The sequence below is a fragment of the Trichomycterus rosablanca genome, chromosome 18 (assembly GCF_030014385.1).
Source record: "Trichomycterus rosablanca isolate fTriRos1 chromosome 18, fTriRos1.hap1, whole genome shotgun sequence".
Taxonomy (NCBI): domain Eukaryota; kingdom Metazoa; phylum Chordata; class Actinopteri; order Siluriformes; family Trichomycteridae; genus Trichomycterus; species Trichomycterus rosablanca.
The window spans coordinates 4,228,181-4,300,269 of NC_086005.1; the positions used below are offsets into that span (position 1 = coordinate 4,228,181).

Consider the following 72,089-nt stretch of genomic DNA (forward strand, 5'->3'; position numbering starts at 1 on the left):
AGGGTCCATTGAAAAGCTGGGATAGGCTCCAGCACAACACCCCCTCCCCCCCCCCATCCCGACCCTGATTGGATAAGCGGTTAAGAAAGTGAGTGAGTGACAAAGATTGATTACACCTGTTAACAGTTGTGGCTGGAAACTATTTGACAATCCTTTAATTTATAGTGACTGTGAATTTTATTAATAAGGACAGTGGTAGATAAATTGTGGGTTGGAATCCTGGCTCCGCCATGCAGCCACTATTGGGCCCTTGAGCAAGGAATTTAACCCTGTCTGCCTCAGGGGCACCATACAACGACTGACCCTGCACTTTGACCCTAGTTTACAAACAAGCTGGGACACGCAGAAAAAGCATTTTATTGTACTGTAGACGTTTGAGTGTATATATGACAAATAACAGCGTTCTATTCTAATTTGTATTTAAACTCACCTGTTGCAATTAAAACAAAAGAAGTAAGCGTGAATACCAGCGGTGCCAATATTTCTGACCATAAGCAAAAAATATCTGAATGGCTAATAAATAAATACATAAATAACAAAACAACCACTTACAGTTTATATTCTTAATTTAAAGTTTTGCTTGCTGTTTTGTTTTCTCCTGTGACCAGCTCTGTCCTACGCCCATAAATTCATGAATTCAGCTCTCCTATGTTCATTTCTTTCAGGACAGCAAATTCCAAACATGAACAAAAAGATAAACATCACTCGCAATCTGCTGAGGTTTTTCCTTAAAAGAGCCTCCTTGGTTATGATGTATTTACCTAGTATAGACTGTGTAGAAGGCCCGGTAGAGGGGGTGGACCTTCCCAAAAAGTGGAGATTACAAGCTTTATTACAAGCTACTACTACAGTGCACAACAGTGTTAGTTATTGTACAGAAATAATGAATAATGATGAAGATTTTTCATTCATTTATTAATTTATTGTAAGCATTGAGTAAATTATTCTTCAGCCTTAATCAAGATCAGATTATCATACAGTCTTAAAAACACATATTTTTTTTTTTGTGTGTTTGGTTGAGTCATAGAAAATAAAACCACATGTGGTTGCAACATCCCCTTTGTTGATCTGTACAGTATAACACTATAAAACATCAGATCACATGCATGTAATGTACAAACAGTATACCTGGTCTGCCTAGAATATAAAAACATTTTATTAAACACAAAACACTCATTTTACTAATATAATATGTCATATGAAAACTTTCTTTCCTGAATAAATTAAATCATGCACCATCCTGTTGTGTCTGGCAAATAACTATTCTTAACTCCAATAACTGTGTGGAGTTTGCATGTTCTCCCCGTGTCTGTGTGGGTTTCCTCCGGGAGCTCCGGTTTCCTCCCACAGTACAAAGATGTGCAAGTGAGGTGAACTGGAGATACAAAATTGTCCATGACTGTGTTTGACATTAAACTTGAACTGATGAATCTTGGGTAACCAGTAACTACCTGTCCTGTCATGAATGTAACCAAAGTGTGTAAAACATGACGTTAAAATCCTAAATAAATAAAAAATAAAATAAAAAAAACTGAACAACTGAAAAGTTGTGATTAAGCAGAATCAGATGCGATCGAAGGGCCTGGGTTTGATTCCCTGGTCCTTTCAGTCTGGAGTTTGCATGTTCTCCCTGAGTCTGTGTGGGTTTCCTCCGGGGGCTCCGGTTTCCTCCCACAGTCCAAAGACGTGCAGTCAGGCCAACTAAAACTACTAGAAATTGCCCTAAGTGTGTGTGTGTTCTGTGATTCTTGTGAACTGTCCAGTGTGTTTCCTACCATTCACCCAATAAATGTATGAATGAATGAAGGTGAGATGGAAGTGATGCATAGTTCCAGTACAGTATGAATCGCTGCCATAAATGGTCATTGTTCTTGATTGGAGGGTTTTTCACCACAGTCGTGACGTCAACACATCCTTCCCAGGGCAAGACTACTGTAACAGGGTTGCCAGATTAGTGGTAAAGACAAATAAGGGTCCAAATGTAATAGTGATGTATGGGTAGTGAATACAAGACACGATTATTTTACTTATGATTTTGTTTCTTTTAAAGGTATTACTTCATGCTAAAGTAATTATTAATTTTAATAACTAACTATTTTCTTTTATTGGTTAGTAGTATTTAAAGCAAATGCATGAGAGAGTAGGACAATAGAGAAGAGCAAATTTATTTATTTACTAAATTATCTACATAATGTATACAAGGTCAACATTGGTACCAACAAAATGGGTTTTAATAGAAGCAATAGGGACAGTGGTAGCCTAACGGGTAAGGCTTTGAGCTACCAACTGAGAGTTTGAATCCCAGCTCTGCCATGCAGCCACTGTTGGGCCCCTGAGCAAGGCCCCTAACCCTCTCTGCTCCAGGGGCGCCAAACAAGGACTGACCCTGCGCTCTAACCCAAGCTTTCAAAAAAGCTGAGATATGCAAAGAAGGAAATTTCATTGCACTGTACATCTGTATATGTATATCTGACCAATAAAGGCATTATTTTTTATTCTATATGTAATAAAATTGATTGCAGTTTCAGCATACATCTAATAAAAAGTATTACTATTAGCTAGCAATATATTACTTTTTGTTATTTTTAAAGCAAATTGAAATATTAGGACATGTGTGTCCACTGTTCCTCTGTACCTCCCTGACTTGAAGCTTTTAATATAAATTTACATTTTTCATTTGTAAATTTCATTTTTCATCGGCATTTAGCAGACGCTTTTATCCAAAGCGACTTACAGTTGTGACAGTATACAATCTAAGCAATTGAGGGCTTACAGTGGCAACCTGGCAGTGGTGGGGCTTGAACCAGCAACCTTTTGATTACTAGTCCGGTACCTTAACCACTAGGCTACAGCTACCCTATAAATAATTGCAGTGTGCTGTGAACACTTTTTAGTTTGTTTTTTATTGTATAATAAGAATATGGGTATATTTTGCTTGTATATATTTATTAGATGATAAATGTTTCATTGTTTTTTTTTTCAGCTTAAATACTTTCATTTCTTAAAGATTTCATTTCAATCAAACCCTTGTAGGCTATATGATCACCAATATCCCATCTGAATTATTTTGGAAATCACTAAGGCTGAGCTAAGATAGTCCTAGTGGGGTTTAATTATGTTTTGAAAAGTCTGGACGCTGTTTAAATCCAACTTCAATGACTTTTCTCAGCCATTGCATCTCGTGTGAGAGAAGTGAGCCTCTGTGAACAGACTACTGAGCTTTTTAGAGCAATCTGGCAACCCTGCTGTAGTAGAGCACAGTTATTTGTCAGACCGCAGACCGCTGCTCCTCAACACTCCTGCACTACAGCAAGGAGCAAAAGTCAACATGGACTTAATGAACCGAGTCTTGGCGCTGTTGCTGCTCATTACAGGTACAAGTTTGACCAGTTTACCTCTAACTACAAGTGTAGATTTAACTACAATGTATTTTTAGCAGAAGCAGAAGTTGAAATTAGAGGGTGGACAGGTGTGTAAGTGATTTACCTGTCTGGACAGAATTAGTTTGTTGTATAAATATACAGACTGTATATATAGATGTTAGATATAGATATATAACATGCTTTTAATTAAGTATGTATAACTGTATAGAATTAAACATAATGAAACACTACATTAAACATGTTACACCTTACCATAAAAATGCAAAATAACGTGTAAACTAAATTAACATGTCACATTGTGTCTGCATCAGGATTTATTGACTTGACTTGTAGTTGCATGTAATGCTGTCTGTATGTTTGTATCTCATTTTTTTCTTCCTGCATGATTGTGGTTTTAAGGTTTTTTATTTGAAATGGCACAAACATATCAACAAATTGTTATCAGACATGACTGGAAGTAGCAGCAGTTTTATAATAGAATCTGCCAGAATATTAAGACAAGCTTGAAAAGTGATTCTAGAGTGCCTACAATCAAGCATGTTAATGAATTTTATTTTTAAATAATTTAAAAGTTGAGATAAGTGCATGAGTTCTGACTTTTTTTTACATTAGGAACTTTTAACCACCAGGGTTTAGTTTAACAATGCAGAATTTACAGTTAATTTCTGATATATAATCCAAACTAAAGATTTGTAATATATAAACACCACCATGCATAGATACCCCTGTATATTCTATGTGCCACATTGGGTGTTTAATTCTACCTTTGAATAAAGATTGCATCTCAGGATATTAAATTAAACTAAACAAAACTGGTCTCTGTATAATGACCCCTATATTAAAACAAGTCTCCTTAACTTAATGCCCTTACCTTGTTTGTTTACACCTTGTGCTTTGTTCCGTTGCAATGCTGCCAGTGTGCACACGATTATTGTGCACATGGCATTTGTTTGATCAGATAATTTAGTTGGTATTGAGCAATAATTTTTGTTTTTTAAAAGCTTTCAAAGCTCAAACTTCAAGACTGAAGAAGTTATTATATAATTTAAACAGGCTGCCTATGTGGCTCAAAACTGCAGCTTAAATGTGCTGTTTGTAAATTGTAACTTTAAATGGTCAGTCTGGGCAGATATAAATCAAGTCCCACTGCAACACATTCTCGATTCATTGAGAAAAATGTACAAAGCAGCGCGCTACACTGTCTTATCCGGCTTACTGACAATAAAGCATCCAGTCAGCTGGAACTATATTGGAACAGAATCAGCAGGGTCGGATGGTCTGATCTCATTCCTTTCCTCTCCGTCTGTCTGTTCGACCTACTGCTTGACCCTTCCATTGCATTCCCTTTCTGTTCATGCTTTAATGTGGTCCGTCTTTTCTCTGACCCCCCCAGTCCTCCAGCTCCAGCTTCCAGCTTCTTAGTGTTGCTGTTGTATTCGCAGGCTGAGTTTAAGAGCTCTTTGTGTGACTTGAGTCTCTATCTCAAAGGACGGCTGAAGTCAAACTTATCGAATAGACACGTGTCACGTTTCAGCTGCGTTCTCACACTTCTTTTTGTTAATGCTTGGAATAAAATGAGCTACTGCAGTGTTTTACACTTCTGCAGAGCTTGAGAAATTGAAGTTAGGTCTGAGGTTTTTCTTGCATTTAGGAGCTTTATGATAAAAGTGTTTTATGTCATGCAGTTAGGCAACAGAATAATCAGTAAGAATCATAACTGACATGACCAATAATATTGGGACACCTTGCATTTCCACTCTTACATTTATAGTCAGCATCTCTTGAGAATGCACGGGTGCTCACAGTGGTCCAAAGAGGGACAAGAAATAAACCGCCTACATGTGGCTGGGCAGCCAAGACTCACTGATGCCAGAGGACATGAATTCTATGGCATCTGGTACAGACCAGCAGAAGAGCTACTGTGGCCCAAATTGTAGATAATTTTAATACTGGTAATTAGGTGAATGTCACAAAACACAGTGGGTGTGTTCAAAAACCTAGTGAGCTGCCATGCTGTTTTACTGCCTACATAGGCAGCTGCCTCAGTAGAGAGGATTCTAATAAGTCAATGACTTATAAGTCAGGTTATTCGAACGCACTATTTAGACAGAGATTCCATCGGGTTTCGTGTTTAGCATTTAGCATCTTGCCATTAAAACCAATGGATTGAGGTAGCACAGCACGCTAAAATGTCGATATAACAACTCCCTTCATGTACCGATAACGGTTACATTTCCTGACAAGGGAGAGCGGAGAAGCTCGCCTGTGATTCCAGTTGGTGATAGATGGTGTAGTGTGAAACCCCCTATCACCGATCAGTCATGTAGTGTGAAATACACACCGACTGAAAGACTCCTGAGTGCAAGAGATTCAGTCGTGTAGTGTGAACTGTACAGCGGCCCGGGAAATCAGAAAGTCGTGTAGTGTGAACTTGGCATAAGGCAGCATCGGATGCTCACTCATTCTTGAGTCAAAATAACATTGAAATATTAAGATGCCTCAGTAGTGAGGATATTAAGGCATCTAGGATTTCGAACAGCCTCCTTCTCGGGAGCACGCACAGGATGACGTAAAATGCTGCCTATGTAGACAGCTCACTAGCTTTTCAAACACACCCAGTGTGTCTAACCCTTATGTGTATAGGGCTGCATAGTCACAGGTCAGTCAGTGTGTCCAAGCTAACTCCTGTCCACCTTTGAGAGCACCTGCAATGGGCACACAGGCATCAGAACTAGACATCTGAGCAATGAATGGTCTGATGACCATCATTTCTCCAACATTACTAAGAATGATACCAGGATGGACTCTAAAATGATCCACCTCAAAATGTACAAAAGTTGGAGGACCTGCTAATGATGTCCTGGTACGAGTTATCACAGGACTCTTCTGATGTCTTATGGAGTTCATGTCCCGGTAGGTCAGAGCTGTTTTGACACCATATTAAGCAGGTGGTTCTAATGTTCTTGCTCATCATTGCTTGACTCTTTATATGCGTACGGTTCTATGTGTGAATCCACTGTAGGCTGGTGTAAAGAAGCAGACAGTAACTGCACTCATGTCTGAGTGCAAAATGCTCAATAAGGCAATTAGAAGTGTTAATCAATAATACAGATAATACAGAGCCTGAAAAACCAATAAGAATTTAAAGCAGCTTGATTGTCCGGTCTTCTGTTTGTTGGTCTCATTTGCCAACCAAGGTACTCTTGAAATTTTTTGCCAGAACCAAAGTTTCGAGGCACTGATATTATTCCTGTCCCACTTTCATTGTCCAGCTTTTACATCCATAAAGAACCACAGAGAAGACCATACTCTGGACAATTCTGATATTTGTTTGGAGAGACAAATCATTACATCTGAAGATCAGTTTGTGATGCATTTCCTGATTGCAGGATCATTTGCTATTAATAATTGATCCAAGTAGACACAAGCCGTCCACCACTTCAACATAATTTCCATTAGTTATTGTTTTTTTGTGTTGTCATGATGATACATATAGAAGGTGTTTCATCAATGATGTTTCATCCACCAGTTTGGAATCCTTAATGATCTTTAAAATCCTTAATCTTCCTCTGGTCCTGCTTCTCTCATTATATGTTTAGTGTATGGCTTGAACAGGAAGGCTGACAGAATGCAGACTTGTCTGACTCCTTTGCCAGTGTGGAACCAGCCAGTTTGTCCATTTTCTGTCATGATTGTGGCTTGTTGATCATAAGGTTCCTCATTAGAATGATGATATTTTGATACTCTTGTATTCCCATCTTGGGGACAATCCATTATTTTATGTGATCACAGTTAAAATCTTTGCTGTAGTCAGTGAAGCACATGTTGACTTTCTTCTTAAATGACTTTGCTCAGTAAATTACGGTGATTCAGTGGGTAGCACTGTCACCTCACAGCAAGAAGGTCCTGAGTTCGATCCCCAGGTGGGCCGGCCCGGGTCCTTTCTGTGTGGAGTTTGCATGTTCTCCCCATGTCTGCATGGCTTTCCTCTGGGAGTTTCTGGTTTTCTCCCACAGTCCAAAAACATGCAGTCAGGATAATTGGAGACACTGAATTGCTCTATAGGTGAATGGGTGTGTGTGTGTATATATGTGTCTGACCTGCGGTGGACTGGCACCCGTCAAGAGTGTTATTGTGTGCTTTGTGCCCATTGAAAAGCTGGGATAGTCTCCCTAAACAACACCGCCCCCCTTCCCGGCGTGACCCTGATTGGATAAGCAATTAAGAAAGTGAGTGAGAAGTCTATCTCATATAAAATCACACACTATAAAATCTCACCTCAATTTTTTTTATTACTAAAATACGTAATTTGATGTGTCATGATAGTACACAAATTGTACTTGAACTAATAAAATCAAAACAGCTCATAACTTTTGTCTTCTTTGATTTCTCAAGGTTTATTCTGAGGTTTGAAGCACTTATTGTGCTGCCCTGGCAGCAGGTACCATCCCAAACTGATGGATGACCATAGAGGTCATTAACTTCCACAGGATACCTTATGAAATTAGTAGCTTTAGTAGCCGTTCCTTCAGGAGGGGGTACTGTGACGGGCATACCTGCTGTGTAGCTTGGGGGGGGGGCAGATTACAGTATCATGCCCACTTGCCATGCCACTAATGGCTTACAAAAGCTTTTACCTTACTTTGTTCTTTGAGATATATTAAAATGCTTACTGTGAGCCACACCTTCTTGTTCTTTATCAGTGCCTGACCTCACTAATTCTCTTTTGACTGAACAGGCACAGGTTCCTATAGATATTTCAGATGTCAGTTCATTCTAAACTTTATGCCATTATACATTATACATGTTGTTTTTATAGAGAACAGTGCATCGTGTTGTGTTTTCAGCCACTGACCACAAATATGTCCAAAGATAGTGTCATAGAAAAAAGTGGAAGCTGCAACGTACATTTTAAAGCAGCAGGTTAGACTGAACCATGAGCTGTGGTTATGCTGCAGATGAGGTTCTAGACTATTAAAAGGTCGCTAGTTAACCATTAAGTGCTTGCATTGCATTTGGTCACAATTAGAAGTTGCTTTGGATAAAAGCTTCTGCTAAATACTGTGAATGTAAATGAATGAATGATCATGTGAATCGCTGCAGTACTAATATTAATTATTATAACAACAATAATAATATATCACTGATTGCTTCAAAAGGCCTTAGTATGGTAAAATGCACCACATTTATACAGATATAAACATGCACATACACAGGAGGCTGATAAGGGTAAAAATACACACCCACAGGGGAAACCAGAGATTCATGCATGTCTATGCATGCAACTAAAATGGATCCCTTTCATTTATTTGGTGTTATATATGTGTGTTTGGTGCAGGTTTGGACTTGCTGTGTAACACTGTGTGTGTCTGTGTTTCTGCAGGTTGGAGCGTCAAACAATCTCAGGAATTTAATGTTGGGACATCAGGAGCCAAAGTTTTCTCAGGTCCTGCAGTAGAGGAGTTTGGTTACACAGTGCAGCAATTCAGCAATCACCTGGGTAAATGGTAAGCTGTGCATGTGTCTGTGGGAGTGATCTCGGGTTCTGTAGCCACAAAGCTTATTTCTGGAAAAGTGAAATGCAATAAAAACATGAATCTGTGATTTATTTATTTATTCTCTTGAATCATTATTTAATGGCTTAAAGTGTAGTTATTGGAAAAGGTTGATGTAACACAGTGGTAAACATGCCTCTGTCCCAACTAATCTGAGAGCTAAAATTGTAGATTTGTTCATACAGTGAAACCTTGATTTAACGGATTAAAAGGGGGGAACACTGGTCCGAAACAGCAAGGTTTCCAGGGGGTGTGAAGATATATGCGAAAACACAGCACTAAGGTCCACATGCACATATGATAAACTGTAAAACAAAAAAATGTAAATCGATACATAAATATGTAACGTAAAACCTGTAAATAAATATTAAAATTGGTGTACTGTACTACTGGGATAGAAATTTAATTTACCTTGTGTGGTGGAGGAGATTGAGATTGTACAGTGGGGACTCAGAATTTCTATTAATCTGAGTCTGAAACATTGCTGGTGGCTACTGGAGCATCGCTGGTGCAGAACTAAACACTAGAACTTGTGAAAATTAAGCATAAAACACCCTGAGAGAAAGGCGAGAACGAAGCGAGCCTTCAGATAAAACTACGCCTGTCACTCATGTAAACAGCTAGCAGACGATTACTGAGGTACTGGTCCTGGTATGCTTCTTGTGGAAATATTTAACAATTGGACATGATGCCGCTCAGGTTTCGCAGTGGTAAAATACGCTAGCACACCAGAGATGGGTTTTCTAATACATCGTATCGAAACTCTGCCACCCGGAACTGCAAACAGCTGTGAATGGCTGTTGTTCATAGGGTTAGGGGCAAGCCGGATCATGGGTCCTCATAACTGGTGCAATTAGACCCCTGCTGGCTAATTGATGGCACCTGAACAGGGCTGAGGAATAATGCTGATCAGGGTGTGGCTCTCTGTGCACAGTGCTGATTGTTATATATAAACACAACTCGTGCAGGTGAAAAATGCGGTCTGTACTGAATACGTGCCGGAGGGGCCGTGTGTCAGTTGAGAACGTGGAGTCAGCGGTGGAGGGTTAAATCAGTGGAGGATGCAATCAGGGTAATTGGACACGACTAGATTGGGGAGAAAATTGTGGGTAAAAGGTTGGAAAAATAGAAACATGGACATGACATTTAGGACATTTCCAGATTTTGAACATTAAATCCGAAATCCGTTAAATAGAGGTCCGTTAAATCGAGGGTCCAGTGTATTTGCAAAATACTAAATCACAGATTCTTGTTTTTTATACGTTACAAAATTTTCCAACGGTCCAGAAAATAGGGTTTGTAATGCTCTGAAACAATATGATGTACACCGTAATACTTAATCAATGGTCCTATAAACAGCCAACAGTTTAATATAATGTGATTAAATATTGTGGAATTAAAATACATGTAGGATGTGAGATGACTGAGAACACTGGAGCCGTGCAGTGAGGGTCCGATTATTCAGCACCTGTAACAACAGCTAGAAAAACCTCTCACATCACTTCCAGTCAGTCATTGTCTCTCTGGGTTGTTTATTTCAGTACCCTGTGTGTGAGCGTGTGGGTTTATTTGAATTGTGTTGCGTCCCACTTTTAGATTCAGTGGGTAGCCACCCCCTTCCAGATACCCTGGTACCCCTCCTACCCTCACACACACACAAACACACACACAAACACACAAAGCATCTTCCCACAGACCTGTTCATATCTGTCTGAAAATGCATGTGAACATTATTTAGCCACACTACTGTGAAACTTGACATACTGGGAAACCACACACTATAGAGACGTTAGCAGGGGAAAAATAACCCAGGCTGACCGCTTGTTCTGTTTCTGCTTTGCCACACATACAGATGTAATGAAGCAGTTACAGAATAAACTGGAAAAGTTGCCTCGAAGCACATGAAGATGAGTAAGAAATTAAAGTGCTGGGTTTAACCTGCTGTCTAGATAAACATTAGTTATAGTTGTCACAGGGTTAGCTCAGCTTATCCCAGTAATATCCCACCACTAACCTCCACACAAATATTAAATGGATTCTGTTCTGAATTTATGGTCAGTTATTCTTTAAGTACTGAAAATCTTTAAATCGTGTCTGAAGCACTTTAATCTTCCATTGATTCTTGATAATTTGGGTTATTGGTGCAGCTAAACTAGAGTGACCATGTTTTGTTTTTTTAAAAAAGAGGACGCCTGGTCCGGGGAAGGAAGTGTGTGTGTGGGTCCACCATGGCAGTGTGTATGGGGTAGAGGTTTAAATAGTTGACAAATGAGTCAATAACCATCCAGCTGTGTTATTGAACTTATGTAAATATACAGCTACTCTTTAACAAGTGCCTTTGTGGTCAGATAATGATATTCCTTCACATTCAGCATTAAGCCCTAAACAATAATAACAACAAATTAAAAAACAGTAGTCACCTATGAGTAAAAATCCCTTTATTTTTTAGTTTCTTTGATGCATTGTACAATCTTAACAGCCAACTTATTAGCAGTGTTTTTAACTTTAATATAATTTACTTTAATTACTTGCTCACATCAGTAGAAACCCAGCAGTAAAGTGTGTCTTCTAGTGCTTGCTGAGCAATTTTCACAGAATGCAGCGGCATCAAGGTGTTGACAAGAGCCTCTGTGTTAGTACGTGCACATGAAAATATTCGCGCTGTTTCAGAATCAGGGAAAGACAGACATGCAGTCCATTGACACAGAACAGCGAGTGCAGTCTAGAAAAGCCAAATCCAGGACACTTTTGGTGATTTAAAAATCATTTTTAGGTCCTAAAAAGAGGACATGTCTGGGAATAAGAGGACGTATGGTCACCCTAGCTAAACACTGTTGACGTTTTAAATCTTTAAGTGGCATTCAATACACTGCAGTATTGCTCCATCACAAACTTGCTCTTTACCAGTAGCTCCGTTACCATCAGGAATATAATAAATAAAATTCCATGTATTCTGCATAGAATAAAATGTATTAATGAAATATATAAATTATGAGAGAAATTTTACTTCTATGTGTAGTCAGAGATACCAACAAAGCAGTGCAAGGGAGTCTGGCAAATATAGTCTGCACTACTACATTGTAGCACATCTAATAAAACAATACATGAGCTCTGAAACTACCAAGAACTGCCAAAAAACTATTTTTACTAAACATTTATTTAAATCAAGTGAAGTGATATTTATTTGTGTATACTGCTTTTTACAGTGAACACTTTTCTAAAGATGATTTACAGAAATCCAGGTCCAGTGTGCGACTATGTGTTTTTAATCAGTAAATGACGACACAATCAGTACAGAACTTCTTTGACTTGCAGTGTTGTTTTAGTCCTAGATTGGTGTTTGTGTAGAGAGAAACAAATATGACAGTTTTGGATGAGAGCTAATAGCCACGTTTGGCTTCTCTATATCTTACACAGTTGTGAATGAATAATTTCAGTAGAATTAGCACCATGCATGGGTCATCAACATGTATCAGCTCATTATTTTTTTTTAAATCATAAGAGTAACTTCTTGTGAATTCATCCTCACAGAGGCCACACCAAATGTACAGTGCCCGACATGAGCTCAGCCTTATTATGCCTGTCCTAACCTCTGACATCTTACAGAATGGCTATTCGGACACTTCCTGTGGCGGGTGTAATGCTGTTGATTAAGCCGTAGCTCTGTCTCTGTAGAGCTTATCTTGAGAGAAACTAGTTCCTTTCTTTCATGGTTTCTTGCGTGCAGTTGATACACTAGAAGTGACGTGGACAATCTACAGAATATTCTTTCAATTAAAGCGTCCATACTGAAGTATTATTTGTCTTAAACTTAGTGTTAGTGGTGTTAGTGGTAGTAGCCAAAATATTCCAAGTAAATATGCCAACAGTGCTGTAAAGAATGAATGCTCTCTTTTTCTGGTTACCTCTGTTATTACAGCTTTGTTCCATTAAACAAAACATAAACTTAGACAAAGTAAACTTGAGTGAAATACTTTTTGTAAAACCTTTTCTAAAAATTACATATACTTGGAAACAAAGCTCATCAAATAAGAAATTGCATGTATTGAGCATGTATTAAGCAGCATCGGCTGTAACAGAACACTTTCTATATTCTTTTGATTTGTCTTTCATATAGCTGTAAAGGAAATTGTAGGTATCTATGTTTTTGTGAGTGAGTTATACCTAATAGGGCGGCACGGTGGCTCGGTGATTAGCACTGTCACCTCACAGCAAGAAGGTCCTGGGTTCGATCCCCAGCTTGGACGGTCCGGGTCCTTTCTGTGTAGAGTTTGCATGTTTTCTCTGTGTCTGCGTGGGTTTCCTCAGGGAGCTCCGCATTCCTCCCACAGTCCAAAGACGTGCAAGTGAGGTGAATCGGAGATACAAAATTGTCCATGACTGTGTTTAACATTGAACTTGTGAACTGATAAATCTTGTGTAATGAGTAACTACCGTTTCTGTCATGAATGTAACCAAAGTGTGTAAAACATGACGTTAAAATACTAATTAATAATAAATAAATACCTAATAGACTTTAGCATCTGAGTTTCATTTTGCTATTAAGTTTGCTATAAAGTCAGGGTGTTGACTATACTACAGAACCAAAGCTTTAATTCTGTTTATTTCAGTCATTTAGATGTAAACATGCCCTTGTGTTTTGAATCACTGCTTTGCCACATACCAAATTTAACCTCGGATTTAGCTCACGGACAGATTATGCTCTGTTTTCCTTAAAAATAGACTTATGATCTGAATTAATATTTTCCTTACAGCAAGTCATCCAGGCCCTAAACATTATTCTAAAAATTCTGGGGTTTACTGAGATGTTTTTTGTAAATATCAGGCCTGTTTATTTCTGGAGATTCTTGAAGCCGAGCTTTTCTTCATGTCTTTATAGAGCTTGCTTTGTACACAGAGGCACAGTCATGCTGGAACAGAAAAGGGCCTTCCCTAAACTGTTGTTGCCACATTGGAAGCATAGAACTTCTATTATATACATTTTTTTTTACAAATGTTAGCAATTGTTGTGGCTGGAACACATGAATTCAATAATTAGGAGGTGTCCCAACACTTTTCTCCTGATAGTGTTAGTCTCAAGCCCAGATAAATAGGAGGGTTGTATGATGAAGGGCTTCTGGTGTAAAAAAAAACTGGCCAAATCAAATAAGCAGATGAATGATCCACTGTGGTGAAAGGCGAAAGGAATCATTTACCGTATATAAAGAGCGTCCAGAAAAGCTGGAAGATTTCCCCAGCAAACTGGCAACACAAGAGTCCGCCTAGAAATGTTTGTGACTTCATCCAGAACTCCATTCATGGTGTAAGCTTCCTGTTTTATCTTTGTGGACGCTTTATTATTCACAGTTATTTTGAGCCGTCTAAACATTTCGAAACTGTGAGTGGTGCACAATGTTTTACAGGTTATGATGCAACAGTCCTCAGACACTTTATGTTTGCTAAAACGAGTCATTTCCTGTTCTGTTGTGGAGTATGTTTAGTTTGAGGGATGATCTCATGAAGTCTTGGTTAACCTGAGTGTTTGACACTGACTCACACATTTGTATACACACTCACACTCGCACACATTCACATACACTCCCAGCATGATGCGAAGGCAGGAAGCAGAAAATAATCTGTGTAAAAAGCTTGAAAAATCAGAAATTGTAATAATAAGTAGGGCAGTTGTAGTTTGTTTGTTTATTAGGATTTTAACATCATGTTTTACACTTTGGTTACATTCATGACAGGAACGGTGGTTACTCATTACACAAGATTCATCAGTTCACAAGTTTATATTAAACTCAGTCATGGACAATTTAGTTTCTCCAATTCACCTCACTTGCATGTCTTTGGACTGTGGGAGGAAACCCACACAGACACAGGGAGAACATGCAAACTCCACATAGAAAGGACCCGGACCGCCCCACCTGGGGATCGAACCCAGGACCTTCTTGCTGTGAGGCGGCAGTGCTACCCACTTAGCCACCGTGCCGCCCTAGGGCAGTTGTAGCCTAGTGGTTAAGGTATGGGACTAGTAATTAAAAGGTTGTTGGTTCAAGCTCTACCACTGCCAGGATGCCACTGTTGCCACTTAAACAAGGCCCTTAACCTTTAATTGCTTAGACAGTACGCTGTCACAGTACTGTAAGTCGCTTTGAATAAAAGCATCTGATAAATGCTGAAAATAACTGTAAATTATTATGTCCTGCATATTTACACGTTTACAAAGTTTAATTCTATCAGGGCAGGTTATTAAGCATCAAATGTCTGTGTGTGGAGGTGAATCATATAAAGGGGAATTAATTCACTTATTCCAGGATTTAAGAACCAAGTCACACACAGCTGATGATTCTGTAAGAACAGTGTGATTCAGCTGTTACTGTCTGGCAGTAAAAAAACTGTGTAAAACAAACAGCTTTAAACAAAACGATTGCTAAAGCGTGTTAATAATGAGTTGACTGAGGATAAGCAGACACTGTTAGCAAGCTAGGTTGCTATATTGCTATATGCTAAAAATGCTATAGTAAAAGTGGGGGCTCTTTAATTACTAACCAAACTGGCAGGTGTTTGTTCTGAATACTCAAGAGAACAGATATTAAGCTTGTGGTATTAAGTTTATTTACACCAACATATAATAAACTTTTTACTATCTCGTGTTGTGTAACCCTGACATATAAACAGCTGTATAATATTACGTTAGATGAGAATAAAATACCTTTCAGTAGAATTGTTTGTCTTCAGAACCCATTTTCCACAAAAAAAAAAAAACTTTAAGAATTTAACAATACTGAGGCAATAAAATCTGTTTAGCCGGTGATTCTGTTCACACAACAATAAAGGAATAAAAATCATACTACAATATGTACATTTGCAGTGATATAGTACTGCTTAAGTATTACATTTACTGACTATCTAGATGTTTACCAGAGTATTTGTATTATTATTGCTGCCACTTATAAAGATATACTCTTCTTACTATACTTACTGGCATACTTTTAAAAAAATGCCAATTGGTGTTAATCACTTACAATTTAATTTGTCAGTTTTAAAACCCTGATGTAGCTCTATTTGTGTTGCAGTTAATCATACAGTATGTTAATCATGACCAGTCTTTACACATAATGGCTTTTAAAGTTGTTGAGCATTTTGTATACTGTGCTGTACAAAAGTAATTACCCCCTGTGTTATTGCATGGTTGATGCATACATGGGATCTCACTAAACTACAACAAGTGGTTAGGGTACTTGACTAATACTCAGAAGGTTTCTGGTTCAAGTCCCACCACCACTGGTCCCTGAGCAAGTCCCACCACCACTCTTGGTCCCTGAGCAAGGCCCTTAACCCTTAGTTATTTAAATTGTATTCAGTGGTAATTGTGTGTTTCTTTGAATAAAAGCGTTCACTAAATGCTATAACTGTAGTTAAGATAGTTATTCAACACCAATATGACTCATAAACTTTTTGCCATATTAGTTACTCAATCAGTTGATAAAGCAAACTTAATTGTTAATCAGCTAGAACAGACCCAGTTAATTTTAGCCCTGTAAAAATGAGTCTTACCAATATTAAACTGTACCATCAAAGTCCAGCAGTTCTACAGGAACACTTTACTTGTTCAAAGAAAACGAAAAATGGGTTAAAACACATTTTAAAATGTAATAAGTCACTTTTAGGGCTCTAGGACTCCAAACTAAAGTGAGAGATATTGTGTTAAAATATAGAAAATGTAGTGTTTTAACAGGTTTGAATCAGTGGGAATAGACTCCCCTGTGTTTAAAAGGCATTCTTTTATAACTTGTTTAGCTGACCTGCCAAAACCCACTAATTAAAATTTAATTGAATATGCTGATAAGTTGTACAAAAATGTCAAGGGATCTAAATCCAGTGTACATTTCCATGTTTGAATTACTGTCTGCAGTTCAGTATAACAGCATAAAGTGTTTAATAAGCGTTTAAAGCTGGATTTATGAATGTCATGTGTAGTTATTGACATAGACGACTCTTATAGGCCCATGTAAAATTTACAATGACTTGATCATTTCCATAAGATGGTTGCACACGGATCCTCAAATCAAAAGCAGACAATGTGATTCACATGGAAGATAGGGTGTCATAACACACTTGGATGTAAGAGTAAAGACTTTATGTGCCTTTATCACACCTATGAACACTTCCCTCTTGCTTGTTCCCTATTGGGGTAATCCCCATAAAGAAGTAGTTTGGAAAAAAATAAACTTTACTTACTCATTCCACCTGTGGTACATATAGCTGATCAGCTGAGACACATACTGAGTCTGCAGTCTAAAGATGTTTGTTTAGTGTTGCACTAGTACTATAGCAACCAGTTTTGCATTGTGCATGACTAAATCAACACGTGTTTAGAAAATATTGTTTCGGGGGGGAAAAAACCCCCGTTATACACCTCATCTGTGTTAATGGTACCTTTACACAAATGGAAGTCACCCATGCAGTTGCTCATAACAGTCTTGATGGTCCTTTTTTGTCTCTGGCACAAAGAACTCAATGTCTGTTTTTTTCCCAAAAACAAGCTGAAACATGAACTCATCTGACCACAGTACACGTTTCCACTTTCTTTCGGTCCATCTGAGATGAATTTGTGTACTGCAGAACTTGGCAGCAATGTATAGCACTGACGTATGGCTTTCTCTTTGCGTAATAAAGGTTCATGTTGCATTTCTTGATGCAGCGATGGACTATGTCTGAGTAATGTTTAGAACAAATAATGTTTGGCTTGGAAGAATATTAATGAACTAATTATTAGTTTGTTAGTTCTTTAGAGTATTTAACTGACAAAACTACAAAGAAATTATTTAATAAAATTTTATTTTTCTGACCGACATAATTGTATTTTTAAAATATAAACGATTTTTGAATTCGTCTTGCTTAAATACACATGCACTAACCAGGAAAATACGTCTACATGATGGCAGCGTACGTCTCTTTAAAATCATAGTATACTTCTCTGTGTTAATGGTACCCTCACAAGCCACCCATGCCTATAATGCACCACCATACCACAACAGATGCTTTTTGCATCTTTTAGTTTTGCAACAAGGTGATGCAACAATACAAAAAAAAAACATGCATAGAACATGTACTTGTGCTTACCCAGTCCGCTTATCCCACCCTTCCCACCACTGTCCACTTCCCTGTAACCTAAACCATTGTCAGGCATGATGTCAAAAGAGAGAGGGGAGAGAGTGAATAAAAAAAACCTTTCTCCAGTATAGCAACTTATTAAGTATCAGTAGTATCCCCTCTATATAAGCATGGCATTTTTGAGACTTTGATGAGGCCATTTATGAACCATTGATAAGAGCCAAGGAACAGCACACCCTGACACTGACACAATCTTTACTTACACTCAGCATTAGCTCAGCACACTGTCGTAATCGTTAGCCTGGTAATTGCATGTGCACAGAAACACACTATCATACCAACACTGCTTATTACAGTTAGTGTTTTTTTACATTCCAATCCAGTGAAATCCTTTTAACACTACGTTACACACTGGAGGCGTCGTTTCTGAGCACAAGTAATCACCAGCTTACAGTCAGCACAGTCGCACAATCTACCAATTACTGAAAACACCAGAGGTGCTCGGCAAGCAGGCTACGACACATCTCAGTTAAATCGTTATAAACGGACACACACAGTCAGGCACAGTCATGTCTTATTAAAGGTTACCAAGCTAAAGATCATTAACTCAGTTTAATAACAACTTTCATAATAATATTACACAGTGTAAAATAGTGCAAAACTTATGCTAATAACTACTAAGTAATAATACACAGTGTTATAGCTGCCACCACTCAGCAAGACTCGGTTACACAGATTGTATCCTGCCTTATTTGTAAGTCACTTTGGATAAAATACGTCTGCCAAATACCAAAATGTAAATTCGTGTTGCAGGGCAAGCTACCAACACTCAGCTAAAAGGTTATAAAGGTAATGCCTGATAACTTGGGTCTTGGAGTATATAGTGACCCAGGCTAAAAGCTATTGCTACAAATTACAATTAGGCTGCACCAGAGATTGTTTACTACAAAGCCAAAATGGTGACATTCCTTATAAATAAAATCCTTATTCATGGACAATACTTAGTAAGGTGTGGGAATGAGATTATTAAGTTAATAAGCCATGGGAATGAGATATGCAAAGATGATATATCTGGGATTGAGTTAAAACTTGGTTATTAGGTTACCTAAAGCAGAGCTCACCTTTCTTGGACAGCCGTATACATGAATCCCCTGAAAGTAAATACAGTGTATCACAAAAGTGAGTACACCCCTCACATTTCTGCAGATATTTAAGTATATCTTTTCATGGGACAACACTGACAAAATGACACTTTGACACAATGAAAAGTAGTCTGTGTGCAGCTTATATAACAGTGTAAATTTATTCTTCCCTCAAAATAACTCAATATACAGCCATTAATGTCTAAACCACCGGCAACAAAAGTGAGTACACCCCTTAGTGAAAGTTCCTGAAGTGTCAATATTTTGTGTGGCCATCATTATTTCCCAGAACTGCCTTAACTCTCCTGGGCATGGAGTTTACCAGAGCTTCACAGGTTGCCACTGGAATGCTTTTCCACTCCTCCATGACGACATCACGGAGCTGGCGGATATTCGAGACTTTGCGCTCCTCCACCTTCCGCTTGAGGATGCCCCAAAGATGTTCTATTGGGTTTAGGTCTGGAGACATGCTTGGCCAGTCCATCACCTTTACCCTCAGCCTCTTCAATAAAGCAGTGGTCATCTTAGAGGTGTGTTTGGGGTCATTATCATGCTGGAACACTGCCCTGCGACCCAGTTTCCGGAGGGAGGGGATCATGCTCTGCTTCAGTATTTCACAGTACATATTGGAGTTCATGTGTCCCTCAATGAAATGTAACTCCCCAACACCTGCTGCACTCATGCAGCCCCAGACCATGGCATTCCCACCACCATGCTTGACTGTAGGCATGACACACTTATCTTTGTACTCCTCACCTGATTGCCGCCACACATGCTTGAGACCATCTGAACCAAACAAATTAATCTTGGTCTCATCAGACCATAGGACATGGTTCCAGTAATCCATGTCCTTTGTTGACATGTCTTCAGCAAACTGTTTGCAGGCTTTCTTGTGTAGAGACTTCAGAAGAGGCTTCCTTCTGAGGTGACAGCCATGCAGACCAATTTGATGTAGTGTGCGGCGTATGGTCTGAGCACTGACAGGCTGACCCCCCACCTTTTCAATCTCTGCAGCAATGCTGACAGCACTCCTGCGCCTATCTTTCAAAGACAGCAGTTGGATGTGACGCTGAGCACGTGCACTCAGCTTCTTTGGACGACCAACGCGAGGTCTGTTCTGAGTGGACCCTGCTCTTTTAAAACGCTGGATGATCTTGGCCACTGTGCTGCAGCCCATTTTCAGGGTGTTGGCAATCTTCTTGTAGCCTTGGCCATCTTCATGTAGCTCAACAATTCGTCTTTTAGGATCCTCAGAGAGTTCTTTGCCATGAGGTGCCATGTTGGAACTTTCAGTGACCAGTATGAGAGAGTGTGAGAGCTGTACTACTAAATTGAACACACCTGCTCCCTATGCACACCTGAGACCTAGTAACACTAACAAATCACATGACATTTTGGAGGGAAAATGACAAGCAGTGCTCAATTTGGACATTTAGGGGTGTAGTCTCTTAGGGGTGTACTCACTTTTGTTGCCGGTGGTTTAGACATTAATGGCTGTATATTGAGTTATTTTGAGGGAAGAATAAATTTACACTGTTATATAAGCTGCACACAGACTACTTTTCATTGTGTCAAAGTGTCATTTTGTCAGTGTTGTCCCATGTAAAGATATACTTAAATATCTGCAGAAATGTCAGGGGTGTACTCACTTTTGTGATACACTGTATATAATTCTGAATGCTTTATGTTAGCTGTGGCCAAAATAAAAGGATGTCTGTTCTGTTTGTTTTTGTTTTCTACTTGTACTGTTAATTCTTAGTTCTTTGTTGTAGTTTGCTACTGGGGCTTTATTTTCTTTCTGGATCAATAAAGTATCTATCTATCTATCTATCTATCTATCTATCTATCTATCTATCTATCTATCTATCTATCTATCTATCTATCTATCTATCTATCTATCTATCTATCTATCTATCTATCTACAGTATATGTCTGTCTATCTATCTATCTATCTATCTATCTATCTATCTATCTATCTATCTATCTATCTATCTATCTATCTATCTATCTACAGTATCTGTCTGTCTGTCTATCTATCTATCTATCTATCTATCTATCTATCTATCTATCTATCTATCTATCTATCTATCTATCTATCTATCTATCTATCTATCTATCTATCTACAGTATCTGTCTGTCTGTCTGTCTGTCTGTCTACAGTATCTGTCTGCTGTCTATCTATCTATCTATCTATCTATCTATCTATCTATCTATCTATCTATCTATCTATCTATCTATCTATCTATCTATCTATCTATCTATCTATCTATCTATCTATCTATCTATCTATCTTTCTTTCTTTCTTGTGACCACACGTTATTCTTATTTATACAAAATGTCACTAAACAAAACATATCATTTAGCCTATGGTGGCAAAAGATGCTCCTACTTTCTCTTTGTCCATGTGATCAGCAGCAAACTTATGTTGAGCTATAAGTGCTGACTTTAGAGCAGAAGCTTTGTCTTACAAAGCAGCTTTTAAGTCAATAAACTGGGGAATGTTTCATCATTTTTACAACTAGTAAGTAAGACATGTTTTGGTGTTTCTCTAAATTATATTAAATTATATAATTTAGAAAAATGTTTTCCTAGCACAGGGTGATATTTTACTTACCTTGGCGAAGTACCAAGTACTTTATTTTGTATTTTATTAAACTAACCCTGTTTATATGGGCTCAGAGAAGTTATCAGCTGTAGTTAATAACAATCAGTCAATAAAATCAAAGAAATTAATAAAACATTAATAGAACAGTGCAGTTTTAAATTACACAGACTGTTTCACCACTTCGAACATAGAGTCTAAAATGCTGTATGTATTTTCTGACCCATTACATCATGCATATTTAGACAACCCACAAAAAAGTTACAAAAAAATATTAAAGGACCCATGTTCATTAAAATGTTTACTACAAAACGTGTTCCAATCATATAGTCAACAAAGTTCAGGAGTGCCCCGACTTCCATGTCCCTTAAAAACTTTTAAAATGAACATTTCACAATACAAGATGTTTTGTGTAGAATGAAGCCTGAAACAAGAACAAGCTAACATTAGTCTCTTTTTTCCCAGTGTGTTTAATGTTTTGTTTGGGTCTTTGTGTTGCAGGTTACTGGTTGGCTCTCCATGGAGGGGATTTTTGGGCGAGGATATGAGCAGAAACAGGAAGGGAGACGTATATAAATGTTCAGTTTCAGGATCTACGTCCACTTGTGAGAAACTCAACCTACAGAGTGAGTTCATTCATCTACGGTTTCCTTCAAATGACCTCCTGTGTTCTTAATTAGTCATAACCTGATATTTAAAGGTACTAACAATAATGACAGTTTGGTAAAGCATCTTTAGATTATCAGCATTAACATTTTTTGTAACAACTGTTTGATTCAAAATGCCACCCATTTCCAGCTCATCTTCCCAGCACACCAGTCCAAACAACATTCATGCTGCCGGTCCTGGAACTGACATACAGTATTTGGTGTATGTAGTGCAGTGTGATTGTAGATTAGACTTTTTAACAACAATTTAGCTGCCAGTGGGTCCCAAATAATTACAAAATATTTTTGAAAGGCAGAGGTTCAGTGGTTTGGGCAATAAGGTAATAGTTAAAGGACTTGTGATTAGAGGGTTGCTGGTTTAAGCTCCACAACCGCCAATTTGCAAATATTGGCCCTTGAACAAATCCCTTAATCCTTAATTGTTTGAGTTGCTTAAGTTGCTTTGGGAAAAGTGTCTTGTTATTGTACAACCCCAAATCAGTAAAGATAAGCAAAAAAGTGTCTCTTACATTTACTTTGACTTTTATTTCACTTCAGACAGCATGAACCCAGGATATTTCATGTTTTGTCTGGTCAACTTCATTTCATTTGTTAATATACATTTCAGGGCGGCACGGTGGGTAGCACTGTCGCCTCACAGCAAGAAGGTCCTGGGTTCGATCCCCAGGCGGGGCGGTCCGGGTCCTTTCTGTGTGGAGTTTGCATGTTCACCCCGTGTCTGCGTGGGTTTCCTTCGGGAGCTCCGGTTTCCTCCCACTGTCCGAAAACATGCAGCCAGGTTAATTGGAGACACTGAATTGCCCTATAGGTGAATGGGTGCGTGTGTGCGTGTGTCTGCCTTGTGGTGTCCAGGGTGTTACTGTGTGCCTTGCACTCATTGAAAAGCTGGGATAGGCTCCAGCACCCCTCCGCTACCCTAACTGGATAAGCGGTTAAGAAAGTGAGTGAGTGATATACAGTGTATCACAAAAGTGAGTACACCCCTCACATTTCTGCAGATATTTAAGTATATCTTTTCATGGGACAACACTGACAAAATGACACTTTGACACAATGAAAAGTAGTCTGTGTGCAGCTTATATAACAGTGTAAATTTATTCTTCCCTCAAAATAACTCAATATACAGCCATTAATGTCTAAACCACCGGCAACAAAAGTGAGTACACCCCTAAGAGACTACACCCCTAAATGTCCAAATTGAGCACTGCTTGTCATTTTCCCTCCAAAATGTCATGTGACTCGTTAGTGTTACTAGGTCTCAGGTGTGCATAGGGAGCAGGTGTGTTCAATTTAGTAGTACAGCTCTCACACTCTCTCATACTGGTCACTGAAAGTTCCAACATGGCACCTCATGGCAAAGAACTCTCTGAGGATCTTAAAAGACGAATTGTTGCGCTACATGAAGATGGCCAAGGCTACAAGAAGATTGCCAACACCCTGAAACTGAGCTGCAGCACAGTGGCCAAGATCATCCAGCGTTTTAAAAGAGCAGGGTCCACTCAGAACAGACCTCGCGTTGGTCGTCCAAAGAAGCTGAGTGCACGTGCTCAGCGTCACATCCAACTGCTGTCTTTGAAAGATAGGCGCAGGAGTGCTGTCAGCATTGCTGCAGAGATTGAAAAGGTGGGGGGTCAGCCTGTCAGTGCTCGGACCATACGCCGCACACTACATCAAATTGGTCTGCATGGCTGTCACCCCAGAAGGAAGCCTCTTCTGAAGTCTCTACACAAGAAAGCCCGCAAACAGTTTGCTGAAGACATGTCAACAAAGGACATGGATTACTGGAACCATGTCCTATGGTCTGATGAGACCAAGATTAATTTGTTTGATTCAGATGGTCTCAAGCATGTGTGGCGGCAATCAGGTGAGGAGTACAAAGATAAGTGTGTCATGCCTACAGTCAAGCATGGTGGTGGGAATGCCATGGTCTGGGGCTGCATGAGTGCAGCAGGTGTTGGGGAGTTACATTTCATTGAGGGACACATGAACTCCAATATGTACTGTGAAATACTGAAGCAGAGCATGATCCCCTCCCTCCGGAAACTGGGTCGCAGGGCAGTGTTCCAGCATGATAATGACCCCAAACACACCTCTAAGACGACCACTGCTTTATTGAAGAGGCTGAGGGTAAAGGTGATGGACTGGCCAAGCATGTCTCCAGACCTAAACCGAATAGAACATCTTTGGGGCATCCTCAAGCGGAAGGTGGAGGAGCGCAAAGTCTCGAATATCCGCCAGCTTCGTGATGTCGTCATGGAGGAGTGGAAAAGCATTCCAGTGGCAACCTGTGAAGCTCTGGTAAACTCCATGCCCAGGAGAGTTAAGGCAGTTTTGGGAAATAATGGTGGCCACACAAAATATTGACACTTCAGGAACTTTCACTAAGGGGTGTACTCACTTTTGTTGCCGGTGGTTTAGACATTAATGGCTGTATATTGAGTTATTTTGAGGGAAGAATAAATTTACACTGTTATATAAGCTGCACACAGACTACTTTTCATTGTGTCAAAGTGTCATTTTGTCAGTGTTGTCCCATGAAAAGATATACTTAAATATCTGCAGAAATGTGAGGGGTGTACTCACTTTTGTGATACACTGTACATTTCAGGCCTGCAACACATTCTAAAAAAGGTTGGGACATTTAGGGCTAGTAATGACGTACCAAAACTAAATAATGATGTAATTTCAAACAATAATCAAAGTCAAATGAATGGAAACTTAAAATATTTTATAGATATTTTATTACCACCAAAACAGACCTTAAGGGTCACAATTATTCGACCTGGTTCAGGATTTATATGAAACACAATATGCTGCTGTCACCCAAACCAATGAGCTGGGCTGATTTTTGTCGTACTAACAGCTCTTGACAGCCAACATTTCTGTACAGATTGAATCTGTTGAGCTGATTTCTGAGATTATTTGTTACACGTCTGCTTTATATTAACTACTTACCTTTTTTTCAGATTCTGTGAAGATTCCAGCTGTGGAGAACATCAACATCAACATGAGTCTGGGCCTGACCCTCACACGAATCACCAAAAACAATGCATTTATGGTAAACCTGAACCCAATACTGGATTTAAAATCTAAACAGATCTAACAGTGTTTATTCATTTATTCAGCTCATGAGGTTATTTTAAAGAAAAAGTTCTTGTGCTAAGGTTTGATCTGTGTAGTGAATGCTGCGCACAACAAATTATTTTTACATGCTGTGTGCTTTATGTATGGAGCTTTATGGCTGAGCTGTTGTTGCTTCTAGATGTTTTAGCTTGACTAGTCTTGGGTCACTACTCATATTCTAAACTGGGAAACATGACTGGGAAAAGACTTTACAAAATTTGGCTATTAACATAACTTAAACTGAGTGGCTACTTTCACAGCTTTCTGAACATAATAGTTTAATCTTACGCCTTGTAAGTCTATCATGGTATCAAACAATGATAATCATATAAATACACACTTGGTACACAAAGTATTTAGACTCCTCAAATTCTTAGCACATTTTATTGTTGTAGAGCTGATTTTGAATGGATTTAATTGTTTTTATCAACCAATTTACCGGTAATCACCCATAATAATGTAGTGGAAAATTTTAGAGTTTAGAGTTTTTAAAAATCAAAATCACAATCTTTTATTATTTTATTATTTTTATTTTATGCATTTTCTCAATTTTTACCCAATTGCGTTATGCTTCCTCTCCACTGATGCTGACCCCCGCCCCTGATTGAGGAGAGAAACTGACACACGCCCCCTCCGACACGTGTGCAGTAGCTGACTGCATTTTTTTTCACCTGCACGAGGCGAGTTCATACGTGATCAGGCTTGTGCATGGAGAACCACACCCTGATCAACATTATTTCTCCACTCTGTGCAGACGCCATCAGTCAGCCAGCAGAGGTTGTAATTGCATCAGTTATGAGGTCCCTATCCGGCTCACCACCTTGTATGAACAACAGCCAAATGTTGTTCATATAGCTGCTCAGCCCAGAGCTGAGATCTGATACGATGTATTCGAAATCCCAGCTCTGGTGTGCTAGCGTGTTTTACTGCTGCGCCACCTGAGCGGCACAATTTTTTATTATTAAAAGTATTCAGACTCTTTATTGTGGCACTCCAAATTGTGGTCAGATGGATCCTGTTTGCTTTAATTATCGTTGACAGATGTTTTGTCCACCTGCAATTTGAATTGGTTCAGCATAGTTTAGAAAGGCCCAGACCTGGCCGCATCTGTAAGATGAATCCAGCCAAAAACTGCAACATCCTTAAAAATCTTTCTACTTCACCTGAAGCATATAACCAAAACAACACTGGAGTGGCTTTAAGGCAATATTTAACATTTCCTTCAGTGGGCTAGCCTAAATCCAGACCTAAACACTATTAAAACCTAAAGTTGGCAGTTTAAGTGTCTTACAACACTTAAGAGGATCTGCCATGACAAAAGTGATGAACTATGATGAACTAGGTGTGAAAAGCTTGTAAGACTTACAGCTGCAATTGCTGCCAAATTGGGGCTTTTTACAAGCATTAAATAATGAGTCTAAATACGATTAATTTTCATAAAACTTGAAGTGATGAAATGGGAGAAAAGTTTTCACTTCATCATTTTAGGTGATTAATTGTAACTTTATGAGCAAAAACAAAAATTATATCCATTCAAAACATCCATTTGCCCAATAAGATAAGCAATAACACTCTGAATACATTCTGAATGCTCGGTATAGACACTTATTAACTGCTGCATCAACCGAAAGCTCAATAGGAGGTTAGGAGATTTTTTAAAATCATTATTAGCAACATAAGGCTCTTAAAATGTCATTTCTGAGGAGAAGGAGATGTGTACATTTAATTTCTCTTGTTCCGGTGTGTTCATGTGTGTTTCAGACTTGTGGTCCTCTGTGGGCTCAGAAATGTGGTACTCAGTATTTCTATACAGGAGTGTGTGCAGAAGTGAGTCCTCTGTTCGACCCCCAGCCGGCCTTCTCTCCTGCAAATCCAAGTAGGAATACGCCTTTCTTCTTCTCATCTTTATTTCTTTCTTTGTTTTCTTTTTGTTGTTCTGTATTCTTTTGTATTTTTTGTATTTTTTCTTTTCCCTTTATTCTTTTTTTCTTTCTCTTTTTTCTTTTCTTGCTGTTACATGTTCTGTCTTCTTTCTGTCTTCTTATGTTCTCTCTTCTTCATATCTCTCCTCCCCTCCCTCATGAGGAGTGTGTTTACTTGAACACTAATAATAGTTGTGATCAAATGTAAATTAGTGAGGGAGTGTGTGATACCCTGGGATGGACTGGCACCCTGTTAAAAATGTGCTCCTGACCTGCACAGATTTGGGTTGGGGGTTTGTACAGAATACAGGGTTTCTTTACTAAGTTTCAGCCCAACCTTGATTAACTTATGGTAATTGCGAAATGTGCTTTGCATTAGTGCCACATTGTTTTATGGTGTGCTGTTGGAACATGAATGAATCATGCTGCTTATTAACATCATACTCACACCACAATCTATCTAATTTACCTTCTGCCGCATATAAATACTTATATGTTTATAATATTTTCCTCACAGCTTGTAGTGGCCCGATGGATGTTGCTATAATTTTGGACGGATCTAACAGTATTTATCCGTGGCCACCAGTTGTGGCATTTTTAAAGAAACTCATAGAGAATCTTGACGTTGGACCTCAAAAAACCCAGGCAAGTATCAATCAAGCCTAACATGACTTATGATTTTAATTGTAGGTAGAATAAAGAATGTAAAAATGATTCTCCATGTTGACGCAGGTCTCCGTTATCCAGTATGGCAATACTCCTGTGGTTGAATTTTTTCTGAATACTCATGAAACGAAAGAGTCGATGATTCAGGCGGCTTCAGCTATTGATCAGAGAGGGGGACTGAGAACAAATACGTTCACAGCTATCGAGTATGCCAGGTATGTCTGATCCTCTGGACGTTCAGCTGAGTCGCCTTCAGGTCTGCAGCTGTTGTTGCTAATCACTGATTATTGTTAATTGTTAATAATAACAGGGCGAATGCTTTCCTGCCTCAAAACGGAGGACGTCCAGGCGCGAGTAAAGTGATGGTAGTCGTAACGGACGGGGAGTCGCATGATTTCTCTCTGACAGACAAAGTTATTACTGCATGCGATAAAGATATCATCACTCGCTTTGGCATTGCTGTGAGTATGTTTAAAGTCTTACATATTGGTTCTTTTTTCTGTGGACTAACAGGTACATTGGCTAAACCTTCCTAATTTAACCAGTAGGCACAGAGGTTGTGCATCATTCTTTAGACTGACAGTTAGTCAGGCAGTGCCTCCTTCACTGTAACCTTCAGGCACAAAGGCCAGACTTCTTTTTGGACTGACAGGTACAAGAAGAGAGTCCAAGCCCTCTTTACCTGGACTGTTAAAAACCAAGACTACATTATTTTTAACAAAATGTCTTTGTCAAAGGAGCCACAGACTTACAGACGGGTACTGATGCTAAGCCTTCTTTCTTTTTTATTTTTCAGGTGCTTGGTTACTACACCAGGAATAACATTGACACCACAAAATTGATCAAAGAGATTCAGTCGATCGCCAGTAAACCAACCATGAAGTTTTATTTTAACGTGTCTGAGGAGGCGGCTCTCTCTGAGATCGCAGGCTCTCTGGGAGATCGAATCTTTAATATTGAAGGTACATATTTTTAAATAATGACTACTTTAATTTACAGGTACACTATATAGCCGTAAGTATGTGGAACTTCTATTGAGTTTAGGTATTTTAGCCAGGCCATTTGCAAACAGCTATATAAAATCAATCATATAGTCAATAGGTAAATGTGGAAATAGTTTAGGAAAGTTATTTTCCTGTTTTGTGCCCCCTTGCACCAAACAAGTTTCCTTAAGACTTGGTTTGCTGTGGAGGAATTTCAGGAGCTTACATAGAGCCCTCTGAGCTCAACCCAGTTGAAAACCTTTGGGATGAATTGGAATGTCAGTACTTGACCTTACAAATGCTCTTTTGATTAAATGGATTAAATGGGCACAACAGGATAGTTAATGCTGTTGTAGTTGGTAACTGTTATAAGATGCAACTCCATATTAATGACTGTGGTTGTGCTACAAGCCCATGGTCAGGTGCCTACATACTTCTACATGTATATACCTGTATTATATATATTTATACAAAAAGCACAGCTATTTGAGATTATATAAAATTGTAGTGAAGTTACATTTACAGCCATGCATCATGTGTGTATGTGTGTGTGTGTGTTAAGCTACTACATATATGGTCTTTCAACCACATCTGAGTACCATTAAACTTACTTACTTACCAAAGGTTTGGAGTGCATGTTGTCAAATAGATCTTAAGCTCTTTCATTTCTAAAAGACCTGCAATATTTTATTTCAGACTTCAAAGCTGTTCTGTTAGGGGGTTCTGTTTTTTGTCCATCCTTTAGCATAATCTGTAAACTCATCATTGCTGTCCACTAACTGTAGGTGTAACAGCTGATTTGCATTGATTTACAGGTACAGCTGCAGGTACAGCCAGTGAGTTCCAGATGGAGATGTCCCAAGTTGGGTTCAGTGCACACCAGACCAAAAACAAGGTGTCTGCTTTAATTCCACCACTTATAGTTTATTTTTTTTTAACAATGATCTTATGCATTAAACCAAGTTTTTGGGTGTTTGCAGGATGTGATGATGCTGGGTGCAGTTGGTGCGTATGGATGGACTGGAACTGTGGTTCACAAAACTGCTGAGAAATCAGCAATTTTCCCAAGATCAGCATTTGAAGAAACCCTGAAGGACCAAAACCATAGTTCACTGTTGGGTGAGCATGATTCTTTTATTACTAAGTATTAAAAAAGAGTAATAAATATGTAGTTGTTTGCGTTCTTACGTAAGATTGCTCAAATGTTTGGTGTTTGGTGTCCTTTTGAGTTTGGACTACAAATATAGGGATTTGTGTTGCATATTCATGTATTTGTTTGGACAGGTCATTTTTTTATTTTGCTATATTTCTGTGGACTTAACCTATTTCTTTATTAGAAAAACAACCTGGAATGTTGTCATAGATGTCTAAACTTTTTCATAACACTGTACATACACTAACAGCCACTTAATTAGGAACATATGCACTTCTCTATTCATGTAATTTCTACATGGCAGCAATGGAGTGCATAAATCATACAGACTCAGGGCAAGCGCTTCAGTTAATGTTTATCTGTTGTTGGTGCCAAATAAGCTAATGATCTCTTGGGATTTTTACATACAACAGTCACTACAGTTTACACAGAATGGTCCAAAAAATATAAAACATCAAGAAAGTGGCAGACAACTGAAAACTCCTGGTGGATGAAAGAGGTCTGATGACAATTGGCAGATGGGTTTCACTACACCTGAATATCCAAAAAAGCACACTGAGTATAATACAGAGGGAGCTCCAAAGTGTAATCTCCAGCAGCATGTCATAAAAAACTAAATATTAAAGGAATGTATTTTACACCTTGTGGAATCTGTGCCACATCTGATAAACAATTTAGCTCATTACTGCACCAGAATCTGCATTTTTACACCCAAATTAATACTGTACATCAGTCATGAACTGTGTAGCTTAGAGGTTAAGTTACTCGACTAGTAATCGAAAGGTCGATGGTTCAAGCCCCACCACTGCCAGGTTGCCACTGTTGGGCCCTTGAGCAAGGTCCTTAACCTTAAATTGCTTATACAATATACTGGTACACTACTGTAAGTTGCTTTGGATAATAAAAGCATCTCCTAAATGCCAAAAATGTAAATGCAATAAAAGTCACTTATGGTCTTCATAGTAACTACTAACCAATGAGAAAAAACAGGGTCAAAATAAGCCTGACTATGGATTTGTACAAGTAGCTTAAAATAAAAATTTTATTTTATATATATTTTATTTAAAAAAAAATTTATTTTATAGTTTATTATCTTTTGTGTGTGGGTGTTCAGGTTATTCAGTGACCACGCTCTATAGCGGTTCCACAGAATACTTTGTGGCCGGTGCTCCTCGGTCCAACCACACTGGTCAGATTGTTGTGTACACGGTCAAAGATCAGAACCAACCCATCATTAAAGACTCACAACGAGGAGATCAGGTACCGTGGCTTATTTCACATTATCATCATCTTTTAAATACTGACCTATTCTGCATTTATTTGCATTTTGTTTTTTGTGAATATCTGACTTTATTAAAAGCCTCAGAGAGCCAAAATAAATTTCTGTGTGTGAAGTACAGGGACAAAAGCAATATTAATTTTACACGACTAGATAAATGAACCTGGTTTTTGACTGGTTTGCAGATCGGTTCGTACTTTGGCAGTGTGCTCTGTCCTCTGGATGTGGATCGTGATGGCATTACCGACCTTCTGCTTGTTGGAGCTCCAATGTACATGAGTGAACATAAGAAGGAGACGGGCAAAGTCTACATCTTCTCCATTACCAGCGTAAGCTTCTGATCGTGAGAGAGTTTTCCCTTCTAGTTGGTAAAAGAACGTATCTTTTGAAAGTTTTGACTGCCAGTTGTGTTTTTCGCTCTCACACTCCACCATTATGCTAATCTCATTTATTTACCTGATTTTATTTTTTTTTTTTTTTTTTTTTTTTTTTTATTCTTTTTTCCTCAGAATGTAGAAGGTTTCGAGTGTCCAAGTGACATGGGGAGGAGTTGTCGTGGAAGAAAAAATTAAGTTGTTTGTCACTGAAACTCGAACCTTGAATAAGTTTGTTTATACTGTTTAAGCTACAGAATATGTGAAATGAACACGAAGTACTAGAACAGAATATTCCACTTCTGCTTGATAGCAAGTTAACAGTTTAACAACATCATTCCTCTTATCTATATAGGGTTGAACCTCTATCTATAAAAAAGAAAATTTGTCCTTCAGCCTGCATACGCTTTGCTGACTGTTTGGATCCTCTGCAGAGAATAAACTATCATCTTCTTACTAACTTCAGCTCTGACTCTAAGTGTCTTATTATAGTGTAATTTTGGAATTCTGTCACCACAGGTAACTGAAGTATCAGCTTAAAGTTCATTTGGTGTTTTCTTTAATCTGCTCTTGTCTGGCTGCAGGGTGTGTTGAGCAGCCAGGGTTTTCTGGAAGGCTCCTCTCCCATGGAGAACGCTCGATTTGGGATGGCCATCTCTGCTGCTCCTGACCTCAACCTCGATGGCTTCACTGATGTGGTCGTCGGAGCTCCGCTGGAGGACCACAACCGGGGAGCTATTTATATCTTTAACGGAGACTTGAAAACTATCAGAAAGCAGAGCTCACAGGTAAAGATCCACCCACAAAATGTACTGTACGGGTCAGAAGAATACTTTTTTTTTCTCTTTTTCTCCAAATTTTTCCCCAATTTTCTCCCCTAATTTAGTCGTATTCAATTACCCTGATTGCGTCATGCTTCACCTCTACCGATGCTACCCTCCACTGCTGACTGAGGAGCTTTACCGACTGCATCTTTTCACCTGTGCACGGAGAGCCACACCCTGATCAGCATTATTCCCCAACCCTGCTCAGGCGCCATCAATCAGCCAGCAGAGGTCGTAATTGCACCAGTTATGAGGAACTCTGGTCCGGCTCATCCCACCCTGTGAACAACAGCCAATCGTTGTTCATGTAGCCACCCAGCCCAGCCAGATGCATTCGAAATCCCAGCTTGATAAATTTATTTTCTTAATAATAATAATAACAATAACAATAATAATAACGATAATAATAATAATAACAATAATAATAATTATTATTATTTTAAAATATTTAAGGACACTGTACAACCACAGACCATAAAACAGCACATTAATTAATCAAAATATCATAAATGACAAGCCAATAAACAGAAAAAATGAAGAAATTAAATAATAAAGCTAATAATATGTACATATACATACATACATGCTTATACTGTATATGCATACACATACAATTATAAAATTACCTATCTGAAAAAAGGTACATCTATAATTGCTTTTTAAAAAAGGAGACTGAAGCACACCCAGTGGTAGAGAGTCCCAGAGTTTTAGCAAATGATAAATCATACTCTACGGCTTTTACCTTAACCAAATCCTAACACAGTTAAAGACCTAGTCAAGATTTAAACCTGGCATGTTGGACATCGTTCTATACCACTACCATCAAAACTGTTCCATCAGACTTGTAGGATGTACATACAGGAAAATAAAAGCTGTGTTAAAGGCTTGTGGTGGCCCAACAATTTACTAAGACACTAATTGCTGTGACTGTATGACAGATAAAGTTGAGCTGTCACACAATCACACTGTACAGGACGGAAAATCACCTTTCTTGATAAATTTCTTTTCCTAATAATTCTTAGAAAATTATTGGAGCAAAGCTGGACCCGAACTTAAAATTCTTCGGACGTTCGTTGGATGCCAGTGGAGACCTAAATGGAGACACAATCCCGGACGTCTCAGTGGGCAGTTATGGGAAGGTGCTTCAGCTTTGGTGAGTCTCTCGGCTGCAGAAGATCTTTCCCTTCTTGTACTTATTGGGTGTTTTGTTTGTCAGTGGTTAATATTAGTAGCATTTTCAGCCCTATTAAAGCAGACATATTAAAAAAAATCCAAATACAAACGGTTAAGGTTTAAGTTTAGTCTAGGTAATTTATATTTTGAAGCTGTTAGGGTGGTGAGCTTAGGTTTATATTAGTATTATTGTCTAGTATTAGCCTATGGTACTTTACCACATACATTCACATTTCCTCTGTATTAGTTATTGGGTCAGATTGTATTAAAATTTATTATTTTTAGCCGTTATGGGAAGGTGCTACAGCTTTGGTGAATCTTTTTGCTGCTGAAGATCTTTCCCATCTTGTACTTATTGGGTGTTTTGTTTGTTAGTGGTTAATGTTAGTAGCCTTTTCAGCACTAATAAAGCAGACATACAGTGGGGCAGCCACTGATTGTGCAGGTTCTCCTACTTAGAAAGATGAGAGAGGTCTGTAATTTTCATCATAGGTACACTTCAACTATGAGAGACAAAATGAGAAAAAAAAATCCAGGAAATCACATTGTAGGATTTTTAAAGAATTTATTTGTAAATTATGGTGGAAAATAAGTAATTGGTCAATAACAAACAAGCAAGATTTCTGGCTCTCACAGACCTGTAACTTCTTCTTTAAGAAGCTCTTCTGTCCTCCACTCGTTACCTGTATTAATGGCACCTGTTTGACATCGTTATCTGTATAAAAGTCACCTGTCCACAGCCTCAAACAGTCAACCATGGCCAATACCAAAGAGCTGTCGAAGGACACCAGGAAGAAAATTGTAGACCTGCACCAGGCTGGGAAGAGTGAATCTACAATAGGCAAGCAGGTTGGTGTGAATAAATCAACTGTGGGAGCAATTGTAAGAAAATGGAAGACATACAAGACCATTGATAATCTCCCTCGATCCCGTGGGGTCAAAATGATCATGAGAACGTTGAGCAAAATATCCCAGAACTACACGGAGGGACCTGATGAATGACCTGCAGAGAGCTGGGACCAAAGTAACAAAGGCTACCATCAGTATACACACTACGCCGAGAGGGACTCAAATCTTGCAGTGCCAGGCGTGTCCCCCTGCTTAAGCCAGTACATGTCCAGGCCCGTCTGATGTTTGCCAGAGAGCATATGGATGATCCAGAAGAGGATTGGGAGAATATCATGTGGTCAGATGAAACCAAAATGGAACTTTTTGGTAAAAACTCAACTCGTCGCGTTTGGAGGTAGAAGAATGCTGAGTTGCATCCCAAGAACACCATACCTACTGTGAAGCATGGGGGTGGAAACATCATGCTTTGGGGCTGTTTTTCTGCAAAGGGGACAGGACGACTGATCCGTGTTAAGGGAAGAATGAACGGGGCCATGTATCGTGAGATTTTTAGCCAAAACCTCCTTCCATCAGTGAGAGCATTGAGGATGAAACGTGGCTGGGTCTTCCAGCATGACAATGATCCCAAACACACCGCTCGGGCAACGAAGAAGTGGCTCCGTAAAAAGCATTTCAAGGTCCTGGAGTGGCCTAGCCAGTCTCCAGACCTCAACCCCATAGAAAATGTGTGGAGTCCGTGTTGCCCAGCGACAGCCCCAAAACATCACTGCTCTAGAGGAGATCTGCATGCAGGAATGGGCCAAAATACCAGCTACAGTGTGTGCAAACCTGGTGAAGACTTACAGGAAACGTTTGACCTCTGTCATTTCCAACAAAGGTTATGTTACAAAGTATTGAGTTGAAATTTTGTTATTGACCAAATACTTATTTTCCACCATAATTTACAAATAAATTCTTTACAAATCCTAAAATGTGATTTCCTGGGTTTTTTTTTCTCATTTTGTCTCTCATAGTTGAAGTGTACCTATGATGAAAATTACAGACCTCTCTCATCTTTCTAAGTAGGAGAACTTGCACAATCAGTGGCTGACTAAATACTTTTTGGCCCCACTGTATAAAAATCCAAATGGTTAAAGTTTAGTTTAGAGCAGTTAATTTATAGAGAGAACAATGTATTTGAAAGCAGTTTGGTTAATGAGCTTAGGTTTATATCAGTATTAAGGTCTAGTATAAGCCTACAGTACTTTACCACATACATTCACATTTTCTGGGAATAAGTTCTTGTTTAAGATTCTATTAAAATGCAATCTTTTTAGCAGTACCAAAATTAATGAATATCATTTATTTTTCACCCAGATTTGTAGCTAACGTATGGAGTGGTTGTTTAAGGCTTTAAATCATTTTGTCTTCAGCTATGGACTAAAACTCACGAACAGCACATATTCAGAGGGAGGGAATTAGATGACATGATGCCGGTGGGGCAGCTTAAAAAGGAAGAAACTCCTCTCCTAAGTTATGAATGTAAAGACCATCTGTATGAGTTTAACTGTAAATCTTTCCCATCTGGACCTTCACTGATGTGTTCGAAGTCCTGGATCCCAAGACACTGTGTGTGACTAATCAAGAACTTGGCTGGATTTAATGTTTGGACCCAGGAACCTAATATTTTTTTCATCGTTGCCTTACAGCCGAGTGACTACTTATTGTATTCTTGACATTCTTAGCATCTGGTTTATGTTGACATGTATTTTAACATAAGTTTAATCAGTTGGAGGCAATATCGGTCTGTACAACTGGGAACCAACAGGACCTCAGATGTAAAAATCTACTTAAGAATCTACACAAAGATTATTACATTAAGGATAAGTAAACCTTGTCATTAAAATAAATAACTTACTTGGAATGTAAATGTTTGCTGTTTGGTTTTAGGACCAGAGGAGTTGCTGTTGTGACGGCCAAGGTCACATTCAACCCAGACAGGATCAGCATTTTGAGTAAGACGTGTAGCTTCGGTGGACGGATGGTGTCCTGTTTTACTGCTAAAGTTTGCTTCAGTGCGGTGTTCAAACCCTCAAAACCGGTCGGACCAGCAGGTACAAACAACACACAGAAAACTAAAATAGTATTAATAGCATACTACAGTATAAATATCATAAATAAATGCTTTATTTTTCACTGTATAACCGTTACAATTTATAAGCAAGTACTGTTTCTTTTTGGAGTTTTACTCTTATTTTACAATAGTCTTACGAAGCCAGTCGCCATCTCTAACTAGATTCGATGTCTGGAGTTAAGTTGCAGCAAAATCGCTAAAATTCAACGTGGCTCCACCCACAATCGTTCTCATAATTGTCGCTGTTTAACACCGGAGGACTTTCATTCACAGCACATACACAAAAACATCTCAATTTTAGATACCTGAGCAAAAATAATATTAAATTTATAGCCCTTTTCTCTTCGTTGTGCGTCACAACTTCAGTTACGTGGCATTTTAATACAAATATACATTAAAAAAAACTAATTTATCTCCGATTAGCTCGTCTGGAAAGACTTTTATATTAAATAATTTTATATTAAAGGTAAATAAAAATGGAATCAGATTAGGGTGGGAACAAGCTATGCTTTAATTTAAGATACTTAAAACTCATGATAGTGGAACTTGAGGAACTGACGGCGTATAAAGCGAGCTGTGTCCCAAATCACAGTCTAATTAGTGCTCTCTCTGTAACACAAAGTAGTTTGTAGTTTGGGACGTCAGTTGGACTTTATTTACATTGTGATTTAGCTCTTGTGACAAAAATAATGTGTAATTGTGATGCCGGGTAAATGAATAAATATTTAATTTAGAGTAAAATCCATAATCACTATCCAGAAAATACACAAGGCTCGAAAACAGAAAAACAATATTTATATATAAACACTGGAAAACAAGGAACTAGGTCACAAAAACAGAGGACAAGATCATACACATACAAAACCAGAACGGTTTTATGCATGAGATTGGCAAAACTCAGAAGAACACAGCAACAAACGGGTACATATACACAAAATAATAGGCAAAACAATAGGAACAAATAAAAACAAATCAAAAACAAGGATCATAGACAAGACGGGAGAACAAAACTGGAAACAAAACACATATGATACTGTGAAGAACAAGAAGGTTACAAAAGTTACAGTAATCATTTAATTTATAGTGCACTATTTTGAAAGGATGGACGGGCAGATGAACAGACAAATGCTTTTAAGTGCAGTTTAATTAAGCATACTTCAGCACAATTTGGAATATAAAATTTTAATGTGAGTTTGCATCTGCCCCAATAAAAAGTTCCACTCAAATTTAAGCCAAAAATCCTCATGATTTTCTCCAGATGTAAAATCATGTTAGAGAGATGACTGGCCAAGTGAGACTTGAGCAAAGGCAGTCAATGTAAACTCAAATCTCTTGAATGTCCATATACGTGCTTGTTTCAAATGACATAGTTGGTGTATTTTATGATTTTTTTAAGTTAAGTCATTATGTGCAGATTAATATGAATTTGCACTGAAGAAAAAGTGAGTTGAGCTGTCCACCATGGCTAAAATAACAGCTAAACAGTGTAACATAATTAATTCTATTAGACTAACACTGTGTCCAAAAACACACTGACGAGTGTAACATCAATAAAGACTTGATGTGGTTGAAGCTGTGTGTGTGTGGAAATAAACAGGATGTACTTGATTTCTATCAGTTGGTCTTGCAGTTCAGTTGTCAAACTTCACGATATGGTCAAAATTATTCGGACACGTGACTATGAGCTTACTGAACATCCCATTTTAAAAACAAATTCCATTAACATAAAGTGACCTCTGTGTGATCTTTACTGCTAGAACAACAGCCACTCTTCTGAGAAGGCTCCTCACAAGACTTTGGGAATTTGTGCCCATTCAGTCAAAAGAGCATTTGTATGGCTGGGCACTGATGTTGTGTAAGAAAGCCTCAATTGATGTTCATTCTAGAGCTGTTCAGTGGGGCTGAGGTCAGGGCTCTGTGCAGGACACTGCTCAGAGTTTCTTTAAATTGAGCTTTTCTTTATATCTTATAGAGCCCGCTTTGTGCACAAGGGCGCAGTCATGCTGGAACAGGAAATGGCCTTCCTAAAACTGTTGCTGCATTCTTGGAAGCATATAATTTCCTTTATATAATTAAATTCATCACACCTATATTATTAGCAATTGCTGTTTCTGAAACACATTAATTAAATTAGGAGTGTCCCAATACTTTTGACCATATAGTAGCATTTATGGTCTTATGTGAAATAGATTTATTCAGATGAACCCAGGTTCACATATTTACTAACTCTTCTTCTTACCCATCCCATTGCCATCACATCAGCTATCAAGTACAACTTGACGCTGGACGCCGACCTCCAGTCGTTTCGAGTCAGCTCCAGAGGCCAGTTTAGCAACTCTGATCGAATCGTCCAGAGGGAGTTCAGTGTGACCACGGAGGAGAAATGTGAAGAACATCAGGTGTACGTTCAGGAAGCTCCTGATCTCGTCAACTCCATCACTCTCCGAGTGGACATCCGACTTCAGCAGCCAGATTCCAGTCCAGTCCTGGATGCGTTCAGTCCCACAGCGTGGGAGTTTTTTGTGAGTATTAGAAGAGGCGACTGTGCTACTGTGTCAGATGTCTTAAGCTGTTGAGTTTTTTACTGACTTGTTTCTTTTACTTAGATCCCATTTTCTAAGGACTGTGGTACTGATGAAGTGTGTTTCAGTGACCTGGTCCTGAGTGTAGACAGAGAGCAGCCGACTGGGTAAGAAACGAAAGCTTATAATATACTACACTCACCAACCACTTTATTAGGCACACCTATCTTGTACGTACATTAATTATTGTAGGTGTACCAAATAAAGTGCTTATTAAATGTACAATGTATATAGCTTAAAGTTAAAAAACCAGGGTCTGTCATAATGTGCGTGGTATTAGTGTTCATGGCATGGGTAACTACTAAATTAAAGCAACACACAATTCTTTCTAGAGTTTTTTTCAGGTGGGTCTATGTTTATCTGAACATAATGCAACACTTATGTCAGAACAGCATGGCAGTATATTTAGAGTGTGAGTGCTAGGAAAGCTAGTCTGCAGCCATGTCTGTCTTCAGTTGAAAATTTGCCGCATTATAAAACACAAAATGCCACAAATCCCAGTACAGTTGCACAACTGAGGATCTGCATATTGACAAAAAATCCTCCAAACAAATCTCCAATCCTTGCTCCCCATGCTCCCAAATACTTCTGTCTCTACATCCCCACCACTAGTTCTGCTTTTAGTCAATTTTCTAAATTATTTTACACGAACATTGTTTGGTAATCAAGGTTGAATTTGGTCATAAATTGACATTTTATTGTTCATAGTTAAAGTTGTCATGTTTTGGTTGAATGTTTGGATGGATGGTTGGATGAATGGATGGATGTGTGGATAAATGGATGGATGGATAGATAGATGGATAGATAGATGGACGGATGAATGGATGGATGGTTGGACAGACGGATGAAGGGAGGGATGGATGCATGGTTGGATGGATGGAGGGAAGGATGGATGGGTGGATGGATGGTTGGACAGATGGACGGATGGATGGATAGATGGTTAGATGGATGCATGAATGAATGGATAAATTGCTTTTTTACTCAACCACGTACAGTTCTAATAACGCTTGTTCAAATAGCAACTGGTCATCATAAAATATGTTGTCTTTGTTGTTCCATATATATTTTTAAATTGAGGTTTACAGTTCTTATTCTGTATTATTGTTTCGTTAATGTTAACGCTTTATTGAAAATGCTTCTGCTTTTTTGTCACTACAGTAACGACAACACTTATGTCACTGTGCAGAATATACATGTAGTTAGTTCCTAATAAACTCTTGCAGATCTGTCAAATGAAATGAACTCAGACTTTATTTATCTGTTCTTGCTGTCAGACTGAAAAGTTAACTTAAACTGAAACTACAGCACAGCTTCATTGGCATGACAAAATATGGACATTCATATTGCCCAAGCTTAATTACATATTTAGGAAAATATTATAAAAAGAAAATAATAACAATAGAAAATACATAATATATAAAAAGTGCATTACAAAACAATAACACGACTTTTGAATTGTCTATTATAATACAATTGTTTGTGTTAATATGTGTTTTTTTTTTGTTTGTTTGTTTTCTTTGTAGCCCCACGGTGCTGGTGAGCCACCAGAACAGACTACTGGTTTTTTCAGTAACTGTAATGAACAGAAAGGAGAACGCCTACAACACCCGAGTGACTGCTCGCTACTCCACCAACCTCTTTTACTCCTCGGTCACGCCACCTGTACGTAAGACGAATTTCTTCAGCATGCTTTTCAAAATCATAAATCTGATCTGTGCTTCATGATCAAATGTCTGTGAGAGCCTGAACTTCACATCCATATGTTCTTATTCGTATCTCATATACGTTGATGTTGAGCTTGTTCTGCAGGGCTAACTGTGATCTCTAATGAAAAACACGTCTGTGGAAAGTCTTAACACTATAAGAAATAGGCTTACCATTTGATTTAGTTTGTTAAGATATGTCTTAATTAATTGCTGTGTGACAGCACATCACTTTGCTCCTAATTTCCTATTGTCTCACTCCTTTAGCATTGTTTTTCTCCACTTGTATGGTCTCATTAGACTCATTACTGTACAGAAATGTACAGTATTATGAAGCTACATTGCAGGCTCTGCTTTTCTCGAAAATGACGTTATTGGTTTTCACACTTGCATGACACAACTTCACACTAAACTAATGCAAACATTACTGAGAAAACCAAAGCTGTTACTTCAGACTCAGTTGTCAAAAAGCATAGATTGGCTTATTAGATTCATGTCTGTAGAATTGCCTACATTTTGGAACCTGATTTTATAGATTTACTACTTTTTTATTACCTTTTTTGCAAGAATCTTTCCCAGCACCATGCTGGACAAAAGCTTTGCTCATATTTGACTTCTGTGTTGTTGCCCAATTATGGAAACCTAATACATAAAACAAACAGTTGTGGTGCTGTAATTCATTTTTGGGTCAGTATATTCAAAATATAAGTAATGTTTTAGTTGTTTATACTTCATGTGTATGTACTATATATACAGTGTGTAAGTGCTCTTATGTTTCTCTGGGTTTTTAGCTTGATGGCACAGAGGTGAAATGCACCTCCGCCAAAGACACTGAACTCCTGGCATGTCAAGTGGGATATCCGGCTCTCAGGACTGACCAGTCGGTGAGACTCATTTGCTGTATAAATAATAAATAAATGTACAGTTAATGTTTAAAGGGAAACTAAATTTACAATAGGTTTAATTTAAAAAGAATTCATTTTGTCGGGTTTGAATCCCCAGCAATGCAATTGGTTGGTAAGTCATCTAAATACAGACATGATTTGCTGCGTCTGTCCGGGGTGTGAGTCCAGTGATTCTGGGGAAACTGCACCTGCCACAACCCTGAACAGGACCAAAACGGTGGCATAACGTGAAAATAATATTTTTATTAGGTGAATAAGTGAAAAAATTTACATTTACTATACTTGTTTAGACAAAAACTAAAGAAACATTTAGTAAGAAGTAAGAAAGTATTTAAATTGTATTTTAAATAATAAAGTTTATTGTTGGTTTGTTCTGCCATTTTTGTTGTGTGGTAAATAATTTAACATTAGTTTTTTTTCTATAGTAACATTTTCTAGTCATAGTAATAATATTGTTAAAAGTAGAGTATTAGTTGTAGTTAGTTGTGATATAAATGATTCGTCTTTTGGTTTTAGGTGACGTTTAAGATCAGTTTCGACTTTAATCTGGGGCAGATACAGAAAGATGTTAAAGTGGACTTCAAAGCTGAAAGGTAAAAAATAAATAAAGGCACGCTAACTTAATTTTTTTAACTGATTAGATAAAAAAAATGATCACAATATGATTTACAGAGCCTATGATTAATAATTCTCTCTGATTTCCTGTGTGTGTGTGTGTGTGTGTAGTGATAGTACAGAGGAAACTTTAGCAGATAACAGTGAGATGGTGTCGATCCCTGTGAAGTACAGCACAGAAATGATCCTCAGCAGGTCTGAACACACAGCGCACTCATACTGATGTCAAAGTAATACGCATTAAGAGTTTATAACCGTCCAATAATGATAACATTTAAATGATAGGTGTCCTGTATCAGTCATATAACCTTGCATCATGGCTATAAATATAGAAACAGGATTTGAAATAGGATGCTCTTGGGTATGGTGCACACTAATAATATTAATAAAAACAGTCATTTGTTATTTGACAGTAATGTTTTAATGGTTGTGTTTCTGTTACAGAGAGACGAACATTGATGTTTACCTGCTGGATGAAGAGGATGATGTTTCAAACGCAATAAAGACGTATAAAGACATCGGCCCAGAGTTTAGGCTCAGTCTCAAGGTTAGAAGTGTTTATTTATTAGCTGTATTTAGACTAATTAAAATTAGTACACCTTTATAGTTTTATATACAGCATTTAATAAAGGCAGTTGTAGCCTAGTGGTTAGGGTACTGGACTAGTAATTGAAAGGTCGCTGGTTTAAGCCTCACCACTGCCAGGTTGCCCTTAACCCTCAATTGCTTAGATCACATACTGTCACGCTACTGTAAGTCACTTTGGATAAAAGCGTCTGCTAAATGCCATAAATGTAAATATTGTTTTATTGCTTTATTTATATTAAACACTAAGTATTTAACTATTGAACTACATTTAACTACATGTTTTGATGTAATTAGGTTTGCTAAAATAGAATTTGTTTCATTTTTTTGTTAGAAATAATGCATATAATTTTTTTTCTGCCTTGTTTTGTTATTGTAGTCTTTAGTTATAGTCTTTAGTTACATATGATGTTTATAGAATACTAACACTGGACTTGATTCAGCAACTAAAATACAAAAAAGGTCAAAAGATTCATTAGGAAAGTAAATTTGTGATACATGGCCACATATTTTGTAAAGGCCTTTATGATTACAGTGATACTTGAGTGAGAAAATGATTTTAAAAATCATTATCTGTGTTTTATATGATGAAATTAAACATGTTTTTAGTGGCTTTGTTGAAGTGGACATTGCAAAAAAGAAATGTGTGTAAGTGTGTACACTCCTGTGTTTTGGGTAAATTCTCCTCTCAAACCTGATTCAACAGCTGCAAGTCCAAGTTACTGGTTGATGATTATATCATTCCATATAAAACATTACTTTTGTTGTTTTTTTCCACAGTGTCATGATACACGTTTTCTTTTTGATTGCCATGTTTTTGCTCAGTCATGTTCTGTTTTCTCTGTAGGTGACTGGAGCTTTTTTCCCTGTTAGTCTGGTCTACCTCGATGTCTCACTGCCAAGCAACACAAAATCAGGAAATCCATTGTTATATGTAACCTCGGTCGATGTTGCACCTGTAAGTATTTAAAATGATTTCTACAAATATTTTGATCATACAAAACATTGAAAGTAGAGAAACATATGATAGGGAACAGTCTTCATATCATAGGTATGAAAAATTACTTATTATTACTTAGTAGCATTTAGTATATTGTTAATAGATTCTAAATACTGAGTATTATTAATTGACATAATTTATTGTGCTATAATGCATATAAAGTATATTTAGAAAGTATTCCGACTGTATGAATGTATTTATTAATAATACAACACAAGTCAGTTACAGGTACAATTTTGCTTGATTAATGCTGTTGTATTATGTTCTGATAAAGGAAAAAATTAAAATGTTCACATGCTGGAAAATGTTATATTATTTTTAATTCAAATTACCTTCATAATTTTTAATTTACAAATTTAATAGGTAATTAGCTGAAGTTGTGGCTTTTGTTTCTTGTCTTCCAGGTTGGTGATGTGCTGTGTGACACCAGCAAGCTAATAGACCCATTAAAAATTAAAGAGAAAGAATACACTACCGCCATCACAGAAGAAAACTTCAGAGGAACCAATGAACTGGTCAGTACCTTCAACACAGCTGCTTATACAACAAAGCCATTAACTAATTAAACAGTTGAATAATTGCCAACACAGTGAATCTACTCACACATGTAAGCTGTTTTGTGTTACATGTAATGCTAAAATACTGCTTTAAAACAACATTATTAAAGAAAGAAACAGAGCTTCTGTCTCAAGCTGAAGGCTACGTCTCAAACTCCTTGTTATCTACTAAACAGTGTGCTTAAAATAGTAGGCTTACCATTTGTAATATTATTATTTGTAATATTTTTCAATAATTTGTGTTACTAGGGACATAGCAGTTTTCATCTGATCCAAATGCACATTGGTGTGATTGAGCCGGTTTCAATTTTAACACTCAAAATCCCAGTGAAACACTGCATGTACAAAGTGATGAGTTCCTGAAACTGAAATGATGATTTAGATTCTTGTTCTCAGTTTCTGGGCAGAATTGACCACCTTCTGACCCAAAAAAAAAACCCCACTGTGTTCACTAGGTTAACTTTGTCGTAGTCTAATATTACCCTTCATATTTAAACTGTTGTTCTTTAATATACAATACATTTATGCATTCATTATTGTATATGCTGTATGAATTATTTTGGCCTTTTTTTTCCTGTCGGCTGCAGAACTGTAAGTCCGCTGTGTGTAAGCCGCTGAAATGCGTGTTGAAAGACCTGAAGGAGAAGAGTGATTACTACATCAACGTGACTGCATGGATCTGGAACGGCACATTTGCAAAGGTTAAATAAGCAACCACACAATTTGACTGAACCACAAGGCTATATTATTACATACAAACATTTGCATCAGTTCATACAGTGTAAAGTGCATAAAAGTAAAATCATTGCTTCACTAAACTGGTGTTTATTTAGATGCAATTACAACATTTGCTTCATATAGTGATGCAGATCAAAAACCAACAAGCTTAGAGTGTCCCTCCAAAATTTAAAACACGTCCCAGAGTTTCATATCAGTAAGCCACACATGCTTTATTAATTTAAAAACATAGTGAATGGGTCAGTAAGATGAACATAAACACTGTGAGCAGTTTAGCATAGAATGTAGATTAACTAAAATAAACATGCTAATCAAAGCTCCTCCTGGCAAGATTAGTGTCATTAATATAAGATAATAAACTGAGTTTTATCTTTTATATTGGGACGTGATGTAAAATAATTGTTGTTGTAAAATAAATAAATGAAAACAAATTACAAAGCACACACAGATCCAACTGTGGAAGTTCACATGCAGTCAGACTTCATACTGATGCAAACAGCTTCAATGTTTATGTTTATGTTTTAATGTGCAATAGTTCAGGTGTTTATTATAAAATTACTTAAATGCATAAAAAGGTTTCCTGTTCAGATTAGTCTAAATCTTTTTAGTCTGGGCTTGGGACTGACACTGAGGCTAAACTGATGTGTCCCTTCAATGGCAAGTTCACATAACACTATGTGCCTTCTGTATTGTTGAGCATAGCCCAGGATTCAAACCCTTGGAAGCTTTTACCATTATGCAACATGATTTTTAAGGATATGATGCCACCACCAAAAAGATTGTGTCTATGTACAGTGAAAATAGACAGTGTGAACGGTGAAAGTAAAACAGAGGAACGGACGTAAGGATAAGAAACAATAGTGGCAGATCACCAAAAGGCCTGATTCATTTCCATAAGTAGGAAGCGCAGTGTTTATAAATATGTTTGAGCTATGGCAGTAAGGGAGAGATTAATCTGTTGTTTGTAAATAAAGCTCGTCCTGATTCAAACCCAGGATTTTAGCGATGCGATTGTACGACCAGGCGGCTACACAGACATGATTGACTATTTCTAATAGGACGCTGGCCAAAGCCCTGCGATGGATTGGTATTTCTACCTTGAACCCACTGACTTTTAGTGAAACCGAACCAGGATCAAGTGGTTGATTAAAATGAAATAGGGGGAAAAAACATTCCTAGTTATATATTTATATGCTGTATTATCACTGCTCTGACTTAATGCATTTAAATGAGTGTTCACTGTTTTGTTTACAGTTAGTACTTCATATTTTATAAACAAATAAGTGGACACCTGAACATAAGCTTCTTGAATATATCACATGTTAAACCTGTTTGGTCACAGTAGCATTTGTGAGGCCAGGCACTAATGTTGTACAAAGCCTGGCTCAATGGATGTTCCAATTCATTCCTAATGTGTTCAGTGGGGTTGAAGTCAGAGCACTGTGGACCTTACCGGAAATGTAAAAGCATAAACACAGTTGTACTATAATATACTTACATTGTATTATTGTTTTGTGTCCAGGCTGATTTCCACTCAGTCGTACTCGGTGTGAGCGCTCAGATCGAAACCTCGCAACCTGATCTACTGGTTATCACCCACAAACAAGTGAAGGTAATTCAAAATCATCTCTCACAGCATAGATTATTTTAAATAGTGATTTTCCAAGAACCCAAAGACGCTTACAATTACACACACAGACATGATAACAGGATGTGGAATGAGCACAGTGAAAAGACAGGGATAGATTAAGATTAAGGAAGGTCTTAAGTTAAGGATAAGTTTTGTATTAAGGTTAAATTTGAATATGGGGAGAGAAGAAGAGTGCTGGCATATGGATGAAGAGAGTTAAAGAGGTGTGGAGCTCTTATTAGATGTAGGAACAGTGAGAAGCCAAGCAGTCTTGTAGAAAAGTATACAAATACTTTTCACTGTGTGACTTGCGACAGAGATCACAAACGTTCTGCTTTCTCTTTATCCCAGGCCGACATCACAGTGAGTAAACCAGGAGCTAAAGCAGACGTGCCTATTGGTGTTATTGTGGGCAGTATTATCGGAGGATTACTCCTGCTGGCGCTTTTAGTAGCAGCACTATGGAAGGTAAGATTTTCCTTGTTCTCACAGCCCCTTCATAACTGTTTCAAGTGATATACTATGACCACAAATGTATTACATTATGTCATAATATAATTGTAGTTATTCATTATTTACTAATCTAGAAAATGATATATATGTTACATAGCTCTCTGTGTACAAGCTGTTTGTTGAGACACTAAGAATTTGAGGAAAAATCACATTTGGCATAAAATAATCTGTCTATGCCTAAATAATCAGTACGTGCATGACTGGTTTGAGATAAAGCTGAAGTTTGACAAACATGATGCTTTGCATGTTATACTGCCTCCACTGGCCACATGTGTGTATTGCACCTTATTAACGCACCGAACACTGGTCCACACAAACTCCAGCTGTATTCTGCCACCATACACATCAAGTAGGATGTAGCTCAGCCCCGGTTCTGGACTGCTTTGCTTGGGTTGGCAGTAAAACCTAATGAGGGGGCATGTTGATAGTCATGTTTTTGAAGCCAGAAATATATTCAAGGCTTGATTTGTGCATGAATGATGACAGCCAAGCTATTGATACTGGCTTAAAGTGATGTATGAGGTAAAGAAATAAAAATGCATGTTTTCGAACTTAAACTTAAAACCCAATGATTAAAAAATACATGTTGATTATGTAAATGGAGAAAAAAGATTATCTAATTGTATTTCATTTTATATGACTCAAAGAGCCAATCAGGAATAAGCAAGGAAATATCTTCACACTGTAAAACAAAATGCATTTTTGTGATTGGTTCAGAGATAATTTTAAAAATAGCCGTTGCTTGCATTGTGCTTGGGGGGGCAAAGACACAATTTGGGGGGGCAATGCCCCCCTCAGCCCCCCCCTAGCGCCGGCCCTGATGTAGCTGCTTCACTTCCTTGTGTAGGGCAGAATGGTGACTAAGTGGGTAGCACTGTCGCCTCACAGCAAGAAGGTCCTGGGTTCGATCCCCAGGTGGGGCGGTCCGGGTCCTTTCTGTGTGGAGTTTGCATGTTCTCCCCGTGTCCGCATGGGTTTCCTCCCACAGTCCAAAGACGTGCAAGTGAGGTGAATTGGAGATACCTAATTGTCCATGACTTTAATTCTTTTTAGCTCTATTAGCTTTATAGCTGCTGGGCAAACCTACAACAATAAAGTAATTGTAAATAATTGTTTATGGTGCTAGAGTGGTGCAGAGGTAAATTACCCTAGCCCACTACTGCTGGGATCCAGGGTTTGAATTCCCAGAGGTGCCAGCAGCCAATCAGGGAGCTGCATGTCTGGGTTTGGTTTGAAATCCTGTGCAGTGTGAAACTGCATTGCACCCAGTGCTTCTGGGGAATTCAGACGCACTGTGACCCTGACCAGGATAATAGTGCGAAAACATGAAAATAAAATAAAATTGTTTACAATATTTTTTCTACCTAAACAGTACTTGAAATAGCTGTTGGTGGGGGATATTCTGATGTTATTTGACACTGTGAGCAGTCCAGATCCTTTCTGGGTGGAGTTTGCATGTTCTCCACCGTGTCTGCGAGGGTTTCCTCCCACAGTACAAAGACGTGTAACTTAAGTGAATGAGAGATACAAAATTGTCCATGATTGTGTTTGATATTAAACTTGAACTGATGAATCATGGGTAACCAGTAATTACCTGTCTTATCATGAATGTAACCAAAGTGTAGAACATTTAAATAAAATCCTAATAAATATTGAACACTTTTTCAGCTGGGCTTCTTTAAGAGGAAGTATCAGCAGCTGCAGAAAAACGAGGAGGATGGAGTAGAATCAGCCGGATTACAGGACGACGCGGGACAGTAATGAGCTGCTAATCCTGGATCAGCATGAAGACTGAAACATTATCAAAGGCTCATAAATTTAAACCTGAGAGCCACATCAACCGCAGTGGAAATAATTCAGCAGCAAGTCTGAATAGGTGAGAAACTGGGTGTGTGACTGTAAATCACTTCTGCCACAAATGTAAACAAAAGAGCTGTTGGTGCTTCCATGGAAAACCCACTGTTTATTTCTGCCTGCTTCAATCAGTCGTGTTTACTGGAGGATCTTTCATCCTGGGGAATTTTCACTCAAATGCAGGAGCAGAAATGCACTGCAGGCAGATTAGTTTTCTCTTTTTTTTGTGAAATACTGTAAATATTGTTGAATATTGCTCAAAATGAAACTAGCACAGATTTTTAACTGTAAAAAACGTTTTTATACCAACAAAATTGTAAACCGCATTTTATATGAGAGAAAACATACAGTTTTAATTAGGGCTGTCATATAATTTAAATTTTTTATCAAGATTAATCGCGATTAAAGAACCAAATTAATCGTGATTATTCGAGTGCAAAAATAACCAAGCAAAATTTGAACAGTTCTGCACATTTTTATTGCAAGAAAATGTTTACCAATAATTTTTTTATTTTTTTTTTAACCCCTTTTTCTCCCCTTTTTAGCGCATCCAATTGTTCAATTAGCATCGTGCTTCCTCTCTGTCTATGCCGAACCCTGCCCTGACGGAGGTGATTGAAGCTAACCCGTATCCCCTCCGAAACACGAGCAGCAGCCAGATGCATCTTTGCCACCCACACATTGACGTGGTTGGCGCCACCTAGCGTTGCATGCGGAGAGACACACCCTAAGGGCACCCTCTCCCATCTCTGTGTAAGCGCCTCCAATCAGCCGGCAGAGAACGCAATCGCATTCTGACAGAGAGAGACCCACATCCGGTTCTTTGTCCCACCCCCCGCATGAGCAACCGGCCAATCGTTGCTCATATAGCCACTCAGCTTCGAACCGGTAAAGCAAGGCTGGATTCGATACGACGCTTCTCAGAATCCAGCCCTGGTTGCAGCGCGTTTCTTTTTACCGCTGCGCCACCTGAGCGGCTCCAATAAAAAAATTTAATACAATTATGATAAAATAATTAAATCTAAATTATTTTTAGAAAGTCAGCCAATGCCTATATAGAGTTATTAACAGCTACCCATCTTTCAGCCAGTTATTTAAAGTGACAAGTCTGTTCACATTATCTGGCAAAAGTGAGGATCTTTTCCTGTTTATAACCCTGCCACTGAAAACAGGCTCTCAGGGTACTACAATTAACCATTTCTAGATGCAACACGTATGCAACGTCATGTCGACCCACATCGTTAACTATGTTAAAGCGTCTACAGTCCATTGCGATCCATTTAACACCAGTGTTTGTAATGTTCCCACGACGTGTACAGTTCATGGACTTTCTATCCAAATTCATCTGAAATAAAGTTAGACTGAGTCTGAGCTCAAAGATGATATTGAAGCATCAATTAATAACTGTAATTTTGTCTAGTGATGATTTCTTACGCTTTTTGAAAACAAAAATGATTATTTAAAATAACCGATATTTCACAATATGTAGCAGCAGCAGCTCGAGTCATTTGTAACTCACGACTGCAAACTGGAAAAAGAGCCGTGTTACCGCTACAGTATAAACACAATGTTGCTGTGTTAAAGCAGCACAAATTACCACAGTGACGTATGTTTAAAGTGGCACAAACAGCCAAATAAAAATTGCTTGAGTAAAATTTTTTATTCTCGATTAATTTTTTTATTCGCGATTACAATTTTAACGCGTTAATTGCTTAATTAACACAATTAACGACAGCCCTAATTTTAATAAATTCTCACTAAAATACTTCCACATTTTACCTGTTATAACGAAAGGTCAGGGATTACTCTACACTTCTGCATACAAAACAAAGTACCAGCAATACAACAGTACTAGAAACTACAGTGTATATTTTATTTGATGTCTTAAAATATAGCTGATTTACCAAACAAAAGAATCAGACATTTGGTACAAACCACTTATTTCTCTGAAAACTGTGATATAGTAAATATGTATTTATATCTACACATCACATTTATATATATGTATATATGGAAAAGCTGTCTTTTTCTAAGTTTACAGTCCAAACATCATCATTTGTTTCTCAGGAACCGAGACAGACTCAGACTACATGCATGTGAAATTAAATTAGGTTTATTTCAGTGATTTTTCAGGGGCGACTAGAGATGACAGGTGAAACTTTATGCTAATTTAAAGGGGCGACTAAAAGCATGACTGCACTGCTAAGGTGACCTCTTACAGAACAATGTATTATGTTGATAGGAAACAGCCACTGCATGGCTCAGATTTTCAAACCTTACTGAATTGTGTGTAAAAGTTAGGATAGCTTAAATGCTAAGGTGTGACTAAACTGATCATTAAACCACAAGGGTCCTAACACGTAGTACTGGAAATTTTGCTGACTGAAGTAAACAACCAGAAGCTGAATAAATCATTTGTTAGCTAGTATACAGTGTCTGTACTTACTTGTCCCAACTAGTTTTAGTTTTTGTTTTCCTTCTCAAGGTACAAGCACACGGTCTTAAAAAAGTGACCACTGTGGGCGTTTTTCATTAAAAACAAGAATGGACAAACACCCAGGCTACTGATTTATTTCTAACCAATGCAGGCGCCAGAAACAGTCCAGAAGGTTGGATATCTTAGTGGCAGCGGAAGGAGACCACATCCGACCTTCCTTCCCTCCAACACGGCCAATTGTGTTTGTGTGTAAGCCTGGCCAATGCCTTGGCGGCTCTGCTGAGACTGAAACCCAGAGTTTGAATCCGCCGCACTGGTGTCCTAGCCTGTTAGACTACTGCGGCCCACTTGTGATATTTCTTAGGCACTTTACTGACTTGAATAACTCGGTAGTTTAGTGATTTTGATTTTTAGGCTTTATAATTGTGTCATCATGATTCCACAGTTCCTGAAATGTTTTTGTTCATGTTCCAGCTAGAGTTTGGTAAGAATTACTATTTTTTACTTGGTACACCACCACAATACACAATATTTACTGTAATAAGATTTTTTTTACCCTTTGTAATTGAATTAATTACCTAAGACCAAGGTGATAATGTGTTGGTGTAAATGTATAAGCGAATGTTTGTGCTCTCACACAGTGATGTAGCATTAAACTGAGCCGGATCAGTATGGAGCACTGGAAATGTACAGAATGCTAAATGTTTACAATGTAATTTTGCACTGCTATGTCCCTTCCTTTGTCTTTATGAACTACAGAGAATATTTGGTCTTTTGTTACCAGATGCTCTAGTCATGCTTTGTGATTGTCTCAACAATAATAAAATCTAGAATTGACCTACAAGCTCTTTGATTTTATGGTTTTTTTTTTTATTTACGTATGTACGTCCATCAACTGAGAGGCCAACATGGAACCACCACCGAGTAGAAATGATTTGGGCGAAGACACACAACATCTTTTGGCCACATAATGTTTAATTAAATTGTGTGTGCAATCTTTAGCTAAACTGATTACTAAATGCTTATTAGATGTGTAGCTAGCAAGCTAGCAGTATAGTTGGTTGTACACTGATCAGCCATAACATTAAAACCACCTCCTTGTTTCTACACTCACTGTCCATTTTATCAGCTCCACTTACCATATAGAAGCACTTTGTAGTTCTACAATTACTGACTGTAGTCCATCTGTTTCTCTACATGCTTTGTTAGCTCCCTTTCATGCTGTTCTTCAATGGTCAGGACCCCCACAGAGCAGGTATTATTTAGGTGGTGGATGATTCTCAGCACTGCAGTGACACTGACATGGTGCTGGTGTGTTAGTGTGTGTTGTGCTGGTATGAGTGGATCAGACACAGCAGCGCTGCTGGAGTTTTTAAACACCTCACTGTCACTGCTGGACTGAGAATAGTCCACAAACCACAAATATCCAGCCAACAGCAGTCCTGTGACCATTGATGAAGGTCTAGAAGACCAACTAGGTAGGAGTGTCTAATAGAGTGGACAGTGAGTGGACACGGTATTTAAAAACTCCAGCAGCGCTATGTCTGATCCACTCGTACCAGCACAACACACACTAACACACCACCACCATGTCAGTGTCACTGCAGTGCTGAGAATGATCCACCACCTAAATAATACCTGCTCTGTGGTGGTCCTGTGGGGGTCCTGACCATTGAAGAACAGAACAAAAGAGAGCTAACAAAGCATGCAGAGAAACAGATGGACTACAGTCAGTAATTGTAGAACTACAAGGTGCTTCTATATGGTAAGTGGAGCTGATAAAATGGACAGTGAGTGTAGAAACAAGGAGGTGGTTTTAATGTTATGGCTGATCAGTGTATATAATGTATTTATTCCAGCTCTATTTCTGATGTAAGATCTATTCATGCCGTCCCACACTGAGTTCTATTTCCTCACACACTGTAACTTCTAGTAAGTACACCCCTTTATAACACCAGCATCTGATACACTCTTGATATAAAAAGCATTCAAGCTCCCTCTAAAACGGTCAAATGGCCAAAGGTCAACTGGTTTTGCCCGACTCAGCCCGACTTCCTGTCCACAGACACTCCTTGTTCTCTTTCCAGCATGACTCCTCTGATTCATAGACTTCCTTTAAGAGAAAAAAAGACACAATACAGTATTGTGGATACACTTATAAACCCAAATTCAAAAGAAGTTGGGATGGTAAGTAAAATACAAATAACAATAGGAAACAATGATTTGGAAAATTCAACTCAATATGTAAGTCAAAACGACAGAAATAAAACATAATTAATGTTTAAAGTATTTGTATTTTTTTTAAATATACTGTTAATTCCAAATCTGATGCCTGTAACACATTCCATAAAGATCGGGACAGGGAAAGTGTAGAAAATACAAGTCTGGACAGTTTGTGGCAAGAATGTCCAAACTACGACCCTTGGGCTATTTGCGGCCCATTACCCTGTTTGAAGCGGCTCACAAGGTATTTTAGATAAAATTAAAGTCTTGCTGCTATTAAGCAGGTTTTATAAAAAACTGCTTGAACTGTTTGAACTCTGGGTGTCGCTATCGCATAAAACAAATCTAAAATGCTCCCCGTCTTCTTTCCCCCGACTCTACACATTAACGTTCCTGAGTTTTTGGATAAACACGGCGGTGGGAAAACATCTATTATTTCAGAGAGTTCAGAGGGAAGTGGGTATGTGTAATTTAAAGAAGTATAATAATCTTCCCATTAGGATTATAAACTGGTGAGTGAAACTGACAAAATCTTAGTTTACACGACACTGTGGACGATGGATCATAAGTCATTCAAATGAAAAGAAAATAGAATTGTTAGTAATCAAGTCTGTTGTATTATTTGTTTAAAAAAGAGTCTGTGGCGCCGTGTTTGCATATTTTTTACTCCATCTGGACCCCAACAAGAAAAGTTTGGACACCCCATGGTTTGTAAGATGATCAAAAACAACCTTTAAAAGTTTCCACTAATTATGTTATCAATCCATAATGAAAAGCTCAGTCGCCACTTTTTGCAAACTACTTTTTGTTAACTGCTTGAGTAGTTTAAGGACAAGGTTTATTAATACATAATTACAATGAATTTAGGTATTTCAGCATCTAATGTCCATAAATGATTTTAAAACGTTCAGAAAATACAGAGAACTATCTGCATAAAGAACAGGGCTGAGAACCAATAATGAATGACTGTGATCCTGTTCCTCAGATGGCAGTGCATTAAAACCCACACACTTCTGTATTGAATGTAACCACATGGGCTTGGGACATTCTGGAAAAGCCTCATCACTAAATACAGCAACACAGCAACACTTAAAAACACTAGCGATTACTCAGGAATCATGTGACCTATTATGGACTGGTACAAAGTGGAAACTTGTGCTGTGGCCTGAGCAGTCAAAAGCTAATGAGCATGATGTATACATGGAAAACATTACATTATCAAATGTATTGAGAAACTGGGTGTACCTAAGTCATTTTACATTTAAGTATTTAGGCAAATAAAACGTACCTTTTTCCAGATAGGAACGGTGGATTTGAGAGTGTCTATGCAGTATCTCACGGCCTCCAGAGAATCACTCCGGTGAGGGGATGAAATTCCAACAATCACACTGGCTTCTGTAATCGGTACCACACTGCAGAAATAATAAATGAATAAATACATTATTGAGCATCTTGTATTATCTTTAGTTACCAAGTCGCAGCAGCCAGTGACTTCTCTAACCGTCCTTCTGGAACACATTTTTTTTTATTAAAAAAAAAAAAGTTACTTCCTAAGTTTAATACATGCTTTTAGACAAGAGCGACAAAATCTGCTGGATCAAAAATGCACATGCTGCACATCTGTGGAGTTTCTACCAAATCTGATGGTTTTCTGGAAAAATTTGTTTCTAATGGAGCTGCTCACTCCAGCCTGTGATGGATGCAGATGTGTCGCACAGCCGGCCATCTGACTCTAACATCAGCACATATTTTCTTCAGCTCTGACTCTGCCATGGGCACGTAGGCTTCGTATTCCAGCCGAACCACCTTCTTCCCATCGAAATGATCTCTGGTAGTACCTGAAACAAGCAGAACATTTGTTTTTACTGTAAAAACAGAAACATGTAATAAGCAAACCAAAGATAAACACTATCAAAATACTACGGTATTAAACACAATGATCCTACCTATAAATAATGAGATGGCTCCACAGGAGGAACAGGTCACTGAAGCTGATACAGTATCAGTACTGAGCTTGTCTGTGGTAAGTTTAATCAGGTCCAGACCTCCATCCTCAGCCATCGCTGTGAGTTACACAAAAAAACCACAAAATACAGTAAAATGATCTGTTATATGAACCTGTATTGTATTGAATTATATAATCATAATGTTAACAAAAGCTAAAATTTTCACTGGGTTTAGCTTTAATATAAATAAATAATCAGATAACTGGTCATGATTTTAGAACTTCTATTACACTAAATTGGGATTTTTATTAACTCTTTCGGTTAAAATTTCCTTGTGGACTTGTGGACTGCATTTATATAGGATCAGTCGTGCTGTCATATATGATTGTGGTTAGTTGTATACTAAACCAATATTCAATCAATGTTATATTTTCCAGAATGCACTTGTAGTCATAAATCAAGAACTTTCAAGTTTACATTGATTTTAGGGTTTAAGTTCTTACTGCTGTACTGCTGTACTTGTACTGCTGATCCAGTTTTCTCAGTGTTTTACTGATAAATCTCTCTGTCTCTTCGGCTGCTCCCGTTAGGGGTCGCCGGCGGAGCGTGATCCGCATTATTGATTTGGCAAAGTTTTTACGCCTGACACAACCCTCCCTACTTATCCGGGCTTGGGACCGGCACTACAATGCACTGGTTTATGCATCCTAGCGGCTAATTACCTATAGGACAATTCAGTGTCTCTGCACAGAAAGGACCCTGACCGCCCCACCTGGGGATCAAACCCAGGACCTTCCTGCTGTGAGGCAACAGTGCTACCCACTTAGCCACTGTGCCGCCCTCAGTGTTTTACTTATAAATATTATTGATATAATTTAATGTTTTATCCCTTTAAAGCTCTGGCATTACATAGCAAAAATATTGTTTGCATTGATTTATCTGCTGTAATTTGTTCTAAGCATCTACATCTTTAAGTATTTAATCTGCTGCATCAAATAATAAGGGAAACTAACTGATGATTTAAAGATGTAACAATGAAAATATGAATACATTCCTGTGTGATTACTGTTAAATGTACAAGAGTTAAAAAGATATAATAAATAATAATAATAAAAACCCTTACTGAACAATGTGTTTATCACAGAACATGTAGGGGTTAATAACAATAACCCACTACTGCTACTACACCTGATTTTTTCTAAAGAGAGGGTGGCCAGAGACCAGCATCGGACTGGCGTCCAGTCAGGGGAGTATTACTACATTACGGCCAGTAATTCTGGGGAGCCTGACCTACCCAGATTACAGCATTAGTAAAACATAAAAAATGAAATAAAACGAGCATGTGGGGTTAAAAAGAAACAATGGATAATTAAGTAAATGTGTGTATTAAGGAAACCTTTGTTCTATTTAGCCTCCGCTGAGTGGTGGAATGATGGCCACCTCGTCGCCGTGCTGCAGGTGAACACGATGCTCACCCAGAGCCACGTACTCTCTCCGTACAGCCAGCACCACCTGCTCACGTATCACTGACAATCTGCAAAGAATTGTGTTAGGATTTAGTTTAAGATTTAGTTGTCTCAAATAATTTACAGAACAAATTACAACCACTAGATAAAGTACATACTCTCTAATCTCTAAATATCACACCAAAATTTGCTTTTCAAAATCTTGTGCACTAATATGAGGGTGCTAACCTAACAGCCAAACACTCGGGTTGATCAGCGATAAAATATGCCCATTCCCACCAAGATCCAGAGTTCGAATCTTAGTGGTGTGAGCGGCCAGTTGTGCATCAACACAGACATGATTGGCTAATGTCCAGGAAAGGGGGAGCAGCTCAATGGCTTGGTGGGTAGCACTCTCTGGCCTCACAGCAAGAAGGTCCTGGGTTTGATTCCCAATTGTGGGTGATCCAGTTTTTTCCCAAAGTCCAAAGTCATGCAGTCAGGTTAACTGAAGATAGTAAAAAGTCCCCTCAGGTATGAATGTGTATGTAAATATGGGTATGTGTGTTTGCCCTTTTATGGACTGCTGTTCACCCAGTGAACAGGACCCACCGCGACCCTCAATAGAATAAAGAGGTTGTTTGTTTGTTTGTTTATTAGGATTTTAACGTCATGTTTTACACTCACATGGACAATTTAGTGTTTCCAGTTCACCTCACTTGCACATCTTTGGACTGTGGGAGGAAACCGGAGCACCCGGAGTAAACCCATGCAGACACAGGGAGAACATGCAAATTCCACACAGAAGGTCCCGGTCCACCCCGCCTGGGGATCGAACCCAGAACCTTCTTGCTGTGAGGCGACAGTGCTACCCACTTAGTCACCATGCCGCCCTTATTGTGTATGTAAAGCACTTTATCTCTCTGGTTTTGATTTCATGTTCTTTTAATTGTAACTTTATTTGCAAAAAGCATTTCTGAGGTTATAGATCTCAGGAATGTTTTAATGCTTTTACTTTTTTTCTATGTAAAGCACTTTGAATTGCCGCTGTGTATGAAAGGTGCTACACAAATAAACTTGCCTTGTCTTGAATTTGCAAATAAAAATACAAAAAAGTGACCAATAATATAAATTCTTTAGATGGATGTGTGTAGAGATATGTAAATGCAGGCAGTGACATATATGAATTGTATATAAATTAATAGGTTTTTGTTTGTAAGTATGCTTTTAGACTATGTCACATACATACAAGATTGTATGCTGTTTAATAATCCACTTAAAGAACCATTACAGAAATGACTGAAATCCCCAGACTGCCATGACACACACACACACCTCTTACAGATGTGTGCAAACTTCTGCACAGCTGGATTTTGAGCAGCAGTTATAAATGAACTTCACATTTCCTTGTACTCACTTTGGGTGTCTGAGTTCCAGTTGTTGCCACAGTTGAAGGCTGTTTAGTTCAGACTGAACACTGATGGTTTCTGATTTGACTCCTGATAACTCTGAGCTCTTAGCAAAGTACAAAACCAAAACCTGCACCTGCAGAACCAGCACAACATTAGCACAATGCTAACCGTCAAAACCGCATTATCTACATTCAACACCGGCACACGCATTAGATATACATAAACACCTTCTATAAAACAATACATGGTGTATAAATGGTGTTTAGTTTAATTTTATACCTCGGGATTCATGAATGGAGATTATTTTGGGAGCGTGAGCGCCGTCCACTGTTAGCATGTTTATTTCACACCTGTATTGGGGACCAAAGCGGGTAGGCTACGTCACAAAGTTGCCGGAAGTTACCTTCACGTTTATTTTTTATATTTTAAAGATTAGTATGTATTAAATTTGCACATTTGGAAAAACACACTGTAATAGGCAACAGATTATTATTATTATTATTATTATTATTATTATAGTAGTAGTAAGCAGTAGTAGTAGTACTAATAATGTACCTTATTATGGCTGATTACAAACTTTTTGTTAATAAACTTAATATGTATTTATTTAACTTAATTTTTATATAAATATAGTTTTTCATAAGTTTTTTTTTTTTTTTCATTTTTTACTCTTATCCATAATTGCTATATAATTACATTTATCATGGGATGGTGAGACAGGTGTAACCCGCACCATCTATGCAGCTGTTTATTTATACCTGAACAAAACTGGGACTAAAATGCCTCAAAAAAAGTCGTAAATTGAGCTGATTTACATTAAAACATGGAAAAAAAAAAATTTAATAAAATTACTAAAATTGTAAACGGTAAATTCAATGTTGAGAACTTTGTATAGACCATTAGATTTATTTATTCATTTATTTATTTATTTATTTATTTATTTATTTATGTAGTATATGTATTTATTCCATTCTTATTCGTTTTATATCTCTGCTGCTATAAAAACCCTATGCTACTAACTGTATATCAGAATATGTTTTATTATCTCACCTATCATTTACTCAGCACCATGTACTGGCCATCACTACACTTGTCTCTAGTCTTGTCTCCCTTAATTACTTTTTAATCTTTTTATCTGCACTGTGTATGTTGTATTGTTTTGCACTTTTTGTTCTGTCTTGCACCCTGGTCCTGGAGGAACGTTGTTTCGTTTCAATATGTACTTGTACTTATATGTACTTGAGCTGAAATGACAATAAAGCCTCTCTTGAACTATATTTTTACGATTACTTTATTTATTTTATTATGTTATTTATTCAAACCCATGTCAGCAGGACTACAGAGCAGTGCAGCATCCCTGTGCCACACCTGAAGGCTGAATTGCAGTACCGTCATTTTTCCGCAAGAGGGAGACAGAGGCTCTTTTTATCACTCTCATAGGAACCGCGACTTTAATTCTGTCACTCATTATTATTATTATTATTTATTAGGATTTTAACATCATGTTTTACACACTTTGGTTACATTCATGACAGAAACGCAGAGACGGTAGTTACTCGTTACACAAGATTCATTAGTTCACAAGTTTAATCAATTTTGTGTCTCCAATTAACCTGACTGCATGCCTTTGGACTGTGGGAGGAAACCCACACAGACACGGGGAGAACATGCAAACTCTACACAGAAAGGACCCGGACTGCCCCACACGGGGATCAAACCCAGGACCTTTTTGCTGTGAGGCGACAGTGCTACCCACTTAGCCACCGTACCGCCCTCAGCTATGCCACGAAAAAGTCGTAAATTGAGTTGATTTACGTAAAACATGGAAAAATATTAGTAATTGTAAATGGTAAGTTTAATGACGAGAACTTTGTATAGACCATTTTATGATTACTTCATTTTTTTAAATTATTTTATGTATTCAAACTGAGTGGCACGGTGGCTCGGTGGGTAGCACTGCAAGAAGGTCCAGGGTTCGATCCCCAGGCGAGGCGGTCCAGGTCCTTTCTGTGTGAAGTTTGCATGTTCTCCCTGTGTCTGTGTGGGTTTCCTCCGGGGCTCCGGTTTCCTCCCACAGTCCAAAAAACATGCAGTCAGGTTAATTGGAAACACTGAATTGCCCTATAGGTGAATGGGTGTGTGTATGTTTGTGTGTGTATGTTTGTGTGTGTGTGTGTGTATGTGTATGGCGCTCCGTCCAGGGTGTTACTGTGTGCCTTGCGCTTATTGAAAAAGCTGGGATAGGCTCCAGCATCCCCGCTTCCCCCGCGACCCTGATTGGATAAGCAGTTAAGAAAGAGTGAGTGAGTGTATTCAAACTTCCACACTTTCTGCAGCATCCATGTACAACACCTGAAGGCTGAGTTGCAGTAGCGTCATTTTCCCTCAAAAGGGAGACAGAGGCTCTTTTTAGCACTCTCATTTTCATTTACATTCATTTACAACAAAACCCATCTGTAACACACCTATACACACACAAGACAGCCAAAAGTTTGTACACACTTTACACACAAACATCACACCTAAACCATGGACTACATGGACTGCTGGTGTAACAGCATAAACTGGACCATTAATGACTTCATGAAGTCAGGAATCCAATCAGGTGCAAATCAATTTTTTCACACCAAACTCAACAAACTTATTCCTTCAAACGTATTTCTATTTTATTTCTTCTTGCTCATTTTGAGCATGGGGGCACCTACCTGGTGAAACTGGAAAGGGATTTTCCCAAACAGTCACCACAAAGTTGGGAACACTGGAACAGAGCAGCTCAGACTATCAAATAAAATCAAAGCCAATGTATTTATGTACTCACCAAAAGTTGAATCATTTATCTGAGGAGATTTCATTTTTCTGGCATCACCAAATGAAGAATGTCCAATGCTTGAGCAAGATTAATTCACTCCATACAACATAGCTTCACTCCAGCCAATGCATGTCAAATGGTGACCTTATGCTTGTGTGTGGCTGTTTGCCATTAGAAACTGAATCCACAAATGTGGATTTGCTTTAGTTGCTTTGAGAGAAAGTTGAGTGTAGAAATTTGTAGAACATCAGACATTATTAATATCATAGACATAGTTTGTTAATTAGCTCATCTGTTATGACTTAATTTACAACAATACCTTGTGTCACGTAAAGGTCAACAATGAAAGTGGTATACGTTATTGTGTGTACATGCATATTACTTTACATTAAACCCCCAAAAGCAATGTAAATAACACTGCAAAAACTGATCATTGTATCCAAACACATTTGAACAATTTGACAATATTTCTATGTATACAGACTAAGCCAAGTGATGAATGTTTTATCTTGGATTAATAAACATATCTTACAGATTTTACATTTGTGGCATGTTCTCTGCCCCATAATGTTTTCCTGGGTAACCTATGTGTGAACCCCTCTCCGTCTGGAACCCACCTTACCCACTTTCACTTTATCTAAGCCCCAAAAACAAATGTTAAGCAGGAGTATTATGCATGGAGTTGTAGTAGAGTTATTTTTTAAAATAAAGTTATATTTAAAATTATTTTTAAAAAGAAGAAACCAGCGTACCCTGGGAAAGTCCATATAGACACATGTAGAACATTTCAAACTCCATACAGATCATAACTAAAGGCAGGAAACTAAATCAGAGTATGGTGTTAGTAGTAGTAGTAGTAGTGGTGGTATTAGTATTAGTATTAGTAGTGGTATTAGTAGTAGCAGTGGTAGTAGTGGTATTAGTAGTAGCAGTGGTAGTAGTGGTATTAGTAGTAGCAGTGGTAGTAGTGGTATTAGTAGTAGCAGTGGTAGTAGTGGTATTAGTAGTAGCAGTGGTAGTAGTGGTATTAGTAGTAGTAGTGGTATTACTACTACTAATACTACTAGTATTAGTGGTATTAGTAGTAGTAGTAGTAAAAACTATAAGATGTAGTAGTAGTGGTAGTAGTATGAACTATTAGTTGTAGTAGTGGTGGTATTAGTAGTAAGTAATATTAGTAAAGGTGGTATTAGATTATCATTAATAAAGGTGGTATTAGATTATCATTAATAAAGGTGGTATTAGATTATTATTAGTAAAGGTGGTATTAGATTATCATTAGGTGGTATTAGATTATTATTAGTATAGGTGGTATTAGATTATTATTAGTAAAGGTGGTATTAGATTAATATGAGTATAGGTGGTATTAGATTATTATTAGTATAGGTGGTATTAGATTATCATTAGTATAGGTGGTATTAGATTATTATTAGTATAGGTGGTATTAGATTATTATTAGTAAAGGTGGTATTAGATTAATATGAGTATAGGTGGTATTAGATTATTATTAGTATAGGTGGTATTAGATTATCATTAGTATAGGTGGTATTAGATTATTATTAGTATAGGTGGTATTAGATTATCATTAGTATAGGTGGTATTAGATTATTATTAGTATAGGTGGTATTAGATTATCATTAGTATAGGTGGTATTTGGCTTTGTAAATGCCACCTGATGTAATGAAGTGAATTTTACTGCGAGTGAATTTCTCTGTTCCGCCCACCAAGAAACATCTATTGGGTTGCCAGATTGGAGGTTGCCTTCTTTATAATTAATATTTATTTTTCTTTTTGAAATAAAGATTGTAAGCTCTGTTTATTTATTTTCGTAAATGATTTGCTACCTTTAGGTTGTGTGTTTTTATCAGAACGTTTATAAAACATTGATTGTCATTTTACATCTGTTAGACAAAACAGGACTTTGGACTTGTACACAGTCACACAGTAGACAGGATACAGGTGTGATGATTTACTGTATTTGTCCACGGAAATAGTGAAGAAGGGGTCAGTGCCTCGATGCCTGACTTAATTAATTCATTAATGTATTTTTTTTATTTATGTTTAGTAACAGCTTCATTAGTCCACACACCATTAGTCTGGTCCACACACCACACACCAGACCTGGCACAGTTTTCACACTGGATGCCCCTCCTGACGCAACCCTCTTGCTTCTATCTGGGCTTGGGACTGTTACTGAGAGCGCACTGACAAGTTCACCTCTTAATCACTAGGCTGTATTGTAAATTAATTAAACATAAATTAGGTTCATGGCTGTTTTGTGTACATTTCTTATTTATAGTTCTTCTACTGGCCATTAACTGCACTCTTAACTGTACTAAATACCTAGCATCTCTCCATACAATTGTTGTGGGTGATGTGAGGTCATTTATTCTAATTATTAAGTGCTGTTAAGTCAATTCTGACTCCTGAAGACCATATGGATTGTGTTTCTATCTTGCTGCTGGTCATCCTCTTCCTCTTTTACCTTAAACTTTTGATTTTTTTTCCCCAATGAATTTTCTCATAATGTGTCCAGAATAAGAGAGTTTCAGTTAAGTTATCTGGGTTTTAAGTGAGAGTTTAGGTATATTTTGATCGAGGCTCCTTTTAATTATCTTCTTTGCCGTCAATGGTTCTCAAAATGCGTCGAAATTCTAATCAACTTGGCGTCCAAAAAGTCCCCAATCTGGCAACCAGGCGGCGCAGACGCTCATAGATTTAAAAAGCGGGAGTGTATGTGAGTTGGATGACAGAGCCTGAGTGAGATCAGTGTTGGAAACAGCAGATCAGGAATATCCCATCAGCACCACGATCAGGATCAGGATCAAGGATCAGTGATTAGGATCGGTACCAGGATGCTCCGGTTCCCGTCGCTGCTTCTGCTCTGCCTGGCGCACTTCATTGATGAGCACCGGGTTCACGGTAATGAAGCTTTATATCAGCTGTCATTGATCTGATTATAAGGTCACAGTGAGGGGTTGGACTGTAGTATAGACCTCTATAGTCTAGTATTAGAATGGAAAAGCAGTTATGCACTTTGTCACTATAATGCGCAAAACTGGATAAAATGCGCACCAAAACTTGTGAGGGCTTCCTCAGGGTTCTAACCATTTTTGTGGTGTCTGTTACTGCCCTGTTTCACTGTTCTATTCAAGATTTCTAGTCAAAGTCTGGCCACCCCTGGCCAGTTCACAATCAAGTCTTCAAGTCTTTTTATTTTATTTTATTTAAACGAGAAACCCATCCTCTGTTGCAATCTTTTAAGGAAAAATAGCTCTTATTAAAAAAAAAATTGTGACTGTGGCATGGTCAGAACTTAGGACAGTACACTAGGTAACACACACATTTGCAGATTTCACAGATTGCACACTTTTAAAGCCATCTAAAAGTGTTTTATTCTTTATTAAGACATTTTCATCCACATTCTTCTGCAAGCACTGCTGCATAATATAACTGCACCATGGCTTCTGTGTCAGCTCAATCTTTTTGTGTTTTTTAGCTATATAGATGTTTAGCCTTGTTGGGCAGCATTAAAAGCAGTTTTATAAGTCTATGACAGTGTTATCTCTTTTATGGTTGTTGTCCTTGATATGTAGACATCAATTCATTGTCAGCTCCACAGTCAGACATCAGTTTATTCTCAGCTTAGTCGGTTGTTTTGAGGAGCCCTTGTTACTTGGTTGTTGAGTATTAGTACAAAGTTTGCAGAGTCAGAGAATTTATTCCGTGTTGGAAGTCTCTGTGTTTTATATACAGCCACTGAGTTTTGTTCATAGTTTCTTATAAAAAGTCAACAGCATGTTTATAAACTACTTCATGGGTTCTTTATATGTATAACATTTCTGTACATGAAGAACCAGCTTTTATTTTGATGTGTTAAATAGTTCTTTATCAATTTTAAATAAGTGTTAAGATCTTTCCTGCAAGACTACTTCAGAAATATATATCAAAATATCACATACATCTTACATTTGTTTAAGATAAATCAATGTCATGATTTATATGTTCCAATTATTTTAAAGTTGATAAGTGTAACTTTATGTAAATAATACAAACTGGTAATTAACTGGTTTTGCTTCTTAAAATGTTACTGGGACAGTAACAATAAGTAAAATGCAAATAACAACAGAAATCGGGGTGATATGTAAACTTTTACAGGCATATAATTGAAAATGGCACAAAGAAATAATGTTTATTGTAGTATTGAATCAACTTGATGCCTGCTACACATTCCAAAAAAGGTGAAATGGAGCAACATAAAACTGAGGTTTGTGGAATGATCAAAAACACCGGATTTGGAACTTTTTACAAGTGATGCTTTTAAAGTTAGGTATAACAGGAGCTTTTATTAAAGGCTCAGCTGTTCAGGAGTTGTCGAGATTTGCCTTTTTGCATAAAATTGAGTGAGCAGAGAGTTCAATAGTTAAAGGACAACTTTTTTATGGTTTAACTATTAGGAATTTTAGACTGTGGTTCATGAAATAATTCAATTCATATAATTTAAAGTAAACTTTGTGCATAAAGTACAAGGCAGAAGACATACAAGGCAGTACATAACAACTATGACCTTTAATTCCTCACATGGCAATGCATTAGTAACCAAAATGATTTTAAATAAATATCAGCTGTCAGAAATACTTTAGATAACACAGTTCAGATAGCTTCTTCTACAAATGCAAACTCTCATACTCAAAGTGGATATAATATAGCAAAACAGTCAGAACCGCTGCTGACTTCTCTGGGCTGAAGCGTTCAGATAGATGAATGTGAAAAGTGAACAGTGTGCAGTGATCTGAGGTCTGAGGTGCCCTCAGAAACCAAGTGATTACAGAACGTTGTGAAAAGTTGATGTGACAGATGTAAACATGCCCTTGTACCAGCTTTTCTGTATTAAACAGGATTACAAGTTGATTAGGTGAAAACAACAAGGCCAAAGAAGTGTGTTTGGTTGCTTTAGCTAATGAATTGCATAATGACTATTACATTAGGTATGTTAAAGCATTACTTTAAGTTTGTAGTACAAATAATTTTGTTAGACCCTTTCTTATCATCTAATATTGGTTAACTCCTATCTATCTGTCTGTCTGTCTGTCTGTCTGTCTGTCTGTCTGTCGGTCGATCGATCAGTCAGTCTATCTATCTATCTATCTATCTATCTATCTATCTATCTATCTATCTATCTATCTATCTATCTATCTATCTATCTATCTATCTATCTATCTCAGTCTGAAAACTCAGAATAAGCAGAATCAGTTGAATAAGTGTATTAAACAAACGTATTAAGTTGTAAAAGTTATCTCAGTGTCTGCTGAGTGGTGTGGTAGTAGTCAGAACTGATGCACTGCCAGTAAGGATATTGGTGATTAGTGATTTGTAGTATCACCTGGAAAATGTTTTTATTGTTGCTATAATTAGTTATTATTATTATTATTATTACTATTATTACTATTATTATTATTACTATAAATGAAAATCAAACCTTCTAATAGCTTTTAAGTCATTTTCTACATTTTACTACATAAAAACCTTAGTGTTTCCTACTTTGTTAAAGAAAAAAAAAAAAAAATGGGGCACATGAGTAAACATACTAGCCTACCAGTGCTGAGATCTCGAGTTCAAATCTCAGCTCTGCTATCGGCCAGCCAGGTGCCTACACAAACAGGCTGTGTTTTGCTCAGTCTATCTCATTTAAAATCTTTAACTAGCTATTAAATTGTCTATTTGTTGCATTGTAAGATGTGAATGCAGTGCAGGTACAATTTACCACAATTTACTACATACATACACATACGTTGTTGTTAGTAAGTTATGAAGTTACTTAAATCTCAGCCATACCGGTTGCTAACACGTATATAAGATCAATTATGAAAAATACATAATATACTTTGAACTGGCTACACTTTGGGAAAGATTCTGACTTGTTCCAGCCTGACTGTCCCCAACGATAATTGTGTCTAGGGCAAAACAACACAAATATATTTTATATATCTTTACTAAAGAAATAATACAATCCAGGCTGGTATGATCTTATGATTTTAAAAACTGGTAGAGCCCAACAGTGAGGAAGAATTTTACTCTATTATGGGATTCATTGAATAAACAGCTCATAACCAGGCCATGAAACTACATCTCAACCAGGTTAAGGTCTGGTCCTAATGCAGAACATACATTTTCACTGCCTCGTTGCGTTGTCATATTTCCATAAAGCTGAAATTCTGCCCTAAACTTCTACTGCACAATTCTGTAATACAAATTCAAATTCAGTGTTCTTTAAAAGCTTGTAAGCTTTACAGGCCCTGAAAGAGGAGCCAAAGCAGCCAAAAATGACAATATCTTACCACCATGCTTTACAGCTGACATTACATACTAGTGTGCATTGGAGCAACCTGTCAACAAGCAATCATCTCAAAAGCATTGAGAAACGTTCTGTTGTTTTGTGCAACCTCAAGACACACAGAAAATTGGTTTTGGTCTGGTAGTGGACTTACTTAGCAAGGTTTCCTTCAGCACCACTCATTAAACTCCTGATGTGATTGTTGCAGGACTTCCACTTCCAAAGCAGCAACAGTATTGTATTTGTTGACATGGTTATTGTTGTTTGATGAACCACTAGGAGGTCCTCATGCATCTGTTCAATTTTACTAAGCTGCTCTGTAATTTTTTCTGTTACAATTTATGTGCATTTTTAAACAGGGCACCTCTATAACCCACACTCCAGGTTCACCTTATTATGTTAGAACATAATACATTTACACAGTGCTCAGACTGTAAATAGAATAGGATGCGTATCCCAGCTCGTATTGGAAGCTGGGGTCAGCCATTGTACGGCACCCCTGGAACCAGGAGGGTTAAGGACCTCTCTCAAGGGCCCAACAGTGGCTGCATTGCAGAGCCAGGATTCAATCTCACAACTTTTTGATTATTCGTCCAAAGCTCTACCCACTAGGCTATAACTGAATGATTAATCATTGTGTTTTCTATCATGACTTTACACATTAAGCCTGATACAAAGTATTTTGTTGGTGTAGTTACCTTTATATTAAATGTTTTATTAACTGTATATAGTAGCTGCTAAAGAATAATCCATTCATTTGTTTGCAGCTGGTAACTGCTGGTACGAGCAGGGGAAGAATGGCAGATGCCAGGTACTCTATGTGTCTGGAATGAGCCGGGAGGACTGCTGCAGGAGTGAGCGGCTGGGCATGGCCTGGACTGAGGAGGACGTGTCCAGCAACACCTTATTCCGTTGGTTGCTCCTACACGGTGGTGCACCAAACTGCATACCATGTAAAGGTATGGTACTCACACCATCACTGGTGGCAGGGTGGCTCTGCTGGCATAGCAGCATGGATCCTGAGAATCCAGTTTTGTTGCTTTCCTCCCTTCTTTAAGTAGTTTGGCATGTTTTCCCATTTTTAAATTAAATTGGATATGATATTCAGTCATATTTGAGTAGTTTTAGTCTTTTAGGCTAGGAGCTTAAGAGCCAAATCTTCAAAAATAAATGATTGTTACTATTACTGAATGCAACATTTTACAAATATTATATATATTACAAGGCATTTGGGTGGCACAGGGGTTAATTACAATCGCCCACTTTTGCTGGGATCCATGGTCCGAATCCCCAGCTGTGTTATCTGCCGGTCAGGCATCTACATATAATCATCACTGGCTATGTCTGAGAGGAAGAATGGACAGGACCCTGCGATGATTTGGCATTTTGTCTGGGGTGATACTGCATTGTGCCCAGTGATAGTGGGGGAAACCAGACCCGCGGCAATCCTGACTAAGATGAAGCGCTGGTAAAACATACAAATGAAATAAAATGGGAGTATTTTATCTGGATACATTTTAAGCAAATAATGTATGTGTGGTGATTTGTGGTAAGTCTTAATAAATGATAAATGCTGTACAGAAAAAAAAACACAAACTAATTACTGTAATGGAGAATAATGTTCCAGAAGATGGCAGTGACTAAATCTGGTATATTAAAAATGCTAAAATGCTATATTATATACTGTACAATTAATCCTACAGAGATGGTAGATTGATTGCTTAACGTTGTAATAAATCGTTTGATTGTTGATTGATTGTTTATCTTTCAGAAACATGTGATAACGTCGACTGCGGCACTGGAAAGAAATGTAAGTTGAACAGGAGAAACAAACCCCGCTGTGTGTGCGCTCCGGACTGCTCCAACAACACCTTCAAGGGTCCGGTATGCGGATCAGACGGGAAGACGTATCGCAATGAGTGTGCACTGCGCAGAGCCAAGTGCAGAAGATACCCAAACCTGGTGGCCCAGTACCAGGGCAAATGCAAGAGTGAGTAACAAGACTGGGGGGTCTAAAGGCAAAAACATACTGGACAAATAGTTCCTGGACTGGAAAGAAATGTATGTGGATCCATGATGTCCTTAAAAACATGTTAAATATAACTGGATGAAAAGTAAAATGCAAAGAGGTTTTAGTAAAAATGTGGAGTGGTGCTACAGAAGAGCGCTGACCCTATCGTCAGGAGATCACAAGTTCGAACCCCAGCTAATTTAAAATTCCAAATTTTAAAAATTGTTTCCAACATGTTTAAGCAAGCTAAACAGAACTAAACTGTCCAGGTGGCACAGCGGGAAATTCCACTTACACACCAGTGCTGAGATTCTGAACTCCTCGGTTCGAAACTCGCCATTGCCACCGGTCAGCTGGGCGCCATCTAGCGGGCATCTGTAAAGTTTACAATAGAGACAATGTCTATTGTAAAAAAAAAAATGCTATACTAATATATTTAACTTGCCAGTCTGTGGGGTGGCAGTCTTACTACTGACAAGACATTAAAAAGACCAAATTAACTTTACTACTCAACTAAAGTGTGCTGTCGCTTTAGGTCTTCCAATTTTACCTAAAATTCAGCTTGATTTGGGCTTGGTTTACCAGCCCAGAGTAGAATCTTCATTCAGATATCTATCAGTGATTCATGAAATCCTCCTGCCTCCTGTTTACAGAGACGTGTAATGAAGTGCACTGCCTGGGCAGCTCTACATGCGTGGTGGACCAGAACAATAACGCCTACTGTGTGACCTGTGAGCGTGTCTGCCCCGAGGTCGCCTCGCCAGAACAGTACCTGTGTGGGAATGATGGGATCACTTACGTCAGCGCCTGCCATCTCCGAAGAGCCACGTGCATTCTGGGAAAGTCCATTGGGGTTGCCTACGAGGGCAAATGTATAGGTGAGCATGATTTAACATTCTATGACCACATTTAAGACCTTTTTTTCTACATTTTTTCTATTTTATTTCTTGACATTACATTTACATTTTTGTCATTTAGCAGACACTTTTATCCAAAGTGACTCACAGTACTGTGACAGTATACAGTCTAAGCAATTGAGGGTTAAGGGCCTTGCGTAAGGGCCCAGCTATGGCAACCTGACAGTCATGGGTCTTGAACCAGTGACCTATCGATTACTGTCCAGTACCTTAACCACTAGGCTACAACTGCCTATGTACAGTAGTTTCCTTTAGGCTGAAAAAAATTGGTATCAAGTGTCATTTCTCCACAAATTATTGGAGCTTCTTTAATTTGCATTCACATTGAAAACTCAGAGTTTGTATATACTAGCAGATTAAAAAAAAGAAAAGTTTATTAGCAGACTAACCGGATTTCCACTGTGGCTAACATTACATTCAGTGTTAATGCATTTTTTTTCTTTGGCTGCTTCCTGAATTGAAAGCTTGCCACAGCAGATCATTCTGGTATGCATACCTGTTTTGGCAGAGTTTTTACGGTGGACGCCCCTTCTGACTCAACCGTCCTAATCCGGCCTTGAATACAGTACTAAGAGCTCACTGACAAGCGCACTTCCTAATGACTAGGCTGTTCAGCCATCCTTAAACCAGACCAGACTCAACCAATCATGTCTGTGTATATTTACATTTACATTTTTGGCATTTAGCAGACGCCTTTATCCAAAGTGACTTACAGTACTGGGAAGGTATAGAGTCTGAACAATTGAGGGTTAAGGGCCTTGCCCTGGCAGTGGTGGGGCTTGAATCAGCGACCTCCTTATTTGGCTACAACTGCCTAGACTACAACTGTGTAGACACCTTATGAAAACATAGTGGTTAGCTCAGCGGTTAAGGAACTGCACTATTATTGGAAGGTTGCTGGTTTGCACTTCAGCGCTGCCAAGCTGCCTTTAAGCACAGCGCTTAACCCTCAGTTGGTTTGA

General features: G+C 38.0%; 4 protein-coding genes across 4 annotated transcripts in view; 2 read left to right on the plus strand and 2 right to left on the minus strand.

The window, feature by feature from the left end:
* Positions 1 to 3,328: 3,328 nt before the first annotated feature.
* itga2.2 (integrin, alpha 2 (CD49B, alpha 2 subunit of VLA-2 receptor), tandem duplicate 2) lies at positions 3,329 to 49,500 on the plus strand. The gene is made up of 29 exons (XM_063014017.1): positions 3,329 to 3,374; positions 8,767 to 8,890; positions 22,286 to 22,410; positions 25,419 to 25,510; positions 27,337 to 27,451; positions 28,015 to 28,142; positions 28,230 to 28,378; positions 28,474 to 28,624; positions 28,960 to 29,125; positions 29,968 to 30,041; positions 30,127 to 30,265; positions 31,414 to 31,559; positions 31,764 to 31,907; positions 32,537 to 32,740; positions 33,799 to 33,929; positions 36,728 to 36,891; positions 39,174 to 39,433; positions 39,518 to 39,600; positions 41,017 to 41,155; positions 41,988 to 42,080; positions 42,618 to 42,694; positions 42,828 to 42,911; positions 43,161 to 43,263; positions 44,149 to 44,259; positions 44,706 to 44,816; positions 45,446 to 45,559; positions 47,119 to 47,208; positions 47,578 to 47,694; positions 49,408 to 49,500. The coding sequence occupies exons 1-29, from the start codon at positions 3,329 to 3,331 to the stop codon at positions 49,498 to 49,500; spliced, it is 3,573 nt and encodes a 1,190-aa protein (XP_062870087.1).
* Positions 49,501 to 53,820: 4,320 nt separating this feature from the next.
* Positions 53,821 to 56,314, minus strand: LOC134332543 (molybdopterin synthase catalytic subunit). The gene is made up of 4 exons (XM_063014231.1): positions 56,200 to 56,314; positions 55,938 to 56,091; positions 55,542 to 55,665; positions 53,821 to 54,143 (listed from the first exon to the last, which is right to left on the minus strand). The coding sequence occupies exons 1-4, from the start codon at positions 56,312 to 56,314 to the stop codon at positions 54,054 to 54,056; spliced, it is 483 nt and encodes a 160-aa protein (XP_062870301.1). The 3' UTR covers positions 53,821 to 54,053.
* A 1,292-nt stretch (positions 56,315 to 57,606) lies between these two features.
* LOC134332544 (molybdopterin synthase sulfur carrier subunit) lies at positions 57,607 to 59,403 on the minus strand. The gene is made up of 3 exons (XM_063014232.1): positions 59,336 to 59,403; positions 59,062 to 59,189; positions 57,607 to 57,733 (listed from the first exon to the last, which is right to left on the minus strand). The coding sequence occupies exons 1-3, from the start codon at positions 59,345 to 59,347 to the stop codon at positions 57,607 to 57,609; spliced, it is 267 nt and encodes an 88-aa protein (XP_062870302.1). The 5' UTR covers positions 59,348 to 59,403.
* Positions 59,404 to 64,705: 5,302 nt separating this feature from the next.
* Positions 64,706 to 72,089, plus strand: part of fstb (follistatin b) — a 12,712-nt gene continuing 5,328 nt past the window's right edge. The window contains exons 1-4 of the mRNA XM_063013967.1: positions 64,706 to 64,787; positions 68,967 to 69,158; positions 69,971 to 70,189; positions 70,864 to 71,088. Coding sequence (XP_062870037.1) covers positions 64,721 to 64,787; positions 68,967 to 69,158; positions 69,971 to 70,189; positions 70,864 to 71,088 — 703 coding nt within the window. The 5' untranslated portion in view covers positions 64,706 to 64,720. The remainder of the gene's footprint in view (positions 64,788 to 68,966; positions 69,159 to 69,970; positions 70,190 to 70,863; positions 71,089 to 72,089) is intronic.

Bases quoted from the DNA above. Each gene is read 5' to 3' on its own strand.
- itga2.2 (XM_063014017.1), top strand. From the start codon at position 3,329: ATGGACTTAATGAACCGAGTCTTGGCGCTGTTGCTGCTCATTACAG. The intron at 33,930-36,727 runs GTGAGTCTCTCG...GTTTGGTTTTAG, and splicing joins GGGAAGGTGCTTCAGCTTTG to GACCAGAGGAGTTGCTGTTG. The intron at 42,695-42,827 runs GTAAAAAATAAA...GTGTGTGTGTAG, and splicing joins GTGGACTTCAAAGCTGAAAG to TGATAGTACAGAGGAAACTT.
- LOC134332544 (XM_063014232.1), bottom strand. The intron at 57,734-59,061 runs GTGAGTACAAGG...AATTCTTTGCAG, and splicing joins CTGGAACTCAGACACCCAAA to ATTGTCAGTGATACGTGAGC.
- LOC134332543 (XM_063014231.1), bottom strand. From the start codon at position 56,314: ATGGCTGAGGATGGAGGTCTGGACCTGATTAAACTTACCACAGACAAG. The intron at 56,092-56,199 runs GTAGGATCATTG...TGCTTGTTTCAG, and splicing joins AGCCATCTCATTATTTATAG to GTACTACCAGAGATCATTTC. The intron at 54,144-55,541 runs GTACGTTTTATT...TTTCTCTTAAAG, and splicing joins CCGTTCCTATCTGGAAAAAG to GAAGTCTATGAATCAGAGGA.